Genomic DNA, 72,089 nt, shown 5'->3' on the forward strand with positions numbered 1-72,089 from the left:
CTACAATCTAGGTCTGTTTATCTTGCTCATAAAAAAAAGATGAAGGAGTTGTCTGAATCAGAAAAAAAGGGGAAGATGTAGACAGCTCAACTGCCTGGAAATATGCATTATCATCAGCACGATGTATAACTTGCCAGATGTATATCTCAACGGGATAAAATGAATAGGATGTTTTATATTACATTTTCTTACCTAGCTAGGAAAATATATTATAGAAAAGAGCAAGAACTTTTAAAATATTTCAAAATCCCAATATTGCTTTTAAAATAATTGCTAGCTCAGGGAACAAAAAATAAAGTTATACTAAAGACCTTCCTCTTGTTTCTTAAAGGGCTTCTCCTCAAGACTAATATTTCTGTAACATGATCTACTAAACACATAATTCTCCTGACTTCTGATAATTACAAGCTACAGAAGGAATTTTCCTCTGAGGTTGTCCTTACCTATAATGATGTTATTTGAAAAATTCACTGGCATATCTAGAGTTTTGAATAGAAAAAGAAGGAATAAAACATGAGGAATGGACCCACCATTATTCTGGCTGGCCCTAAAGGGTAGAATAAGGAACAATGGATGGAACATGAAAAGAGTCAGATTCAGGATTAATGTAAAAAAAAAAATGTCCTAGTAATTTTAACTATTCAAAGGAAAATAACATAGTGGATAAAGCATTGTGCTTGGAGTCAGGAAGACCCAGGTTCAAATCTAACCTTACTAGCTGTGTGACCCTGGACAAGTCACTTAAACATTGGTTTCCTTTTTTCCTCTGTTTCCTTGTCTATAAAGAAAGACAGTTGGATTTGACAGCTTCCGGGGTCCCTCTAGATTCTCTGTCCATGATCCTACGGTAGAGTGTACTCCATTAATGAAGAAATAGGGTTCCCTTCACTAGAAGTCTTCAAAAAAAGACTAGGTATTTCTCCTATGTGCAGTAAAGGAGGTGCTAGTATAGGAATGGGTTGGACTAGGCTACCTCTGAGTTTTCTTCCACTTCTGAAATTCTTTGGTTACCAAATTTCAATCTTCTTCCTGTAGCATTTGCAAGACAAAAAATCACCCGAACTATCCAGAATCCATGATCTGCTTGTCTCTCTTCCTATATATCAGTATGTCCAGGGTCATTAAGACAATGCTTTTATTAGGTTCTATCTCTAGTTTCTGATTGTTCCACTGTCTTTTGGTTTTACTGAATTGACAGGAATCTGGTCTGTGTCCTTTTAACTGTTTTAATACCTACTACTTCTCTACATTTTTTATACAACTTTTAACTGGTTTTCTGACATTACTACTGTACAAATTCTGGTGGTTTTCCTGTAGAGTTTAATTTGCCCTTTATAATCTTATGATTATAATCTCCTATCAGCTCTACTTCTGACTCTCCAGACTTTACCACCTCAGCTCTCTTCTGACCCTACAAGTTCTTTCATCCTGGACCATCCCTCTGCTCCTGTAACACCATTCTCCCATTGGTAAGTTTCTCCTAGAACTTCTGTTTTGAGGAAGGGCCCAGCCTAGCCAACCTGCATTCTACTTCCAGCTCAGCTTCTGAACCTACCATCTCCACAACTGTCTTCACCTGTCTTTTACATATTCTCTTCTCCTATTTGAATATATGTGAATCCACTGACAACCTCATGAAAGAGATTACAAATTGAAAATGCCAAGGAATATTATAACCAAATTCCAGAATTATTAGATCAAGGAGAAAATACTGCAAGCAGCCAGAATGAAACAATCCAAATATCATCAAACTATAGTCAGCATCACTACCTTGTAGCTTCTACATTAAAAGATAGGAAAGCTTAGAATATGATAATCCATAAGGCAAAGGAGCTTGGATTACAACCAAGGACAACCCAGTAAAATTGAGCATAATCAATTAAGCAAGGAGATGGATATTCAATGAAATAGGGGACTTCCAGACCTTCCTGATGAAAACACCAGAGCTCAACAGAAAATCTGATCTTCAAATTCAAGACTCAAGAGAAGCATAAAAAGGTAAACAGGAAAGAAAAAAACAAAACATGTTATTGGATAAGGGCAAACTGTTTACATCACTGCATGGGAAGATACTTTTAAATCTTGAGAACTGTATCTTTATTATGAAATTTAAAAGGGACACACATAGACAAAGGATGTGGGTGTAAATTAACTGATGTGATGATAAAAAAATCTAATTAAGAGGTAAAAGGGCAATGTAATGGAGAAGAGGAAAGGAGGAAGCAGAAAGGGGTAAATTAGTTTACATGTAGAGGAGCAAAAATATATTACAGGAGGGAAAGAAGGGAGGAAGATGAGCATTGTTTGAACTTTACTCTCATTGGATTTGGTTCAAGGAGGGATTAACATACTCAGGTATAGAAATCTAATTTGCCCTCCCAGTAAAAGGGGAAAGGGGAAAGAAAAGGGAGGGATGGTTAGAAGGGAAGGAAGAAGCAGTAAGGGAAAAGGGAAAGAAAAGGGAAAGGGTTGATAGAAGGGAGGGAAGAAAGAGGGAGGAGGTCAAAAGCAAAACTCTTGAGAAGGGAAAGGGAGACAGGAGAAATAAAAACATGAATATATGTGATCTCCTTGAGAGTAGGAACTGTCTTTCTTTTTACTTGCACTGTTATTCCTAAAACATAGTAATGGTGTCTAAAACACAGTAAGCATTTAATAAAAACTTGACTGACTGACAAACATGCCAGTAAAGCTGGATGTTTGCTTAATAATGGAACTTAATCATATTTTTCATATTTACTATCTCTGATCAGAAACTGGGAGGGACAATAGTACTTGCTTTTTCAAGACTCTTAGTAAGAAGGGACTATGTTCTAATGAAGTCAAGATCACTGAACTTGCAGTCAGGACGCCTGGGTTAGAATTCTGACTGACCCTTGGCTCAGTCATCATGGGCAAGTCTCTGAGCCTGTTTTCTCATTTATGTAACAGAGATAACTACCTCACAGAGCTACCAGAAAAGTGCTTTGTAAGCCTTAAAACACAATAGAAATGGGGAATTATCACTATTAGTAGTTATATTTTGGGGATGAAAGTATTTTGTGCTATCAGTACTGGGCCCCAATTCTCAGTCTTAAGCAAGGGTTCTTACCTGAGGTCCATGGATGCCCAAGGAATTCATACATAGATTTCATGTGGTCCATGAACTAAGATGAGAGAAAATGACATTTTTATTTTCACTAACCTTTGGAATCTTATGTATTTTATCGTATGCATATGAATACATTATTCTGAGATGGAGTCCTTAGGCTTCACCAGGGTGCCCAAAAGTTCCAGGACACACACTCAAAAATGGTTAAGAATTTCTGGTCTAAAACTACTACAGTAAAATTCCTATCAAATTGTCAACACTTCTACATAATGAAAATATTTTCTTTACTATTTAATTGACGTATTTTTGTAAAGCTTGTTCCTTGGTCTAAGTATCTTTAAAATGTCTGCCTCTATGAATTCACATTGTGAGCTCCTATAAGACAAGGGCCATCTGTTCAACATATTATATGCAGGCCTACAATGCCATAAGCAGTTAAGATGTTAAATAATACTCTTGATGATAATTATAATAATTAATTTTCTGAAGTGTTAACTATGGAATCCACAATTATACTTCTCAATACCAAATCTAGGCTGAGCCGCAGCTTGGACACCAGCCACAAGCCACATCTAACTCTAGCACTCCTTTCATCATTGCATGGAACCCAAAGATAAGAATATGTGTCATATTTACATGACACCCTTCATCCAGTGAATACGAAAAATAACATCTCTGCTCATGTACAAAATATTACAATGCTATTTTTCCTTTGAAAAACTGAAACCAAGAAATTGTGTTAAAAGTCATACAGTAAAACACAGATGATGTCGAAACAAAAGACGATGCCATCAGTGCCAAAGGTAGAATTCAAACTCCCAGCTCTTATTCAGACCCTCCAGTATTTTTGCTTTTTATATCACACCATAAAAAGTAATCAAAATCTTATTAAAATTTCTAGTTGCAAAAATCTAAAGCTTGACTCTTGCATTTTATTTTGTGTCTATGAGAACTTTTGTAGGAACAAAGATAAATGAAGATAGACCAAATTCATCCATCTACTTTAGACCAAAGGAGAAACAGGATGTAAAAAAGGTGCCATGAGGATACAAACAAAAGAATTACATTTCTTATAAAAAGAAAAGTGAGCTTTAATATTTTAAAATTCTCCAAATCACCAATAATTAGAGAAATTCAAATTAAAGCAAGTCTGAGGTTATACTTCACACCTGTCAATTGGCAAAACTGACAAAAAAGGAAAATAACAAATGTGGAAGGGACTGTGAGAAAATAGGCACATAAATGTACTGTTAGTGGTGCTATGGATTCATACTGCCATTCAGAAAAGCAATTTGGAACTATGCCCCTAAAGTCATTAAACTATGCACACCCTAATCCAACAAAAAGACCAAAGAAAGTTGAGTCAAGTAAACAAGAATTTGTTAAGCTCTTATTATGTTTGAGGCACTGTGCTAAACACTAAGAATACAATACAAGCAAAAATAAAGATGAACCCTGTCCTAAAAGAGCTTACATTTGAATTTTCAAATAAAAGGAAGTTGAAAAGTGGGTTGGGGGTGGGAGAAAGAAATTATCTGTGTAGGGTTGTGTTGTTGTTGTGTTCATTCTTCGTTGCTGAAGAAGACCATGACATCGGAGAAATGATAATATGACTTGCACTTGACTTTGTTTTGAGTGAGGAAGGGCTGTGCAAAGTCACCAGCCTCACTTTCTCTTCCTGAGACATCTTGATCAAGTCACCAGATATTCATCAGGATGACTGGAGATGAGCCAGGATGCAATGGGAGACCTTGGCCTTTTCTAGGCTAGGCCTTTTGCCATACTCACTTCAAGGGAGGTAACTCCCAGACAGACAGATGGACAGATAGATGATACACATCCCTACAGTTTCCTTGGTTTTATCATCAATTAAGTAGAACCAGGCATATTCCCTGTGAACAGAAATTGGACTTTTCTTTTCTTAAAACTTCAAAATCAAAACAATGACTGACACTAAGAGTCAAGAGTAAAACTGGCCTGGGAAATTTCCTCAGAATGGAGGGTGTGAGAGAAACAGTCAATCAGAGGAAAGTGTCACAGAAGCAGAGTGTACTTTCAGTGTGAGGAGGCCAGGAGTGAAATGACCTGCCAGGATGAGAAGTCTTCTGTGATATGGTGAAGGAAGTCTCAAGAGTCACATGTGGAAGCTGGAAAGGAATGAAAAAAGTGGGGAAGGACTCATGTGTATAATTATATTTGCAGCAGCTCTTTCTCACAAGAGAGAAGACCTAGAAAATGAGGAAGTTCCTATCATTTGGGGAATGACTGAACAAATAATGGTGTGTGGATATAAGGAATATTAAGAAACTATAAGAAATGATGAAAGCAACAATTTCATCAAAACCTGGGAAGACTTGTAGGTGTTAATGCAAAGTGAAGTAAGAAGCAGGAAAACAATTTATACAATAATAACAAAATAAAAATAAATAACTTTGAAAGACACAAGAACTTTGATCAATGCAATGAAAAACCATGATTCCAGAGGACTGACATTGAAGCATGCTTCATGTATCTTGACAGAAAAGTGAGGGATTCTGTGTATAGAATGAGTAAGATACTTTTTAGACAATGTGGGAATTTATTTTGCTCAATAGTTGAAGGAGAGAAATCATTCATTGAAAAAAATAAAATTTAATTTCTTTAAATGAGTTTAGAGGCAGTCATTATCCAGCAATAATCTACATTTATACTGGGTGACTGCCTCAGAGATTTTCTTCCATCTTATTGGTTAGAAGGAACCAATGGGAAAGCAAACGTCATGAGTCCAATTTACCTTTAAGAGTCAATTAGCATCCCTGTCTTCAGACCACATCTTGCCATTGAAACCTTGATTACTTATCTCACAACTAATTGTGCCAGTGGCTACAAGGGTACAGAAGAAGGGAGTATGAATGTATCTATGCAAACCCATCACTGACATGGGAAACATGACGCAAAGTAAACACAGTCCTTGTGGCGGATCAGCTATATCATTTTTCTATACAAAGGTTGGTGTGTTTGTTGTTACATTTTTGTTCTGATAAAATTTGTAGGCTTTTGAAGAAGCAGTTGATAATGCTTTAACTTGGACATCATGGAGACTTGACTTCAAATACTGCCTCTAGAATAATTATTACAGGGTAGGATCTTATAACTGGCATTCCTTCCCTCATATTTGGAGTATTAGGAGAAATGAAAAAAGAAGTTGAGAACTATACCTTTGCTGAATAAGAAGGGAATATGACATGTCTTTTTTGAAGGAGGGGTATTGAGAGGCTCAAATGAGAAAATGGTTGTAAATAAAATCAGTATTGATTAGAGAGATACAAATCAAAACAACTCTGAAGTACCACATCAGATAGGCTAACATGACAAAACAGGAAAATGATACATGTTGAAGATGTGGTAGACTTGGAACACTAATTCATTGTCGGCGGAGCTGTGAGCTGATCCAACCATTCTGGAGAGCAATTTGGAACTAAGCCCAAAGGGCTATAAAAATGTACAGACCCTTTGACCCAGCAATACCACAGTGGTAATACCCACATGTACAAAAATATTTACAATGGCTCTTTTTATGGTGATCAAAAATTGGAAATCAAGGGTATGTCCATCAATTGGGGAATGGCTGACCAAGTTGTGATATATGAATGTAATGGAATACTATTGTGTTATGAGAAATGATGATCAGGAGGATTTTAGAAAAACCTGGAAAGATTTATATCAACTGATGCTGAGTGAAGTGAGCAGAAGTAGGAGAACATTATATACAGTAAGAGGCACAGTAAGTGGAGACTGTATCTGATAAATTTAGCCATGCACAGCAATGCAGGGACCTAAAATATTTCCAAAGAACTCATGATGCAAAATGCCATTCACATCCAGAGAAAGAAATCTGGAGTCAGAACGAAGAATGAAATAGACTATTTTCTCTTTTGTTATGTTTTGTTTTAGTTTTTTTTTTTATGGTTTCTCCCATTCATATTAATTTTTCTATGCAACATGACTATTGTGAAAATGTGTTTAATAAGAATGTATGTGTAGAACCCATATAAGACTGCATGCCATCTTGGCGAGGAAGGGAAAGAAAATTTAAGTACAAACACTGTGGTACAATTAATAATGGTCCAGCCAGTCGGGAAAACCTGAGTTCAAGTGCTGCTTCCTATTGTGTGAGCCTAGGCAAATCCCCTTACAAATCCCTAGGTAACTCTTATTTAAGACTATAAATGACAGACTGAGGGCTGCATATCTGAATTGGTAGAGGGAATTTCATCAGAGAAAATATCCTATAAAATATCTACAGAATGATAAATCACAAAACATCTATGTTTACTTCATACACTTCACAGATATGATAACTTACTATCCCTTATGAAATATTGTCCTCTGCAACTCCTTTGAAGATGAGGAGTAAAAAATACAAAATGACAAGATAATAGCTACAATTGCTTTGAGGGAAGCTACAGTCCTGGAAAATTCGAGGCTCCCAAATCCTCTGCACCCCTTGGTAATTATTAAATAGGGTCAAGTATGGAAGCATAAAGAAACAACTCAAAAGAAATAGCATAGGGCAGGGGGTAAAGTGGCAGAATGGGAGTCAGGAAGATCTGTCTTTGACACTTATGAATTATGTAACCATTTTACAGATTGGGAAACAGACATTAGTCTAGTTTCCCAATTTGTAAAATTAAGAAGTTTAACTACGTAGTCTCTAAGGTCTCTTCCTACTCTAAATCTCTGATATATCCCATTTTGTATTCTGCTGATATGAATAAGCATTAAAGCTCTACTCTTTCAAGCTGATTTATTTAGTAGATGCTGCAAGTGAAATATCTGAAGCAAGAATTTCTTGAAACAAAAGAATGAAGGAGAAAAAAATTATTCTGTGTCTAAGAGATGCAAAGTTACAGGGTACCTTCACCCCTACTCAGTCCAAGTCCTTCCTTAGACCAGCAGAAATCAATGTCCATAAAACTGATAATGCTAAAGTAGAAGAAAAGTAAAACCTATCAAGACACCAAAGTCACTCGGTCGTAAATAGTCTTAGACCTAGATTTATAAAACAGGGCAAGTCAGGAGCCCCTGAGACACCAGCTCACATTAAACAAAACCTGTTGTGTCAGGTCAAGAGCAAGCCATTCACATCCTCTACTCCATCATGTTCAGTTATTCCCTGGGGCAGATACAAATAGGCAGTGCTCTGTTTCCTCTTGAGGGGTTTAATCAGCTGAAGCACAGACTTAAGTTTGTTTTTCCATCACCTAGATATTTTAACAGACAAGACCAAACATAAAGAACAAATAGATTTAATATCACTCCAGAATTTTTTTTTAAAGAAAGTTTTAATTCGTCACCAGGTAGACTTTGTAACAGAAAGTTAGGACTAAAGAAAAGCAATCATGAAGTGATACACAGCAATCAGTTTTCTTGTGAAAATTAGGGTAATAGAATCTCAAAATGAATTCTAATCTGGATGGAATTCTATTATATTTGAATGCACCATCATGCTTCCCAGAATAATCACTGCTACCAGAATACCCTGGGGTAAAGTATCATAAGTCAGAGACTTAGAGAAAGAAAGAATTTTAGAGGCCATCAACTCCAACTCTCTTATTTTATAGAAGAGACCACTGAGATGGAGAGGTTAAGTGACTTGCCCAGAGTCACTGAGATAGTAAAAGCCTAAACCAGGTTCTGAACCCAGGTCTCCTTGACTCCAAGTCCAGTGCCTTGTTCCGTATACCACATACCCTTCTCACCAACTGTAGACATATATTGTAGCAAATTCTTTCCATCCCTCCACTAATTTTTCTATTTGCCTGCCATGCAGCATGATAAATTAAGTGAAGTGTCTCTCTCCTTCCCCTCCATAGAATGTAAACAACCTGAAGTCAGGGAGTTTTTCATTTTTTGTTTTATATTCTTATTCTTGTTATCCTTTGTAACCTTACACTGTGTCTGAAACACACTGTAGGAAGCATTTAGGAAATACTTGTTGATTGACTTACTACTTAATACTCGTTAATACAACATAATATCCAGGTCAATTTTGTCATGCAGTTAAGGTGCTAAAGTTCTCAGTCATGAGTGGTACATGTGTCCTGGTGTCTTAAAATTGACTTCTTTCCCTATTCTTGGCCACTGTTCTGTTAGAACAATTCTATTAACTTATCCTGAGATGAGATTTCTAAGAGTGAATACAGGGCATTATCCCTAAAATACCTACAGTTCTAAATATCCCATCTATATTGTCAAACTGTACTTGGTAAAAATGAGGAAAAAATTTTTAACCATTATTCAATATCATCCTAGTTAGGACTGGCCAGAATCAGACAAGTAACTTTGCAGTAAACCAACCATATGTGGGTCCTGAGATGAAATGTTAAAATTTTATGCCACAATCGGTACACACTGGGCAAGTGTTATTGTGGGGCTGCTTGTGGCCCCTTCCCTACTCCTTCTTTTCTAAGACCTGATAGACTTCATTTGATAGATCACATGTATGCTACATTGCTTTACTTTCTTTCACTTTTTTTAAGTCTGGACTTAGTGATTTTATCAGTGTAGGGAGCTCTCAGTGTACAAATTTCATCCACTCATGCAGATCTTCACTTTCCTTGTACTTTCCGGGTTTAGAGAGCTGCCTGGGGCACTAAGAGGTCAACTGACTCATCCAGTCACAAAGCAAGGCTGTGGCAGAGGCAGCACTAGAACCCATCTTCTTGACTAAGGCTGACCCTCCTTCTCTCTTTCTACTGCTCTATTTTGCCTCTTTTTATTTTTCAAAATGCATTTTATTAAATGGCAGAAATTGTTCAGTTATTTTAGGAACTGGTGAAAATCTGATGCAAGAGCACAACTAGCTTATCATCCTACTGATGCAGAGAAGAAACCTGCCTTCAGCCTCGGCAGCCCAGGAAGAATCACAACAGACTATTTCAACTCCCACCTATTCAACTCTAGCAACTAATGCATATCAGCTTTTAACAGTTTCTCCTTGAACAATCCATGGCAACCTTCACATTAATCTGGCAAAATGAACAAGAGAATGAAAAAAAAATACACTGCCACATTTTTCACAAAGCCATTTTATCTATAAAATCCATATCAGAGAAGAAAATGCTAAAGTCTAAAAAACAAATTGAAATAATGATCCCTATTTGCTTTCCCTGTTTAAATGATGCAATGTTCCCTGAATTTACCCATGTGGTATAGGTACAGCGAGTCAAATCAAAGAAGGGGAAGGAAAAGAGGTAGAGAACAAGAACATGGGGAAAGAATCTGAATGTGGATGTGAGCCACAAATTAAATTAATGTTAGTGGAGGTAGGAGTGAAGTTGAAGGTTATTCACCAAAGGGATCAGAGTGGTATAATGACAAATATGATGCACCATACCCACACCTGTATCAGACATGGAAAGGTTCTGGGAACCCAGAACAATGAGGTTTGAGCTTTAACTGCTAGGCCCAAATGTCCAAATTAGCAAAAATAGGCTGGCAGTTGGTAAACTGGCAAATACAAAGAAAGGTATCCAGGAGGCAAAATATTGCCCCCAAAAAAATGGAAAAGGAAAAATAATGACATGTAACCTCTGTGGACTTTAGTGTCTTCATCTCAAAAATGAGGCATGGAGAATATATTCTCTGAAGTTGCTTCCAGAATTTAGGTTCTGTGGTTTGTCTTCTAAGAATTAACTAAATGTTCATGTATGGGAAGGAATCTGCTTAAGTAGGGAGCTAGACCTCACAGACTCTTCTTCGGCCCTTTCTGAAGCCACACTGGCTCTCGGTTAGATGACCATCTTCCAGGTGAAGGATCAGCCTACTAAGGAGGACTCTAGCAAGAATTTTGCCAGCAGTGACTAAGAGAGAGACCCCGCTGTGACTGTCACAGCACAATCTATTTCCTTTACCCTTATACAGATGGACAATGGAGACATCCTTGAACTCCTGAGGGATAGCCTCCTCTTGCCATATAACTTGGAAAATTTCAGTCAGCTTTTGTATGAGCAATGGTTCCCCTACCTTGTAAATCTCAGCTGGAATAGAATCAGCACCAAGTGCTTTGCCACATGAAAGGAGCCTAATGACCCTCAAAACCTCTTCTTCAGTTGGAAGCTTGGCTAAGGAGGGATTGACTTCAACCTGAGGTAAACAGTCAATGGCCTCAGTATTGATTGATGATGGTCTATTGAGAACACCATGGAAGTGTTCAGACCATCTCTCTAGGATCATGTCCTTATCACTAACCAATGTGGCTCCATCAGCACTGAGTAGTTGTGATTCACCATAGGTTTTTGGTGCATAAATATCTTTCAGGGAATCATAAAAGTGCTTTGAATTGTTACTATCAGTACAAAACTGAATTTCATCTGCCTTCTTACTGAGCCAGGAATTCTGCATCTCTCTAAGCCTTGCCGCACCCTACTTTTGAGGGAATTAAATGCTGCCTTCTTAGAAGTGGATGAACTATTTGCTGGTATGTCCTGTGGAGTTCTTGTTTTTCCTTTAGCAACTGAATTTCCCCATCATTTTCATCAAAACCGTCTTGGTGTTTGCAAGTGTTCTGACCCAGATGAGCAAATGTAGTGCTGTACACCAAATCTCTGAAAGCTGCCCACTCCTTTTCTGCTCCACTGTTGCCAACTATGTTGGCTCAACTTTCCCTCCAAGTTACCAACAAACTGTTCACCCTCAGAGAAGTGTTCTAATTTGTTGACAATAACTCTTCTGCCTTGGAGGCAGTGCTTTTGAGGAATGTGAATATTTAGCTTGCAAAGGACAAGTCTATGGTTCAGTCCAGCACTCTGCACCACACATTGCCTTTGTCACTCTCACATCTTGTCTGTCTCTTCTCTTTACAATCACATAATCTATTAGATGCCAGTGTGTGCTGTGAAGGTGCATCTGTGAAGTTTTGTTTTATTGCATTTAGGTAAATGGAAAACAGTGTTGGTGACGAGAAGGTCATGCAGTGCACAAGTCTTCGGCAGTAAGTGACCATTGCTATTTTTGTTTCCAGCTCCATTCCTCCCCAGGACTTCCTGCCAAGTCTAGTAGTCTGAGCCTACTCTAGCATTAAAGTCACCCAGAATTTTAAACTTGTCCTCTTTTGACATATTGATGATAAGGGTCTCTAGGTCTTCATAAAATTTTTCTTTCACCTCATCAGAGTTTATCATGGTGGGAGCATAGGCACTGATGATGGTATTATGGCATTTTCCTGAGAGTAGCAATCACACTGTCATGAGCGTGTCATTCTCTCCTTTCGGCAGGCATACCAGCTTGCTGACTAGATTAGTTTTAATTACAAAACCCACCCCAGCTTCACAGCACTCCCCTTCACCGCACCCACTCCAGAAAAATGTGTATCTAGCTCCAACTTCAGTAAGCTGGCCTTCATTTGTCAACTTTGTTTCACTCACGGCTGGTATTTGGATGTGATACCTGTTGAATTCTCTTGCAACAAGAGCAGTTTGTCTCTCAAATCTACTGGATTTTTTTTAGTGTGCGCATATTTCATGTACCGATGGTGAGTGGAATCATTTTTGCAGATATTTTTATACATTTTGTACATTTTTTTGTGTTTTGTCCACAGAGTGGAATTCCCCACCTGCTATGGTAATCAGGCCAGATTTGGGTAGGCAGACAATGTTTAGGGCACCTTTTCTAGCCCTCTTCTTCACACTAGGAGGTGAGCAGTGCGATCCTTAAAAGGTGGCTGAGACACCCAGGGGGCTGCCAAGTCTCACTGCTACTTCCAGTGAGAAATGACCCTATTGCCTGGGCTGCCTTTGTGCAGAGTTTGACTACAACTGCCAGTGCATCCACACCTGCTGCTGGACTTGGAGGCATAATAGTAAAATGGCATGGGTGATGTCTTTTGATTCATGCATAAATTGGATTTAAGTGAGGCAAAGTTGCATGAAGTCATCAATCTCACTCTTTCCTCCAGAGTCATCATAGTCCAGAGGCAGGACAGAGTCAAGACAGCTGGCAATGGCTCAGGATGCAGTGGATGACCTTGGTGTCTTTGATGTCTAATTAAACTCTAAGCTCTTCACATTGCCTGCTTCAGCTGCCTTCATAGCCATTGGAAAAATTGTTCTCATCCTCCCATTCTACCAGAGGAAGTCTTCACATGCTTGGGGTACACACCCCCTAACTCACCATTGGGTTTGAGACCCGTTGGTCACCCTCAATCTGGTTTGGCCCATCTGCCAAAATAGTTTACCGGGCTGTGGCTGCTGTGCATGCTGCAGCTTTTTGGAGCCACAGGTGAGAGTTGGGTGGAACAGGTGGACAGCAAAGGTGGAAAGAGCCCTGAAAAGGGACAGTTTGATATGGTGTTTGTTGCCCAACAACTTCAGGAGAAATATCAGGAGCAGAACAGAGGTCTGTACACATTAGTAAATTTAACCAAGGCTGATACTGTTAGTCATGAGGGCTTATGGAAAATTATGCCAAAATTTGGTTGCCCAGAGAAGTTCATCAGTACTGTACATCAATTTCATGATGGCATGTTTGCCCAGGTTCTGGATAGTAGACAAATCTCTTGTGGCTTCCCAGTCACCAATGGAGTGAAACAGGGCTGTGTACTTGCTCCCATGCTTTTTAGCAGGATGTTTTCAGACATGTTGACAAATGCTTTCAATGAGGATGAACACAGCATCAAGGTCAACTACTGTACTGATCATAAGTTCTTCAATTTGAAAAGGGTACAAGCCAGCACCAAAGTGGAGGCAGTGTTGGTGCATGATTTTCTGTTTGCAGATGATTGTGCACTCAATTCAGCTTCTGAAGCTGAGATGCAACAAAGTATGGATCAATTCTCTGGTGTCTGTGCTAATTTTGTCCTAATAATTAACACCAAGAAAACACAGGTGCTCCATCAGCCAAGACCACACCATCCATACATGGAACCATCAGTAACAACAAATGGAGAAATTTTTAATGCCATGGATAAGTTCACTTACCTTGGTAGTGTACATTCCAGGGATGTATTCATTGACAATGAGGTTGACACACACACTGCCAGAGCTAACTCAGTGTTTAGGAGGCTCTGAAGAAAAGTTTGGGAGAGAAGAGGTATTAGACTGACTACCAAACTGAAGGTCTACAGAGCCATTGTGCTGACCTCATTGCTGTACACCTGCGAAACATAGACAGTCTACCAGTGCCATGCCAGGAAACTGAGTCACTTCCATTTGAACTATCTTAGGAAGATTCTGAAGATCACCTGGCAGGATAAGGTACCAGATACTTAAGTCCTTGCTTGAGCGTTCAGACTATGCTTCAGAAAGTGCAACTCCAATAGGCTAGCCATATTGTTCTAATGCAAAATTGGCAAATTGGAAAAATTGTTCTCATCCTCCCATTCTACCAATTGGCAAAAGGGCCATTTTTATGGAGAACTCTCATGGGGCAGGCAATCACATGGTGGTCAGAAGAAGCAATACAAGGACACTTTCAAGGTCTCTCTCAAGAATTTTGTGTTTGACTGTGTAACATGGGAGACCCTGGCACAGGACCACTCAGCATGGCATGCCCACATCAGAAAGGGTGCTGTGCTCTATGAGCAAAGCAGAATTGAAACAGCACAAAGTAAACATAGGATGCACAAATTTGGAGTATCCACCCAAATTATTCACACGGATTATTTGTGCCAAGTCTGTCTTAGAGCATTCCGAGTTTGTATTGGTCTGATCAGCTGCAGTCATACACACTGAAATTTCACTTTTTTCTGGTGATGTCATTTTGGTCCTCTTCAAGAACAAAGGACAACAACGAACCAACCAGACCTCGCAGAGCATTTCTCAAGCAGAAGATACATAAGTCCCTCCATTCTGATTCTTTTCTACTACTTTGCTGCATTTGGGATCCTACTAACTATAACCCATATGAGTCTTCTCATCTTCTATAATTCTCATTCTCCACTTTCTTGAAACCCTTAATAAAGGACCTATCTCCCACACTAAAGGTCTTTCTCTGGCTCTTTTAATGTTTCATAGATAGCAGTGCAACACTCTAGCTGCTATTCCTCACTCTCCTTATGTGAGCAGCCCACATCTTCTCAACTCATATCTGCCCTTGATGGTTTTACCCTACTCGCTGAATACAAGTTATGATTGGTATGTGCTACATGCAGCCTACTTACTCCCACCATGAATCTTTCCATTGCCTTTTGGGACCTCTGAAATTTTTATTCTTCTGAGATCATGGTATACAATGACTTATAGCCTTACAGCATCACTAAAAGAATGCTGGTATTAAAAAAGATGGGCTTTTGAAGGAATAAGTTTTTTGAAAGTGTATAACTTTGCCCAATATACTCTTCACCAGCCTACCCAAGATGGGCATATACACACACATATACACACATGCACCCACACAAGTACTAAATCAAGATGTTGCTCACCCAGCTGCATGTCCTAGGCAATATACATTATTTTAATTTTTTCTGAATTTATCAAATACCAATTAAAAGTAACATTTTCATCCACAAAGTAGAACATAAAATGAAGATTGTCCATGAAAATGTGCATATTAATTTCATGAAACTTAATTTACTTTTAATTATATGAAACATTCAACTTGTTGTTTTCAAAGCTATCCTGCTACTTTAGACTTTCTTCTAGTCTTTTATCTACTCTCTTCTATACATTTTTTAAAAGCTTCAATGATATTCTTTTCTTTCTGTTTTCTCTTAGCAACCCTATCAATAGCTACCCTCTCCCTCCAAATTGAAAACCATAACTCTTGTAAAAAACATGCATAGTCAAAAGAAATCCCCACATCATCCATGTTTAAAATTGTATGTCTCATTCTGCATCTATCAATTGCCTGGTAGGAAGTGAGTATCATAGATTATCTACAATATTCTGGATTCATAGTTGTTCATTACATTGATCAAATCAGATTTCTCATGACCTCCATTAAAGTCAGTCCGCATATAAGCATACACACCTAGGTTCAGAACAATTAGAAAACACAATGAACTAGAGACAAGTCAGAAGGAAGAATGGTGGGGGTGTAGTGGGGCTGAGAAGGAGGAAATATTTTCCTGCAATGGCAAAAAGTGCAGGGCAATAGATTAATGAATAATACACAAATGCAAAAATCCATAATTTTATTCAGTAAAAATTAGGCTGGTTTTTTTTGTAATTTTAATAACAAATCAACAAAACAGAATATGTGTAATCCCTCTTCCACATGTTGTCATTCAAATACTTGAATATAGCTATCATATCCCCCTGGTGTCTTCTCATCTCTGCATTAAAACATCCCTAGTTCCATCATCTAGATGTCATCTTGCATGACTTTGAATTTGATTCTGGTTGCCTTAGACACTCCGGATAATCTTCAACCTAACAATGTCCTTTCTAAAGCTTGGCACCCAGAACTGATGTTATCTGCCCACGGCTGAGTTCAGAATTGTCTTTCTCTTCTTAGAACTTCTGTCTCTCTTTGTCAAACCCTTGATGAAATCTAGGTATTGAAAATCCATACAATTTACTTGATCTACCAGTCTCATAATCCTATTTTAAAAAAAGAAATCAGGTTAGTTTACATAATGTATTCTTGATACATAATGTATTCCTGATAAACTCATGCTGTCTCTTAGTCATTGCTTTCTTCCTGTCTAAATGCTCACAAATCATTCCCTCCATACATTCCGATGGCAATAGTCTTCAGCTTTGTGACTCACCGATCTTCCATTTTTTGAATGTTAGGATTTTGAATGTTTGCTTATCCCCAGTCACACAATTCCTCTTTCATTCTTCAAAATTCTCAAATGTTACAGTGACTCAGCAACCATATCTACCAGATATTTCAGTCAAGTAGTTCTGCCTCTTCTCCATCAGCTGTTATGATACTATCCACCTCAAACAGCAACTCTATCCATTCTTTGATCTTTCTCTTGCCCCAAACATAACAACAGATGCTGGTTTTTGCTGTCTTTATTTATCACCAACCTTAGCTTATTCTGAATTTCTGAAGGACAGCTTTACTTCAAGTCTAGGTGCAAGATTACAGTCACAAATATTCTCTTCAAGGCCAAAAAAGACCCCCTTCTGCACAACTCCCTATTTGTATAAGGTTCCATCTTTTTCACAAGGCAACTAAAGGGAAGTGTAATTCATGAGTACCTTGGGATGACACTGGAATGTTTAATAATTAACTAACCCTAGAAAAAGGTTCTAGCCCCTATTGATTGGACTCAGTCATAGCCTGTTTATTCCACTGAGAGACAACAACACAGAAAATGAGTTGGAAAAAATAGAGATTGGTGAAAGAAAGAGGAATGCATGGCAGAAGGAAAGGAGGAGTCTGGAGAGAGAATGCAGGGACAAGTGAGGTGAAGCATGGATGATGTCTTTCCTAAATGAGTGGTCCCAAGGAAAAAGGTCTCAATCAGAAAAGTGAGGCCTTAGAGTAGCATTTATTGCAAGTGTTAAGGCAGCATATGAAGAAAAGGAATCTGGATCCGTGTACTCTCAGGATGCCTGTCTCTCATTTTCATTCAATGGATGATTTTTTTTCCTTTGTGAAGGGATATAGGAGATCTATGGGGTAATCAGAACCATGGTGAGTAGGTAACTGGTTTACCCTTTCCTGACCTCTTGAATGTAATCAGGGATATTTCCATCTGGTTTTGCATAGATCAGGACAAGTATCACAGCCAGGGTCTCTTCACATCTCCTAACTTGGTTGGGAAAAAAAAATATGATTACCTAAATACTGAACCTTCTTGGACTTGTCCTTTCTTCCCTGTACATAGACCCCCTACTACACTGGCCAAGTCATTTGTCCATCCCTTGCTATTTCTTGATTTAATCACCTAACCATAAATTTCCCTATCGTTCACATGCAGCTATGTTTCCCCAGGCCTTACTTTGAATCTTCCTATTTAGGGATACTTGTCTTCAGTGAATCCTAATGGGCTTCATAACAAAAGCAGAGGCTATGACAGTATCCCCATAGCTTTAAGGAAGAGGGATCTCCTATTAGCCCTTAACCATATGTAATCAGTACTTGATTGCTCCCACTCCCTCTCTGTGCTCATAATCTGAGTCTATCCCTTGTCAGATCTATTAATCTGGACCACTCTGTAGGGCCCAAGTGTCCCATTAGCCTGTCCTTTAATTCTGGTTTAAGCCATTATTCAATATCTCAGTCAATACCACCTCCATTCAACCCAAAATAGTTCACAGGTGCTGAAATTAATGGATGTGAGTTATAGGGGGCTAGGGTTTCCTTGTCATAGTCTTAACATTAAAGCTATAATATTGAGTTTACAAAAGAATTGCCATAACTGGGTTAAGGACTTAGCTTTAAAATGCCTATTATTCCTCAACAACAAGCTACCTTTCTCCATCAAGGGAGCCACCCAATTAATTTGATGTGTTTTCCTTTACCTGGTCTCTAACAAAAATTAGAGATCAGTAGTTCATACTTTCCAAAGAAGTCTAGCATATACTATCACTGGCCCTTAAATGCAAGGATAGCACAGCTGGTTCGGGAGGGAATGGGGATGCCTCCACTTACAGGATAAGAAGATAGCCACTCTTTTATGACACTATTCTAGCTTTCAGTTTGAATACTGTGCAGCTGTTCCTTGAGCCTCTGAACATTTTGTTCTAGCTCCTCCAGAGGAACAGGGGAAGAGGAAGAGCTCTCTTTAATGTTACTAAAACTATAATATCTGTGAGTTCTCTCAGATATGCACTTCAGGAGTAGGAAAGAGCGTAAGAGTGCTTACTGAGATGTGCATCCTATTACTGAATCTGAATTACAGTATCCTGACTGACTTATTCTTCAGAACTTCAGCGTGGATACCAAGGACAGCTACAGACGCAAGAGTCCCAAGGGAAGGGAAATCCAGACACATCACACATACACACACACACACATACACACACACACACACACACACACACACACACACACACACACACACACACACACACACACACACACCCCACCACCACCACCACCACCACCACCACCTCCCTGGCTGTCTTCCCAGAAATTCATTATGCTAGCAGAGCATAGACAATAGCAAACAGAAGGAAACCCCAAGTTTATAGAGATTACTCTGATTTTTTCCACATGCTGAAAGTTTATCTGAGTCCATCCCTTTCACATTATGAATCAGCCAACCAAAAGATATTAAGTGCCTACTGTGATAAGGATCTGAAGACAAAAACAAAATGCACCTAATGCACCTAAATATATATTTCACTAAATTGGTCAGTGAGGCTTTAAAAAAAGTAGGGAAATCGTCCTGGTACTCTAGAAGCTTATGCTGACATGTACGTATAGGATCATAGACTTAGAACTAGAAGTGATCTTAAAGACCAATTTCTCTCTCTCTCACACACACACACACACACTGTATTTGTATGTGGCTATATGGATTATATTTATATGTATATATGGATGGCATACAGTATATTTATGTATATATTATGTATGTGTATAAAGAATATTCAGTTCCTCAACCTACTCTCTTCCCATGAGCTACTCCTCCATCCCATCTCAGTCACACAAAAAAGGGTCATGTCAATGATCTTTCCATCACCCACAAATGCACCATCTCCACATTCAAGAATTCCAAAATTCCCTTATTCAACCATAATCTATTTGTACAAAACTTTTTAATTTGATGTAATTGAAATTATCCATTTTACACCTAACTTTGTCTTTATCTCTTGTTAATTCAAAAATTGTTCACCTATCCATAAGTCTGATAAGTAATGTGTTCCCTGTTCTCCTAATTTTCTTGTAATTCCTCTCTTTATACCTAAGTCATGTATCCATTTTGACCTTATCTTGGTAAATGTTGTAAGATATTGGTTTATGCCCAGTTTCTGCCATATTGCTTTCCAGTTTTCGCAACAATTTTTTTAATTCTTATCCCAAAATCTTTAGTCTTTCCACCTGTCAGTACAAGGTTATTATATTTATTTGCTGCTGTAAATTGTATGTCTACTCTGTTCCATTGATTTACCTTTCTATTTCTTAGCCAGTACCAGATAGTTTTGATAATTATTGCCTTACTATATACTTTAAGATCTATATCTCTTCTGCCCTTCATAGCAAAACTTCTCAAAAAGGCTGTCTACAATAGGTGCCTTCACTTTCTTTTATCTCACTTTCTTCTTAACTCCCTACCATCTGGCTTCTGACTTTATCATTCTACCAAAACTGCTCTTTCCCAATGGCCTTTTCTTTATCCTCATTCTCCTTGACCTCTCCGCAGCCTTTGACACTATTGATCACTCTTTTCCTTGACACTCTCCTATCTTTTTGGGACACCACTCTCTTCTCTTTCTCTTCCTTCATAAATGAGTGATCCTTCTCAGTTTCCTTTGTTGGTCCCTTCTCCAGATCACACCCTCTAACCAAAGGTGCCCATAAGTTTCTATCCTGGGCCCTCTCTTCTTCCCTTTCTACCTAAATTGGTAATCTCATCAGCTTCCTTGGATTCAATTACCATTTCTATACTAATGATTCTCAAATCTACCTATCCTACCCCATACTCTCTGCTGACCTCCCATCTCCACCTGCCTTTCAGACACTTCAAACAAGATGCCCAGTAGATGTCTTAAACTCAACATGTCTAAAACCAAATTCTTTATTTTCTCCCTAAACTATACTCCAAACCTAACTTCCCTATTACTGTAAAAGGCAACACCATCCTTCAAGTCCCTCAGGCTTGCAACCTAGGAGTCATCCTCTACTCCTCACTATCTGCCACCTCTTATATCTAATTTGTTGCTATGGTCTATTCATTTTCCTTGGCAGTCCTCTCAAATAAGCCCCTCTTCTCTGACAGTCACTATTCTGGTGCAGTCTCTCATCACCTCACGTCTGGACTATTACAACAGCCTACTTGTGGGTCTTCCTGCCTCAAGTCTCTCCTCACTCTAAGCCATCCTCCAATCAGCCACAAAAGTGATCTTCCTAAAGTGTAGTTCCTACTATATGTATCAGCAAGGACCTTGACATACACAGGAGGTACAGGTACAGGTTCTTTGATCTGCTTTTCTGAAAGGAAAGGCAACTTTTGAGGGGTCAACAATCAGTTTAATCAAGCACATGTATCATTCACTTAGTTCAGGGGAAAACATCAGCACCCTGAACTTCAGATAAAATACAGAGAAATAAAGATCGACCAACTGGACTTCCAACTGTCTGACAGATCAACAGACAGATAACTGTCTGACCATACGTACACAGTTACCAGAGAAAGAAGCAACAACATCTGGGTTTTCAAAGCTTGGGGGACTCCTTAGCAACTGCCCAGAGTCTTGTCTGGATAAACTAACACTTTCAATGAGTAAGCCCCAAAGTAAAACCTCACCTCAGAGTATTTATTAACTTTTCAGAGCCAGAGGGCATCACAACCCTTGAGAACCAGTGCCTCATTAACAAAAGGTGTGGGCCTTCCTACAAACTTCCCCTAATCAAACTCCCCTTATCACCCCCAAGATTTAATGCAAGATTCTTTGTTTGCATTAAAACTCTCCCTAACCTAGTCTTCTACCTATCTAGTCTTCTTGTACCTTACTCCCATTATGTACTCCTCAGTCCAAAATACTAGCTTTCTTATTGTTCTATGAACAGGACATTCCATCTCAGCTCCAGGCATTTTGTCTGGCTATCCCCCATTCCTGGAATGTTTTTTCTCTTCATTTCCACCTACTGACTTCACTGGCTTTAAGTACCATCTAAAAGTCCATCTTCAATAGGAAGCTTTTCCTAATCCCTCCTAATTCTTGTGCCTTAGTTCTATTATTTCCTATTTATCATGTATACAGCATATATGCATATGCTATATACATACCCACAAACATATATGTGTGTTTATATTATTACTATTATTATAGGCATAACATTATATATATATGTATGTATTTATATGTATGTAGGTATGTATATATAACGTTTATTTTCTCCCCCATTAGATTGTGAGCTTTTTGAGGGCAGGAACTTTCTTTTACCTCTTTTTGTATCCTCAAAGTTTAGCACAGTGTCTGGCACATAGTAAACACTTATTAATTTTTTATTAATTGATTGATTGCTATAAAACAAGAGAGAAGGTAAAAAAGCACCCGTGTTTGGGGGTGGAGGGCAAGATCTTGAAAAGTTTCACATCATCCTTGGTACTTAAGCTAGATTTTATAGGAGACAGGGATTCTAAACTAATTCCACTAGTACACAGGATATATACTCCACAACAGCATTTTGTAGTTAGTCTATTGATGGTATGAGTAATTACTCCTTATCATTAAGCACCTCAGCTGAATACAGTGTCTCCTCACACTGAAAATGGGAGGGCAGTCATTTCTAGAGCTGTATCACCTGTCCTTCCCTGCTATTTACCATACTAACAAGCCAAAAGAACTAGAGGCAAATGGAGATTTGCATTTTTATCATTGTCTGTTTAAACCTGTGTATATTAACAAGCTTAAGTATTTGAGAATATTAACAAGTACTTCGCAATTGCCTCATTGCGTTTCTGAACCAGCTCTAGATTGTTACATTTCCAATCAAATTTATTTTTTAAATATCCATTATTTCTCATACATTTATGAGACTTTCTGCATAGGAGAGAGTAATTCTATTTTGCCCTCTAGGTCTTATGCATTTTATCTAACATCATCAGAAACCACTTTAATTTCACAGGTTTTTTTTCAAGATCCTTTCAAAGTGTGATGACATCATTTTGTTTTGATTCCTGGGTTGAAGCTTGTGATTAATGAGCTTCTACATTTCTAAAAAAAGTTTCCAAAGAAAGATTGGCTTACAGTTTCTGGTTGTGTCCACCTAGAAGACTATCACAGAGGGCAAGGTCCCTATGTGCTGTTCAGGTTTGTCCTTATTCCAGACAGTCTTACTGAATAATTAGTTAAGTCTCTGTAAACAGAAAAAGCAGTTCACTAGAACACTACTTGTTTCCCCAATGTTATGGCTAATTGGGAATCTATAAAACTGAGCTAGAAATGAACAGAAAAGATACACGGTAAATGGAACAGAAATAGAGACGAGGATTGGTGAATCCAATCCAGAAGTTCTTTGCTGCACTGGGTTATTGGAAATAACTTTGGATGGAGAGTCAGAGGACTGAGGTTCAAATCTCAATTCTCCTATTTACTCCTGATGTAACCTCAGGCAACTCATTTATATTCTAAAGGCCTCAGTTTTCTCTGCTGTAAAATGAAAAAGTTGGACTAGAATAAAGATTCCTTTCAGCTCTAAAGTTATGACCTTATGCTAACTTGACTGCAAGGTCTCAAGTGGGTGGAGGAGATTGAGTCAAGGAAGGGGAGAGAGAAAGAAAAGTTTTATCAGGACACAATGCCCTGCAGGATGCTTTCATCGACATAGGCCCATTGCTCCTGGTAAATATCTAGAACAAAAATTGTTCTTGAAGCAGCAGGAAGAACACAGGCCATGGAGTCAGAAGATTTGGATTTTGAGTTCCAGCCCTGATACTGAGTAATACAGGAGTTGTATGACTATATCCCTTTACCTCTATGAGTCTCAGTTTTCTCCTCCATAAAATTAATAATAATAATACTCATATTAGGGCATAATATGTATGTGTATATATATGTATGTATATGTATATATGTATATGTGTGTGCCTATTTTATATGTGTATATATGTGTTGTGTATATGTATGTATATGTGTGTATGTGTATATATGTGCGTGCAGTATATGTGTACCTATGTTAGGTGTATATATGTGTATTTATGTGTGTGAATGTATATATGTACATGTATAGTATGTGTGCCTGTTACATGTATATGTGTATACGCATGTGTGTATATATGTATGTGCATATGTATGTATATATGTATAGTTTAGGAATGTCACAAGGTTGAGAGGAAAGCACTTTGTAAATACTAAAGTGCCATATCATAGACACAGAGTTTGGGAGTTGATAGAGATCAGCAATGGAGTATGTTGGTAAATGTTTAATAATTAGTTTCACAGGGAAAACAATTGTATACACAACATACTTTTCAGTTTAATCTGAATAATTGATATTTTCCCCATTACTTTTTAAAGTCCCGACTATCAACAAATAAACCAAGCCCTGATTTGTAGCATTTACTAGTTTCTGAGGTTTAAATGACATGCTGAGAATGTAACAATTAGCTCTTCTATGCCAGTTTGAGACGGCTTCAGTATACCCTACCACTATTCCATACCCAGAAGAGTCCCCACTACAACATACCCCAGGTAGTCATCTGTCCATCTCTTGAAGAGCTCTGGTAAAGAGAACGACATACTTCCCCAGGAAGCCTGTTCTGATTTTGGATAGCTGTAATTATTAGGAAAATTTTCCTGATACCTAATCTAAATTTGCCTATTCATAACTTCTACCCATTGCTTCTAATTCTATCCTCTGGAGGCAACAAAACAAGTCAAAAGATTCTTCCACATGATAATCCTTCAAATATTTGAAGATAGTTCATTTGCCCCCTTAACTCTACCTCTGCTCCCATCTATCTACTCTCATGTTCTGCAGAGTAAACATCCTCAGTTCCTCCAAAGGATATTCATATGGCACAGACTTAAAGGTCTTCATCTCCTTGTCATGGGCCATCTCCAGTCATCCTGAAGGATATCTGACCACTGGACTCTGCTGGTTCTGGAAGAGAAAGTGAGGCTGGTAACTGCACAGCCCTCCCTCAGTCCAAATCAAAGTTAATTTTATTTCATCATCTCCCGGATATCATGGTCCTCTTTGAAAATGAAGGACAAACCATAACCACATGGACAGCTAGATGGCACAGTGCTGGGATGGAGTCAGAAAGATTCGTCTTCATGAGTTCAAATCTGTCCTCAGACACATACTAGCTATGTGACCCTGAGCAAGTCACTTTACCCTGTTTGTCTCATTTTCCTTTTCTGTAAAATGAACTGAAGAAGGAAATGATAAACCTCTCCACTATCTTTGCCAAGAAAACCCCAAAAGGGTCACAATGAATTGGACATGACTGAAAAATGACTCAGCAGTAAAACAACCCTCCTTCTTGCCTGACTCTGGACACTCATCAGCTTTTCAAGGCTTTTTATGGAGTGTGGCAGCTAGAACTGACTATAGTACTGTAAACCAGGGCTGACTAAGCCAGAGTACAGGGAAATCAGGGTGTATGGAATGTTTAGGAACCTTTGCTTTGAAGGCTGCTGAGCCATTGACAGGGCTGCTCATCCACCTTTGGTGTCCAACCAGTCACCCAACTCTCACTGTGGCTCCAAGACACAGTGGCCCCAGTAAAACCATCTTAGCACAGGGACTAAAACATGTTGAGGGTAACTGACAGGCTTCAGACCTGTCAGTAAGGTAGGAGGATATATACCCCAAGCATTCCACCTCTGGTGGAATGGGTAGATGAGAACAATTTGTCCCAATAGCCATGAAGGTGGTTGGAGCAGGTGCTGTGGAGGGCTTAGAGCTTGGTCAGGCATCAGAGATGCCAAGGTTACTCACTATATTCCAAGTCATTGCCAATCATATTGTCTTTTGTCCTGCCACTGAACTTTGATGGTTGAAAGAAAGTAAGGCTGACAACTTTGTGCAACTCTGCTTCACTTACATCCAATTCATGCAGGAGTCAAGACACCACCCCATGATGTCATTGTCCTCTTTGAAAACAAAGGACAAACAACCACAACAGAGGAAAATTCTTATTCCTGGAATTTATCCCTCCCTTAACATACCCTAAAATAACATGAGATTTTTTTTTTTTTAACTGCCATCTCATATTATTGGATCATTGAGCTTACAGTCTCCCCAAACCTCTAGCTCTTTTGTCCCAGTGTTATCTAACCGTGTCTCCTCTCTCATGTTTGTAAAGTTGGCTTTTGAACAAAAATCATTTATTCCTATTAAATTTATTCTTTTTTTTTAAAGTCAAAGAAAGACAAAGTTTATTAAAGATTCGCCATATTGGATTGACTCTTAGGGAGCCTAAGCATTTGTAATGCTTGTATTCACAAGCAGGCCAGATAGAATCTCAGTTAGACAGAGTCTGAGCTGGATTGAATCTGAGTACCTTCATGGAGGTGAGATGGAACTTCTATACAGAAAGTCTGTGGGAAAGATCTAGAGGTGGTCTAGTAGTCTGGGAGGCAGGTCTGAGGAGAATCTTGATGGGATTTGGGTAACTAGTGATGTAATCCAGGGTGGGAAACAGCTGGAGGCAATCAGGAGATATCAGACAATGGAAGGTTTGAGTGGGAAGCAGGTGGGGCAATCAAGAGGTAACATAAATGGCCACAGATTTGAGTATGAAAGACCAGTTTCAGTGGGGAGATTCCAGGAGAATTCAATTTGAGTATGAAAGGCCAAGTTAAGTGGGGAGATTTAAGGAGGTTCCCAGAGTCTGAACCCCACCATTCCCCCCTCAAAGAGATTGGACCCAAATTCTTTTGGGGTAAAGGGTGAAGGTCTCAGCTTCTGAAACTGCTTCTTGCTGGCAAGGGGCATAGAGCTGTCCCTGCCTCTATGCATCCTGTTCAAGGGGTATGTAGCCTGAGCAGTCATCTGGAAGTCGATGGCTTACACTCTGGAAAAGACAAATCTGGCAGACAGGGACCAAACAGGCACAAAAGGAATGTAAAGAAAAGACAATTTCTCTGGACAGAACTGAAAACAACTATGGCAAAGCCAAAACATAGAAGGGCATGTTTCATAGGAGAGTTTTTTGCTGTCAGATATCCCCTTTCTTTCCAAATTGCTCCATGAGCATGTAGAACAAGGAAAGCATATTTTGAGTAAATAAGAACATCAATTGGCCTGGGGTCAGGTGCTGAGGTATAAGTTAAGACTCCCAAAGCCTGTCCTCTCCTTTCATTAACATAGAGAGTGAAAGGCTTTTCTAGATTAGGCTTAGTTTTCAAGGTCTCAAAAGCTTTAGACTGGTCTGAGTGAGGGCCTTGAGTAGAGTCATAGAGGGGTTTAGCAATAAGATCAAACTTAGGAACCCAGAGTCTACAAAATCTAGCCATGCCTAAAAGACTGCACCTTGTTTCTTAGTGGTTGCAACAGGGATAGTGCTTTTGCTCTCAGAGGTTAAAGAGAGAGAGAGAGGGGCATGAGTTCATGGCCCAGATACTTTATGGACTGGCATGCCATCTAGACTTTGTTCAAAGAGTCCCTATAGCCTGGAGTGCCCAAGAAAGAAGGACTTCTATGGCAGCAGCCAAAGATGCAGCCTGGGTGGGGCTACAAATAAGAATATCATGCACATACTGAATTAAGCTACTACCTGGTAGTTTCAGGTCCTTTAAATCTCTTCCCAAAGTCTGGCCAAATAAATGAGGGTTATCTCGAAACCCTTTGGTCAACACTGTCCATGTTAGCTGACAGGGACTTTATTCCCCTGGAAGAGTCCATTCTAAAAATAAATTGTGAGTATTTTCCATTAGGCCTTTTTGTGGAAGGATTGCAGTGTTGCATGGAGATGAACAAGAGACAAGGATTCTGGCAGGAGGCGGAGCCAAGATAGTGAAGTAGAAAGACGCACATACACATAGCTCCGAACCCACAAACCACAGAACGGCTAGAGGGGACCAACCCAGGGCGAATTCTGCACCCAGAGACCACGGAATATTGGAGCAAGGGAGATTTCTGTTCCGGAGAGACCTGCAAACCTCTCGCGGGGGGTCCTTCGTGCCGACTGGGCGCCGGGACGGGGAGCAGAGGGCAGCCCTGCCACGGCCACGACACCATGAGGAAAAGATCCGAGAGGGCTACGGGGACGGGATCTCCAGCGGCCACGCGGGTCCCCCCACCCACAGAGGGACCTGCAAACCTCTCGCATAAGGTCCGTTGCGCTGCAGACGCGGAGCCCAGCCCGGACCTGCAGCGGCCGCGGCTCCAAGAGGCACAGATCTGAGAAGGCTGCAGAGACGGGATCTCCAGCAGTGGCACAAGCCCCCCCACCAACAGGTGACTGACGGGGGTAGGTGAGAGAGTCTCTTTGGCGGGTTGAGAGGGGAGTGGGGTGCCCCCATGGCTCGGGCCCCCCCAGGAGATAGAAGCTGAGAGGCGGCTACAGACAGGGGCTCCCCAAATGGGCGGGAGCCTGGATCCATTGTGGATGGTCTGTGCATAAACCCCCGGAGGGAACTGAGCCAGAGAGGCGGCCCTGCCCCTGACCACCTGAACTTAATTCTCACACTGAAAAGCAGCCCTGCCCCCGCCAAAAACCCTAAGGCAGGAAGCAGCATTTGAATCTCAGTCCCCAAACGCTGGCTGGGAGGACCAGGAGGCGAGGTGGGCGTGAGGAGAATATTCAGAGGTCAAGCCACTGGCTGGGGAGAATGCCAAGAAAAGGGAAAAGAAATAAAACTATGGAAAGGTACTTCCTTGGAGAAAAGACACTTCCTCCCTTCCTTTCTGATGGGGAGGAACAATGCTTGCCATCAGGCAAAGACACAGAAATCGAGGATTCTGTGTCCCAGCCCACCCAATGGGCTCGGGCCATGGAAGAGCTCAAGAGGAATTTTGAAAATCAAGTTAGAGAGGTGGAGGAAAGACTGGGAAGGGAAATGAGAGGGATGAGGGAGAAGCATGAAAAGCAGATCAGCTCCCTGCTAAAGGAGAACCAAAAAAATCTTGAAGAAATTGGCACCTTGAGAACTAGCCTAACTCAGTTGGCAAGGGAGGTGCAAGGGGCCAATGAGGAGAAGAATGCTTTCAAAAGCAGAATAAACCAAATGGAAAAGGAAATTCAAAAGCTCACTGAAGAAAATAGATCTTTCAAAACTGGAATGGTACAGATGGACGCTAAGGACTTTATGAAAAAGACAGATATCTCAGAACATACCGCGCAGATTCGAAAAATGGAAGATAATGTGAAATATCTTATTGGAAAAACAACTGACCTGGAAAATAGAATCAGGAGAGACAATGTAAAAATTCTGGGACTACCTGAAAACCATGATCAAAAGAAGAGCCTAGACATCATCTTCCATGAAATTATCAAGGAAAATTGCCCTGAGATTCTAGAACCAGAAGGCAAAATAAATATTCAAGGAATCCGCAGAACACCGCATGAAAGAGATCCAAAAAGAGAAACTCCTAGGAGCATTGTGGCCAAATTCCAGAACTCCCAGGTGAAAGAGAAAACATTACAAGCAGCTAGAAAGAAACAATTCAAGTATTGTGGAAATACAATCAGGATAGCACAAGATCTGGCACCCTCTACATTGAGGGATAGAAGGGAATGGAATAGGATATTCCAGAAGTCAAAGGAACTAGGACTGAAGCCAAGAATCACCTACCCAGCAAAACTGAGTATAATACTTCAGGAGAAAAAATGGTCTTTCAATGAAATAGAGGACTTTCAAATTTTCCTGATGAAAAGACCAGAGCTGGAAAGAAAATTTGACTTTCTAACACAAGAATGAAGAGAACCATGAAAAGGTGAACAGCAAAGAGAAGTCATAAGGGACTTACTAAAGTTGAACTGTTTACATTCCTACATGGAAAGACAATATTTGTAACTCTTGAAACATTTCAGTATCTGGGTACTGGGTGGGAGTACACACACACACACATGCACACACGCACACATACATAGAGACAGAGTGCACAGAGTAAATTGAAGAGGATGGGATCATATCTTCAAAAAAAAATGAAATCAAGCAGTGAGAGAGAAATATTGGGAGGAGAAAGGAAGAAGTTATATGGGGCAAATTATCTCTCATAAAAGAGGCAAGCAAAAGACTTATTAGTGGTGGGATAAAGAGGGGAGGCAAGAGAAAAACATGAGGTCTACTCTCATCACATTCCACTAAAGGAAAGAATATAATGCACACTCATTTTGATAGGAAAACCTATCTCATAATACAGGAGAGTGGGGGACAGGGGCACAAGCAGGGTGGGGGGGAGGATGGAAGGGAGGGCATGGGGAGAAGAATGCAATACGAGGTCGACACTCATGGGGAGGGAAAGGACCATAAGAAAATAGAAGTAATGGGGGACAGGATAGGATGGAGGGAAATATAGTTAGTCCTATACAACACAACTAGTATGGAAATCATTTGCAAAACTAAACAGATATGGCCTATATTGAATTGCCTGTCTTCCAAGGGGAAGGGGTGGAGAGGGAGGGAGCTAAAGAAGTTGGAACTCAAAGTGTTATGACCAAATGTAATGTTCTTACCACTGGGTAACAAGAAATACAGGTTAAGGGGTCAAGAAAGCTATCTGGCCCTACAGGACAAAAGAGAAGATGGAGACAAGGGCAGGGAGGGGAGAATAGAGGAGAGAGCAGATAGGTCACAGGGGCAATTAGAAAGCGTGGGTTTGGGGGGGGAGGGGATAAAAGGGGAGAAAATTTGTAACCCAAAATTGTGTGAAAATAAATGTTAAAAGTTAAATAAAAAATAAAAATAAAAATAAATAAATAAATAAAAAACACTTTTACCTTCAAAAAAAAAAAAAAAGAGACAAGGATTCTACACTTAAGGAATTTTTCAATTAAAGATTGTAGTCCTTCCCAGGCCTCAGGCTTAATCAGATATTGACCATGAAGAAGGAACACTTTAGGATCTGGGAGGCTAACTAGGGCTGGGATTGCCCTGAAATTCCAGGATTGCAAACAATTGTCCTGCCTCCCACACTTCCAAGCAAACATGGGGAGATCTAGTGAAAGGAGGCAAAAGGGAGATGGGAAGTTATTAAATTTATTCTTATTAGATTCAATCCATATTCTAGCTTGCCAAGATCTTTCTCAGTGAACTTGACAGTCTAGATTGAGTCTTGACCATTACCAAATGTATTGATTATAAAACTCTTCATTAGAATACTGTTCTCCGAACAGGTCCAAGTTCCATTCAATTACAAGATTTTCACCGTGCTCCTCTACTTCAAAGCCTTTGTCTCCTTTTCTGCTGCCATATACTTCTGTTGAGGATCTGGACTCATGACAGTAATAGGTGGAGAAGACAAAAGAAATTAATATGGAATCTTTACAGGAAGGAATCATGAAAGCTGTTACTTGAAAATGACTTAACAATAACTTATACTAAAGTCCCTTGTAAATTTTGTGAAAATATATGCATAGCCACACCCCCTCTTAGGGCTTAGTAATGACCACAGACAGCTTTTTATGGCCTCCCTGGACTTTCTATCATTTTCTGCATCAAATAGCCAGGTTGGTTTCCTTTGTTCAGAAACCATCATAAATGCATACATTACCCACAAGGCCACTTCTGATTAACTGCTTCCTACAAAAGCATAAAAATAAAAAGTGATAAATCTGTCTATCTCACCTTAATTGGAATTCAAGCAACTAAAATAAAAGGCGGCAGCAGAGGGACCTCAGTAAAACACTTAACACACTGAGGTTTTTAAATAAATATAGAATCAATCTACAAGCCTGAGAATTATCCATCACCCAAATAGTACACAATTCAAAGAGCACAACCTCCACATCCTGCTTTAGGATATTTGTGGGAACTCATAGTCATTTGAGAAACAGCTCTGGCTGTGCTGGCATCACCTCAGAGGTTTTCTGAAGAGGCAGAGGAAGAAAATAAATTTTTCAAAATGCAAAACTGTTTTTCTTTTGATTACTAGCAAAAGTTAGCTTGAACAAAGCAGCTATTTTTATCTCCTGTGTTATTAAAACCACATCTGTAAATAAACTGCACTGCTCATTTAAAGCTCAGATGTTCCTGTTGTTGTCACTTCACCTCACTATTCATGCAGCTTCATAATGCTTTGGTTGCCTTGGTAATAGTTCAAACCTTTTTAAATGACTATCCAAGCTCTACCTTATTTATGAACTTCCATTCAGATATATTCCTCTTTCTCTGTGTGCTTTTTCTTTCTAAATTTTAAGTTATTCTCCATTTTCTAAATACGTTTCAACTTAACATTATTTCTTTCTCATTTTCTTCAAATGGAAAATTGAGGGGTTAGGTATATCTAGATAGATACACATATACGTGTATACATATATATATATATATATATATATATACATATATACACATAGATATATGCTTACATACACATATACGTATATACAATTGAAGAGAGATATTTGCATTCAGTTTTAAATACCATTATGATTAAGGTCCAAACTCTACCAGCATGGAGAACAGTTTATGTCCATCCTGCTTGTGTCTGCTACAAGCCCTGTGACCCAGTGGGGGGAAGAACTGTTCCAGAACAATTATTCAGAGTAGGCAGAGTGGGTAGGTATATTGTCAGAATGGCTATGCATTTTTCATCTGTTCTTCCCACTTTTTCCCTCCAGAACCATCAGAGTGATATATCAACCCCCTCTAGAATTAGTTGATCTATTTGCTGAGTGGTTCCACAAGTCAGAACACAGCTGCTTCAGTGGTTAGGACTTTCTCTAGGGTTTCTCAGAATAGAGGGGGAGACTGTTAACTATTCTCATACATAAAAGTTTTCCATTTATTTTCTCTTTATCTTTGCATACGGGCAAGTCTTGGAGCCCTGGGCTGTAAATCATAAACTAAGCCCCAAACTTGCTTATCCTAATGACTCACTATAGGGAACTTGCTATCATGAAAGAATCCTAGAACTTAGAGATGGGAGAGAGCAAAAGAGACCATTTATCTAGCTCCCTACCTTCTAGAAGCTGAGGTATTGTCGAGATACCCGCAGCCCAAGAAGAGGCCAGTTTGGTAAAGCCAGATAATAGCTGGTCTTAAAATCCTGGCACTGATTTGAGAATGGCTAAACAAACTGAAATGAAAAGACTTTACATTGTAAGAAATAACAAATATGAAGAATTCTTCAGAATTTAGGAAAACATGGACTTATATAGAATGAAATAAGCAGAACCAGGAAAATAAGATTCACAGTGACCACAACAATGTACTTAGAAAGAAATTAAGGAAAAAGAAAACTGAGTAACTAAGTATAGCCCTGGAGAAAAGATGATGAATAAATGTAGGGGGGGTGGTGGGTCCATTCTTCCTATAGTTTGAGGGGAAAGGAGTCTTCTACTAGCCCCTAATTACCTCTCATTGACTGGCCAACAATAGGCCTTAGCACAAGCCCCACTTAATCATTGTTTGGGCCTTGATGACTCAGAATGAATATTTCTCTTTTGGCCAGAAATCCTGAGAGTCTTCCCTCCCGGATTGATTTTTTTTTTTTTGACTAGGGAAAAGAGGCCATTTTTTGCCTCATTTCTTACCTTGCCTTAATCACTGGATGGACACTGCTTCAGTCAAACTAAGACTCAGGAAAGACCTTATCTTAAAAGGTCAAGGTCCACCACTGTGTCCTGGGCCATCTCCAGTCATCCTGATCTATATCTTGCCAGTGGGCCTAGATGGCTCCTGAGGAGAAAGTGAGACTGGTAACTTTGCACAGCTATCTCTTGCTTTAGTCCCATTCACTTGTAAGCCATGGCATCACCTTCCTTATGTCATGGTCCTCTTCGAGAATGAAGGACCAACAGCACCAACTTCATGGGCTCGGTAGTCAACTCCCCTCTCTCTGTGCTCATAATTCTGAGTCTATCACCTGTGATATCTATTCATCTGTTCATCCAACTGGTGGAGCTCAAGTGCCCCACTCACTGGAGCTTTAACTTTCTGTTTTAATCCATTACTCAGTGTTTCAGTCAATACCACTTCCTTTCAATCCAAAATAGTTACATATACTTTCAGACTTGGTTAATAGTCTGATTAGTTTTGCTGAACTGTTTCTTTTTTCTTTAGTCTTTGTTTTAAGGTATAGAGGGTAAGGGTAGGAGAAAGAGGTAAATATTTCAATATTTATAAATGAAGATAATGTAAAAAACAAAAGATATATATTTGAAAAAAGTTAAACCCAAGCAAAGGAGTTAAGAAAATTCAGGTCTAACACAGTTTACCTCACTCAGCACAAAGGTTCACTGTAAGTCATCCTCATTATCCCAAACAACACTATTAATCAAATAATTACATACCGTATTAAGTTAGCTACAATTTTTTTAAGCTATGTAGACCTATATCCCACCCGTTGGGAATTTTCATTCTCTCAAATGGCTTTTTTTCCCCTGTCCTTACAATTTTGTGAGTCAGCAGAATCCACAGTCAGTGAGCAAACAGCCAATGGAGATGTTGATATAAGATTCATGAGGTGCAACCTATTACACAAAGCAGAGGCCATTATCACACATGAATATAAAGCAGTTTGACTTAAGTGGTTCTTCTTTTATGCATGAATAATAAATAAAAATAAATTAATCTATGACATAATGTGTCACAAAATCAGAAATCTGAGCTATCATTCAGAGTTCAGTAATTATTGCACCAAATTGTTTGGCACTTCAAGGATATCACTGATACATTCAAAAAGATTTTTTAAAAATCTTTTAGCAAAGAAGTATACTGATGAAGAACTTTTAAAATTTATAAAACTTTCTTGCTGAAAATCTTTGACATGAAGATTCTGAGGTAGACTTTTTTGCCCTAGAGGAGGCTTTGGGCCAATGGCTATTACAATTAACTTAAGGATAAACTCTGTGTTCATTAGGAAAAGTCTCGCAAATCATCACTATGCTTTCCCAATATGACACAGAGCTTGTATCATCAGCAATGTCATTTTTCTTTAATGAAAAATTTTCAAACACTGACCAGCTTTGAACAGGAAAAATGGGGACAGGGAAGACAATCAAAAAAGTTTAATTGTTTTTATAACAGATTTAAATATGTGTTCTAGATTCAAGACTTTTCTGTGGACCATAAACCCACTAGGGAGTCCCTGTGCTTCTATATTTGGTGTGATTTTATGAGAGAAAATGAGCCCAGGATGAGGTTTATGCAATGGAAAAGACTACCACTTCTGATTGTGTGCTATGATAAAGGCTCAGGAAGTACCTTATTCTTTCAGATTTCTAACCCACTGAAACAGTTTGATCTTATGACATGCCCCAGGTATAGCCAATGAAGATTCAGGATTTAACAATTTAATTGAACAAACATTAAGTAGCTACTGTTTACAAAGCACTGAGTTCAGTGTCAGTGGAAATATGAAATGTTAATAAGATTTTGCCTCTACCTTCACTGACATTCCAATCCACTGGACGAGAGGAATCTGTCACAAATACCTTCTCAAAAACTCTGGTGCTTCTGTGATCCAATGATGCACATCACAACCCATCCTGTGCAACTCTTGGCCTTGATTTTCCATGAATTTTCTTCAAGAGGGCCCACCCAGCCTTACTTTCTCCTGAAATCATGAGAGTAACATTGGATCACTCTGGTCATCCTTACCAGACCTTAGGATCCCTCTTCTATTGATACAGTTCCCAAATGACACCTTTAATTCTTATTCTTCAGAGTTCCTCATCGATTATACACTTATTTGCTTATTCACTTCTACTGTTGATTTTCATTTTTAATTCTTAGAGACCATTGTCTCTAAGTCATACTATATACAGTAGCCCAGATAAGATGGTATTTAAAAGACGGTTCTTTGATTTTACAGGTTTGGAGTTATTAGGGGAACTTTGTAATTTCTCAAAGGCAATCCAGACTATTTTCTTCCTATTCAACTCTGGACCCAACTCATTACCTGTCTGTGCAGTCCATTCTAAATACAACTAGTGATAGACAAGCATTATAGACTATATTCAAATATATGTTGTAATTGGAAAACAGATTATCTTCATCCTGTTGGTCTTTCCTGTATATGTAATGAGACCATGCTCTTTTGAGTGATTACAAATTCCTTCTAGGAAGCTTTACAATGTTCTAGGGCTTTATGTAATCAGCAAAAGGTCACCTATAAATAGGAGGGTCTAAAAGTCCTCACCGTCCATAAGGAAATTCTCTTCCATGCAGGATCACCTCCATCAGAGGGTTGAATACCTTTGAGAAGCATATGCTTTACTGCTTTGTGTCTTACCAGATGTTTTTGATCTGAAGTTCATTGAACAGGATTATCTCTGTTATTATATCTCTCAAGGAATCTTGAATAATGCAGATATATTAATAGGATACCCTGTTATAAAGGATCCTTACATATTCCTTTACCAGATCAAAATGCCTTTGTTTTTCCTGCATTAAATACCAGTTGTGTGACCCTGGAAGCCCCAGTTTCTTCAACTATAAAATAGGAAAATAATACCACAATAATTCTATATTGTGAAATTCAGATGAAATAGCATATGCAAAGTACTTTGTAAACCTTTCAGAAATGTATAAATTTTAACTATTATGGAATATAGAGCTTGTTACAAATGTTTTCTGTTTTCTATTTGTTGTCCTTCTGTTTCAATCTTTAAATGCCCTTGGAATGACTTTCCCTAGTTGGATACCTTGCCAAGTTTTCTTAGAACTAGTTTTACCCTCCATTGCCCCTTTCTACTTTACGAGACAGTACTGCTCATAATTGTCCATCATCCTTCGCTGTAAGGTTTTACAGACAACTTTATATTCCAGTCCAGTGTTGCTTTCACAGCCATCTCTTTCTATTTGGCAAGTGAGTCAGATATTTGCTTTCCAAGGTGCTCCTTGGGATCTTTTGGTGTCCTGCTGGTAATCAATTTATATTGGTTAAATTTCTGGATAACATTATTACAGTTCGTGTTATTTCTGTTGTTTATTTTCAATTTTTTGGTTGTCAGTTACTTGTTTAAGTTGAGAATTAAGTTGTTTCAATTATATGCCATACATTTTTCTTGTTGTTATTCTTCTTTCCATTTTTAACTAATTCTGATCTTAGCTCTGAGGAGGTGTGTACATAGACCACTTACTTCAGGAATCACTTGCAAATTAATAATGAGTCCTTTACTTTCTACTAAAATACAACTTATTTCATTTTTATGACTTTATTTGGTGCTCATCTCCCCTGAGTCTACCAATTCTTTTTCCAAAGAAAATATGTACATTATATTTACAAGTTTTTAACTTTTCTCATCCCTTCTTCCAGAACTATGCTTTCCCTTATTTCTTTATACCTTCCTCACCTTTTTGTTGAAGTCCTCAAATATCAGAGGGCACATTGCTTTAATTTGTAGGTTTTAATAAGGTTTTCCTAGAATATGACAGGGTCTTCCTGGTTTCCTATATCCCTGTCTCCATCTTCCCAGCCCCAGAAACCTCTAATTTAGTCCTTGACTCAGAAGCTAAGAACTAGGTAAATTACCTAACCTATTTGAGACACAGTTTGCATATCTATAAAATTAGTAGTAAAAAAAAAATCTCTAATATTATTCCCACCTCCAAATCTATGGACTGATGGTCCATAAAAGAGTCAGTCCAAAATGCAATCAAAAAAAAAAAATTGAATCTTAGAAAAACTCAATGCCTTTGATGGAATTAGTCCTAAATTCCATCAAATAACTAATCATTTCACTGAAAACTATTAGCTAGTAACCAGTGAAAAGCCATCCAATTTAGCCAAAATGGTAGAACTGGATCTTGTGGGTAGAAGAGTATTAGAAAACTCCAGTTGTAGATGGAGTCTTTATTTTCTCTTTTTGTTATGTTTGGTTTTGTTTAGTTTTACTCATGCTTTCTCCCATTCATTTCATTTCTTACATGCAACATGACTAAAGTGAAAATGCTTTTAATAAGATTGTATATCTAGAGCCCATATAAGATTGCACGCCATCTTGAGGAGAGAGGGAGGGGGAGAAAATGTAAAACTTATGGAAGTGATTGATGAAAATTGAAAACAAATAAATAAATTTGGAGAGGAAAAAAAGAGGGAGACTTTGAGGGCTTGACTACATTTTCTGTCACTTAAAATCAACATCCAAAAGATTTCATGTAGGGAGAAGGGGTCGTATAAAATAAGGGACGTATTGGAGGCGGAGATTATTTCCTTTTCTAACACTGTGTATGAGAGGAGTAATGATGCAGGGAAGACTCATAATCAGAGCTAAGGTCAGGTTGGGTTAGAATTGTTTTCAATAATTTTGGACTGAGATCCTTTCTTAAGGGTCTGAGTTGCAGAACGTTAGTAATACCAACTAATTTCATGGTCCGTGATTGAACATAAGGCTTTAATTCAATTGTGGATTTCTCCCCCGATATTTTAAATAGCAAACACAGTGTGAATTCTTAATATTCAGCCAGAGACTGGCATTGTTATTTATAATATAGGCAAGAAGGTTTTTTAAGCACCTAGTCATTAGTTCTTTTTTTCTAAATCTGTCACACTGGAGGAGAAGACTTAATCCATATGATATAGGAAAAAAAGGATTGCTGTGAATTGGATCTCCAAAAACCAAGATTTCTAAGAAGAAATTTCTGTACATGCAAAATCATTATCTTAGAAATATCATAGGTACATGTACTGTGTGCATCTGTTCAATGGAACAAGAAAGCTATATAGTTGGATTCTTAGGATTAGTCACTTTTTACTCTTTGTCTCTCACCAAATCTTATTAATTCTACCTCTAAAATATCTCTGGAGAACTGACCCCTTCCTGTTCTCCACTGCTGCCTCCCTAGTTAAAGTCCTCATTACAATATACCTAGGCTATTTGATTTGCCTCCCAACTACTCTTCCTACCTTTAAGTCTCTCCTTTCTCTAACTCACTTTGTCGTTAAATCATTTTTCAGTCATCTCTGACTCTCCATGGTCCCATTTTAGCATTTTCTTGGTGAAGATACTGCAGTGGTTGGCCATTTCCTTCTCCAGCACATTTTGCAGATAAGAACTGAAAGAAACAGGGTTAAGTGATTTGTCCAGGGTCATACAGCTAGTAAGCCAGATTTGAACTCAGAAACATGAGTCTTCCTACTTCAGGCACAGAACTCTATCCACTGTACCACCTAGCTGCCCCAACTCATCACTATCCTAGAGCAAAAGTCTACATTGGCTCCCCATTGCCTACCAAATTAATTCTAAATTTTGCATTTGTCATTTAAAGTCAAATAATATGGCTTCAAGTTACCTTTTTCCAGTATTATCACCTACTGCTTTCCCTCACATGCCCTACTTTCCAGTCACTTTCTACCATCTCCTGAACACCTTGCTACCTCCAGGCTTTGTTCATGCCTGGAAGTCTTCCCTTTCCATTGATTGAATCCATTATTCAAGGCCCTACTCAAATGGCATTTCCTCTCCACGTCCTTCCAAAATACCTCTACTTAAAATTAATAATAATAATAAATAACACTTACGTAGCACTTTAAGATTTTCAAAGTGCTTTACTGGTTATCTCATTTATTTTAGAGAATTCATTTTTCCCTCCTCTCAACATTTCTTTCATGTGTTCTTCCAAAATTTCCCTAACAGAATTGTTACTATTAGTATTATTAGAAATAATAATAATAATAAACATTTATATGGTGCTTTGAGATTGGTAAAGTATATTATATTTTATGACACTTGAAGGAATTGAATTTTTTCCTCTTAACTTTCATAGCATTTTGTTCCTTTTATATACTACATATTTATATACTATATTATAAGCTCCTTGAAGACAGGGATGATCCTTAAATCCTACTTTCATCAACCCTACTCAGCACTCATTAGAATCTTGAGGGGATTGTCTATTACCTGGGTATTCAGGTATGATTATGAGAAGAGACTGATCTAGGATCAGTTACCAACAGTGGCTGGTAACAAGTTCACTAGTTCAAGACATCAGAGTACAGCAGAAAAGTCACTGACTTTAGAGTTGGAGGATCTAGGATCAAATTTGAACTCTGATGCTTACTGTCTATGTGACCTTTGACAAGTCATGTTGCCTCCCTGGCCTTCTGTTTCCTCATCTGTAAAACGAGTGGACTGATTTGCCTCCCAACTTGTGACATAACTATTTTTTAAAAAAACATAAAATGGAGAAAAGATCTTTTCTTCCACATTCTACTTCCAGGAAATGCTATACCTAAATTATTCCATGGAGGGTAAGGATGGGAAGCTGTTCTCTCCTGTTTTTAAAGATCTCCAGGGATAGCAGTTCCTATAACTCCCTCAGGTAGCCTGTCAAGTGTTTAGCCACCCTTACAATCAAAAAATTCAATTCAGTAAACAATTGCTAAGTCCCTGTTGTGTATCTCAGTTCCTTCATCTGTAAAATAAGGGAGCTAGATTAGATTTTAAGAGTTTAAATTGTTATGGTGCTTTATGGCTTACAAAGCACTTTCCCCCCAATAATTTTGCGAGATAATAAGTAGTATTATTATTGGGACCGCGAGATGGCACAGTGAATAGAGTACTGAGCCTGGAGTCAGGAAGACCTGAGTTCAAATCTAACCTTGGACACTTATTAACTGTGTGACCCTGGGCAAGTCATTTAACCCTCAGTTTCCTCATCTGTAAAAACAAATGAGCCAGAGAAAGAAATGGTAAACCACTCCAGCTTCTTAGTCAAGAAAACTGCAGATGGGATCACAAAGAATTGGATACAACTGAACAACAAAAAATTATTATATTATTGGACCCATTTTGTAGAAGAGGATATTGCAATTCAGAAAAATAATGGCACTTACCCAAAATCACAAAGGTAGCAAGGACTTCAACCAAGACTCAAACTTGGGTCTCCCAAATCCAATACTTTCCATTAGACAACATTGCTTTTAAAGACCCTTTGAACTATACCTTATGGGTAAAGGCACTATGCTAGGCATTGGGGATATATAGGTGATATAAACATAGTTCTTGCCTTCACTGAACTAGTAGTTAGTACTAGTTAGAAAATATCTAAAAACCTAGTAGAGGTGAAAGAGAAGGAGATTTAAGGAAGAATGATTACCTTCTAGGGGTAAATATCAGAGAAGTCTTTATGAAAAAAAGCAAGAGTTGAGCTTTGGTCTTATTGGAAGAGAAGGATTTTCACAGTCTGTATTATGGGATAAACCCATTCTAGACTTAAAAGAGGAAGTGGGAAAGTCCTTGGAATCTGGAAAGGGTAAGACTACCAAACAGTACGTAGTTGAATTTAGCAAAGACCCAAGGAGGGTGAAGGGCAGTGCATGAAATAAGACTGGGAAGGTAGATTGGAGTCAGATGTTGAAGGGCTTAGCTACTATTCTAATGATCTAAGTACCGCAGCCCCTGAAACTTCTCCCCTCTGATTGTCTGGTTTCTTCTAGAACCTCTGTTTTAAGGAGGAGGCCCAGGCCATAGATGCCTTTGTTTCTCTCTAGGACATACTTCTGACTTTAAGACTTTCTTTTCCATGTCTCCACCTCCCTTCTTTACACGTTACCTCACCTTATTAGAATGACAACGCCTTGAAAGCAGGAACTGTCTTTCTCTCTGCTTCTATTTGTATTCCCAGCCTTTAGAGCTATTCCTGGCCCATAGTAACCATGCAATAAATGCTTGTTGACTTGGTAACTAAAAGGTATGTATTTTATTTAGTAAGCAATGTAAAGTCACTGACAGTTTTGGAGCCAGTGAATTAGCATGAGCAGAGTCATGGCTTAATGAAACTCCTTTGGCAGCAACATGAAAGATATATTGGAAAAAGAAGAGCTTAGAGACAGGGAAATCAATTATGATCAATTATTGTTCTAGTTATCCATGAGAAAGATGAAAAGGTCTTCAAGGAAGGTGAGAACAATAGGATTGGAGAAGAGAGGCCATGATTCAATCCAATAAGCATATATGAAGCACCTACTAATAAACCCAGTATTTATATAGCAATCTAAGATTTGTAAATTTATATGTATATATGCACATTTATGTATACGTATTTGTGTATAATGTCTTTTGATCCCCACAACAAACCTATCAGGTAGTTACTATTATTATCCCTGCTTCACAGATGAGTAAACTGAGGCTAAGTAAATTGTCCAGGTTCACATATCTAGTAAGTGTGTCAGATGGAATCTGAACCCAAATCTTCCTGACCCCTAGCCCAGCACTTTGTGACTCTCATGAGGTAGATGGGCAAGATGACCCCTCAAATTACATGTATACCATAATCTAAGGCAGATGTTCTTAACCTTTTGTGCACCATATAGCAGTCTAATACCTATGGACCCTTTCAAAGAATAGTGTTTTTAAATGTATGAAGTAAATACATAGAATTACAAATAAAACTAATTATATTGGAATATTGTTGCCAAAATCTCTTTTTTAAGTTATTAGACCTCACCATTCTAAAAGAAGAGCCCCATGCTTCTCCAGCAGTCTATCCACTAAACTTCCTCTCTGCTTTTTCTGCTACTGTGTCTAGGGGCAGCTAGGTGGTGCACTAGATAGAGCACCAGTGCAGAAGTCAAGAGGATTTGAGTTCAAACCTCACCTCAGATACCTGACACTCACTAGCTGTGTGACCTTGAGCAAGTCATTTAACCCCAATTACCTCATCCTGGGACATCTCCAGTCATCCTGATGAATATCTGGTCACTGGATTCAGATGGCTCTGGAGGAGAAGTGAGGCTGGTGACCTGCATAGCCCTCCCTCACTCAAAACTAAGTCAAGTGCAAGTCATATCATCACTTCTCTGATGGCATGGTCTTCTTTGGCAACCAAGGATGAACACACACACGCTGTGTTTAGTCCCTAGGACAGAATGAAGAATGAAATAGTAAGAACTCTCAAGAAGATTACATTCTACTGAGGGAAAGGTGAGGGTGGGGGGTGGGGGAAGTACTAAGGAGGAAATGATCAGGTGGCGCAGAAAATTCTAAAAATATGAGTTCTAAGAGAAATCCATCACATTTTGTGATTAGGGTTTGTGCATGTATGTTTTCTTACTGCAATTCAAGGTTAATTCCTCAAATTCTGTCCAGGGAGGAAAGAAATTGTTCTCCTTGAGATAACTCACACACATACCTTGTCTTTTCTAATTAAATGTTGCAATATATTGCTCTTAGTTCTTCATAGTACTATATTATTTGTGATTTCATTGCTGTTCTCTGTATCCTTTTGAATTTAGAATCATAGAAGGCTACAATTAAAGGGGATCTCGAAAATCCTTTCAACCTATTTCTTTTATTAACAAGCAAACTGAGGCCTGTAGGGATGAAATGACTTCTCCAAAGTCACATAGTTCATGACTGGCAGAATTAGCATCTCCTGACTCCCTAATCAGAGCTCTTTCCTCTAAATTCATCTTAAAACAGGACCAAATTGGAGAGATTGTCAATTTTTTTCTATGTCTGGGAGGGGCTTAGAAAAATTAAAAGCAGCCTATAAATTCCCATGATTCCTAGAATTCTTGAAATCCCCAGTACTATTCATAAAATTCTTCATGGCAGTGACATTCATCAAGGACTGGCATATCCCTGGGAACTGGAAGAAAAGCATTCTACTCTATTGGGGAAATCATTATTTCCTAGCCATGGTTACTTGTCTCAGACACCTGTAGTAAATAAGCCCCTGCTTCAGACAAACCTTACACAGAAAAGGCAGTGTCTTTCATTGCCTAAGGTCCCACATCATGATCACTAGTTGCAGAAGGACACAGGAGGGATTAAGGGTTAAGGAAGCTCTGGATCTCATCACAGTGAGTACTTAAAAAAATAAGAAAAGGTCAAAAACCAGAAAAGTGGGGAGAAGAAAAAAAGATTAATTATGAGGTCCTACATTTATAGTTTTCATATCCTTAATGCTTTAAATATTTCATAGCTATAATTCATTTATTCTCATGTTATCCATACAAAAGACCCAAAGTTAAGCTTGGAAATTCAAATTTTCTGACTAGCGTAACTATCATTGAGTAGTACACATTAATCACCATTTAAGAATAGGACACCTTTACTAAAATACTAGGTATTTTTTATTATTTATTAAATACTAGGTATCTTCCTGACACCTGAGATCAAATCCTGCCTCAGACATTTATTATCTACATAACTCTGGGCAAGTCATTTAGCCTCTCTTTTCCTCAGTTTCTCCATCCATAAAAATAGGAATAATAACACCTACTTCATAGGGCTGCTGAGAGGATCAAGTGAGACAGCATATGTAAAGCACTTTTCAAACATTGAATTTCTACGTAAATGCTAGTTACTAGTTAAAGTCATAGTTCCATTTAAGTTCTCGATAATTATTTATAGATCATCTCAAGAAAGACAGGTGTAGTTGAAAATGGAGACATGGTCTTGTTGGGATACTTCAATTACTGTAATGCCTGGGCCCCATCTAGAACTTGCCCTTGAGAGGTATGATTTGGGACTAGGGCCATTTATCCACCATAATCAATATATGTAGAGCATTTGGAGACCCTCTCTGGAAATGTAGTTGAAACCTGACAATGGAAATTCATCACTAAGGGACTAACTTCTTCTCCTCTTAATAATGACACTGGAGGAAAGAAAATTCTAGATTTGATGTGAAAAGACTTGTGGTCTGTTATTTATTAATTTATATGATGTTGGGGGAATGACTTCACCTCTTCTCATCTGTAAAATGGGGAGGAGAATACATCCACCGATTGCATCACAGGTGATCAAATGAAACAATAAACATGTCAATAAATTACTTTGGATTTTTCACAAGATTTTCAGAACCCTAAAGAGCTATATTATAATGCAAACTATTATTATCATTCCTCTGCCTCCCACCTCCACGAGAACATAAAAATGTGTCTATCACAGGTGTTCTTTTTTCTACATGGATTCCCTACAAGGTATTATTTTGAATGAGTTTGACAAGGTAAAATCCTAGACACCACGCAGTTGAATGAACAGCAGAACACGTGACAGTTTCTTTAATGCACAAATATAACTATCCAATTGCTCCGTCTCTCCGTGGTTTTGCTTATGCAAAGTGACACAAGACTTTTCAGATTCATTTGGAATGACTTCAGAATATGAGTTAAACATTCTGGTCTTGAAAAGTACCACCCCTACTGACCCCCCCTCCTTACCTTTTCTCTGCTGAAAAGGTTCAGTTCACAGTGAGATCTAGGTTGACTCACAAGTGCATAGGTAATAACTGTAAATCAGAAGTAGACTCAAGAGTGTTTTCAGATCAAAGCATCAATGTTCTTCAGGAACTGAAAAACTCCACATTTAAGCCTCTGATTTCCATGAGTCATTAAGAGTTATTGTGCAATAAAATTGAATTAAATTCTTAGTTCATTGGCATGTCAGCACATCAAGCAGATGTATACACTGTAAAATCAGGAGGCTGTGGGGGCTGGGAAGGGGAGAGATTACAATGCTTCTGTTCCTTTGAGGAGGTTGTCTCTTGCAGCAGGAGTCAGGCTGGAGAGGAAAGTAATTAATTGCACTTTTACAGAGGGTATTCAGGAGTGTCAAGAAACTAGGTAGTGTGGAACAATGGAAAGAGCATAGGAATTAGAGTCAGAAGACTCAGGTTTAAATCCCGCCTCACTATGTATGGAGTCATGTAAGTCACTTGACCCCTCTCACTCTGTTTCCTCATCTTTAAAATGAGGGGTTAGACTTGATGGCTTTTAAGATCTCTTTCAGGTTTACGCCTCTGATCCTATAATACGTAAGAAGAGTGCTAGGGGCAGATGTGGGGGGGAAGGGCAATGGAAAGGTTGAGAAACTGGCCTCCAGTGTAGTGTGTACAGGAGCTCAGAATAGCGGGCATGTGGTCAAGGGAGAACAGAAGGAACAGAAAAGAGTGAGAGAGGGAGCCCTTGCACTCACTGGCGCTTGTCTCAGATCTCCTTCCTCTATATCATAGATTTAGAGATGGGAAGTAGCTCCAAGGTCTTTGAGTTGAACCCTTCATTATATAGTAGAGGAAACTGAGGCCCAGAGAAGTTGTGACTCTCTCAAGGTCCCTCAAATAATGTAAGTGGCAGAGTTCACATTTGAACTCTGGTCCACTGACTCAAAATCTAATATTTTTTCCACTATCACACTGCTCCATCAAAGCCATCTATTTGTTCCTGTTTTTCCAAAATAATGGGTTGGAAAATTCAAATAGAAGGTAAATATAGGAACTTGGAGTTAAACAGGCCAAATCCTTGAACTCTCCCCAAGGAACTAGAACCAGGAAATTGGGTTGCACATGTCTTCTTCTCTCCAGGAAACTGGAACCAGGAGTTCTCACCTCTCCATGGCTATCTCTGATTTCTGCCATCATTGAAAAGAAGCACTTCTTGGACACAAGTCTGCCCCGTATCTCTGCTATCTCTCTCTTGATTTTTGATTTCTTTGTCAGATGTTTGCTACTTTTATATAAACCCAAGTACAAGAGCTAGGGTGATACATTGCAGCTCAATGGGTCATCAAGTACCTAAACCAAGAATATATCCACATCCTATTCAGGAGAGAAGATGCCATCAATCATCTTTCCCATAGGGAAGACTCTTTAAAGTTAAAACAGACTTGTCCTTTAACCTTGCTATTGGGCAGAACACTTTTTTAATACTCCATTAGATACCTCAGTGGGCAGCTAGGTGGCAAAGTTCAAATCCAGCCTCAGTTCTTCATCTGTAAAATAAATTGGAGAAGGAAATGGCAAACCACTACAGTATCTTTGCCCCTAAAAACCACAAATGGAATCACAAAGAGTTGGACGCAACTGAAACAAATGAACAGCAAAAAGTTACCTCAGTGAAAATGTCCATACCTTGTATAGGATGGTATCATTTTAAAATTTCTTCTTTTTTATGAACTTAATCATATACATACATACAATATAATAATATCAAGCGTTTAGATAGTACTTTAAGGTATATAAATGTAAGAAATAATTAATTTCCACCCCTACTCTATTATAATCAGTATTAATCAGTTTGATATTTTATATAAATCACAAAGGAATAACTAAATAATATAGTTTCTTATAGTAGGCCTCAAACTTTATATTAATGTCCACTACTTGTTTACCAAGTTATGGGGCTCATTTGTGTAACCACAAGAAAGCTGACAAAGATATCTCCATCCTGTTTTGTTCAGATTCTATGTCCAAACCCAGCATGGGTGGAATGCCTTGATGCTTTGGAAAGTCTCCCAACTTATTTTTGTACCTCCAAACCACTCTTTCTTGTCCAACATGAGCAATGACAATCTTATGACCACTTAGTCCATGGAGATGCCCCATGCTTTACCCAGTCCTACAAATATATCATTTTTTTGACCCTCAAAACAAGGTCTATCAACCAATGGGATTGTATATTCTGTGTAGCCCCTTTAGAGTGTTCAGGTATCAAATCTGGAATCAAGTCTTATAAAAATAAAGGCCTTGGAAGAAGGGGGCATCTCAGAAAGTGAGGAAAATCTGAAATCCACTTCATTAGAGGAGAACATGGACCCTTTAATAAAGTGCCATTGGCTTGAAGCTCTGCTTTAGTCTCTTGTATTGTAGGTTGGACAATTATAATCCCCACATAAACACATACACACACATATACACACAAAATCTCATACAATCTTCATAACAACCCCATGAAGTGAGGATTATTTTTATCTCTATTTTACAGATGACTAAACTAAAACTAAAAGAGATTAAATGGCTTGCCCAGGGTCATAACTGGTAAATGACTAAGGCAGGATTCAAACTCAGATCTTTCTGACTTCAAGTTCTAACCACTACAGCACCACTGATAAGAAACTTAGAGATGTTTCCAAGGGAAGAACAACAACCTTATCCCATGATTTTGTTGAACCTCATCAACTTCTCCAGGTCACGTCTTCTCTTCGTATCTACATAAGGATAAGTCAGCCCAAGGTATTGTTTGAAAAGACACCCAAGATCACTTTGGGAACCAACATGGCAGTTGACCTCAGTGATGGTAACTTCAAAAACATCACTTATCAGCATTATTAGGGTCCTCTCCAGCTCAATATTTGTGATCCTATCAAGGGGTCTAAGACATTACCTAGTCCAAACCCCTCATTTTGCAGGAGAACAGAAGCACCAAGTGGGTAACTGAATTGCCCACAGCCATATCAGTCATTATTCGCAGAGGCAAAATTAGAAACTGAGCTTCCTTACTCCAAATTCAGTGATGACAGTGTTCACATTTCTAAAGGACTTTCAGGTTTGCAAAGCACTTGACTCTCAACAGCCCTAGATAGTAATAATGACATAGTCAGTGACTCCATTTTGTAGAATATTTTGAGTCTATCAGTGAGTCTGGCCAACTTTCTCATGCCCTAGTTCTTGTATATCCACGTCACTGAAATAATGCATCATCTGGCCCAGAGCACCATGAGCTTTAAAGACTTCTGTCACTGAGTAAGGTTAACCTCAGAACCAGCACAAGGCCCAGATGAGTGAGGGCCCAGACTCCTAGAGGGGTTTGCCCAAGGTTATGTATCTAGTGAATGGCAATGTCTGGAATAAAAACCAAACTTACTGCCACCCAGGGTGGGACTCCTCCCACTACAGTGTGCCTCAGTGGACAATGTGTGCAGAATTTGGACTCCAAGTGCTAAAACTGCTGCTCACTACCTTGGGAAAGTCACTTAATCTCAGATGGTCAAGGTTTCCTCATATATGAAATGAAGGGGGTAAAGTAGATAGTTTCTACAATCCCTTCCACCTCTAAATTTATGATTCAGCAAGGTAGCATATTGGAGTGCTGAATTTGGAGCCAAGAAACCTGAGTTCAAATCCTCCCTCAGATACTTCACAGGTGTGGGACCCTGGACAAGTCTTGATTTCTTCATCTATAAAATGAGGTTAATAATAATGCAGACCTGTGGTTAAGAAGATAAAATGAGATATTTGTAAAGTGCTTTTCAAACCTTAAAGTGCTATATAAATGATAGCTATTTGTTGGGGATGGAAGCTCAATTCCATATGGACAGTCTCGGGCGGGTAAAGGTGGGAACTTCTAAATCTTAGAGTTCTCATGAGGCCCCCCAGAAAACAGCAGGGAATCGAGGAGTGAGACCGAGCTATCTTGTGTATTTCCACCTCTTCCCGTGAGAAACGTGATGGGAGAGAGCTCTCCTCGCCCTCGAGATTGGCCCGGGTCTGGGCACACCTATTGTTATCTAACAGGCACGGTATTCAGGTGCAAACTACGCGACCGGAGAGCTTAAGTAGGGTCAGGAAAGCCCGAAGGCGCTCTTAGCGCAGAGGGGCCCTGACAGGACAGAAGGCTCCGTTTTTCCTCTCTTCGCTCTCCCCTCCCCCTCTCTCCCCACTTACACTTCTACTTCCAATCTCTTACCGTAAGATCTTTGCCTCCTTGGGAGATTTCTCTCTCCCTCCTAAGGAAGAGCTCCCCCTGCACATGTAACCAGGACCCTGAATAAAGCCTAACCCTTGTTCGACTCTGGAAAGTCTCTTCTCTCATACGTTTATCCGGTTTGGCCAACCGAAGACCTGGGACAGGTAAGGTAAGACTCGGGTAGCCCTCAGGCCTCTAGGCCTGGCAGCTATTAGTAGTAGTAATATTGGTATTAGTATTATTCTACCTTACCCTTCAGTTCTGCATGTTTATCATCCTTGTCATCCTTTTCCTATACCAGTCTGACCCCCTGGTTTCCTACTGACTGCTCAACAGTGATCGAGCCCCAGCTGCCACCACCATTTCATTCTAGAGCCTCAAAGGTTTTGTTAAGTGTTTGAGTTCTATACTCCACTGTGGATATTGTGCTTTCTGTTCATTACTATAAACTTATCCTTTTCTCTGTAGCTAACAAAAGTTAGAAGCAAACAAACAAAAACTAAAAAAATTTCTTGGCTAACCTAAGGGATAGTATATAATATCAACAGCATATAATAGAGTATAATATTAACAACAGGACAGGGGGCAGATGGAAGGTAAGATTCCCTCTCATGAGACTGCTAGATCAGGAAAACCAAGAAAAGCAAAAAAAATAATGGCAGTGATGGCCATAGGGAATACTAGTGGACCAAGCCCTGAGGCTAGATGGTGACAGATACTGGTCATGGGGCTAGGGAGAAAGGAGCATTAACAGGGAACTAGCTTTTTATATAGACTTATTCTAAGTTGCTTCCATCGTGCTTGTTAAATACCTCTGCCCATTTACTCAGAAGTATCAATCATTAAAATAGGGATATGCATTTTGTCAAAGGTAACAAAGATGCTGATGGTTCAAAACATGGAAGATTCATTCATATTTTCCCATCTGGAATAATAGAAATGCTTAGAGTAGGGCTAAGGACATACCACTCCCCATGGAGTGTTCCTATTGGCCCTCCCCCAAAACCTTCCCTTAGAGCCAATGGGAATGCTCCTCCAGATTGTGTTGGCACACTCAATCCATGATCTAGGCTTGCCTATGTGCAAAATCAGTGCGCCTTTAAAATTACCTCTTATGTGATGAACTATAAGTATGCACTAAGCACAGTAAAACAAAGGTTTGCTGTATTTTCCAAAGAGTGGCATCATATAAAAACCACAAAGAGAGAAAATAAAAGACAATAAAAGGATACTTCCAGAAAGAATTATACAATATTGTGATGAGAGAACCAAATCTAGAGTTAGAAGTTGAGGTTACAAGTGCTAACTTAGTCCTAATCACCTATGTGACCCCAGGAAAGTTACCTAATTTCACTGAAATACAGTTGCTTTGATTAAAAAAAATAAAGAGGTTCAACACCAGTGATGCTCTCTAAGGTCTCTTCCAAAACTGACATTGTATAATTTCTATAAAGAAAATGTCCTTTGAGCCCATTGAATAAATCAGACAAATCACATCCTCCTATTTAAAGTGTCAAGATGCTAAGCCCTGGTACATTTATCACATAGGACACCTATCAAGTATTTTGTTTTGATATACTAAAATACACCTGGGGTAATCACTAGGTCTGAACAAGGCCTGGACACCTCTTTGAAACAAAACATTTCTGTTAGGTGGAACAGACAGTCTGGTCCCATTGGGTAAAGGACTTGGTCATGTTCCGGGAGGAATGTATAGAAGAAGGAACTAATTTGGAAGCAAGGAAAAGTTTCAGGGGCCTGACAACCGAAAAGAAAGAGTGTGGACATCAAGAGTTAAGTCAGACAAAATCAGCATCACAGAGGCTACCTGACAAAGGAAAAAGAGAAAGGAAGACTGAGCTATGGCAGAATGGAGAGAGGTCAAGAGGAACCATCAGTTCCATAGACATCTCAAAGCAGACACCTCATTTGTATCTACATCCTCAAGGATTAAAGGAAGTTCCAAGAAAACTTTCTGCAATTTCTTGGAGAGAAATTTCCAGTTTCTCTGTTCTTTCTGCAACTTCCCCATAGAGGTAACCCAACCAGGGCATAGTACAACAGAATTGCTGTCTTCCTTCTTCTAAGCAGTCATCTTCGCTATTCTTCCTGTTTAGGTCCTGTTTCGGTTTTGGGCTGTTGTACCATACAGGTGATCCCTAATGAGGTTGTAGTCCACTAAAAACCCGGGGTCGTTTCCAAATCAACCATTCCTTCACTTACTTGTGCAAATGAATGGAAAAAGGACTTTACCTCTATCCCTATAGATCTTGTCATACTAAGTTCAGTCCATTATTTTAACCCACTGCCATTTTCTTGGATCCTGACTCTGTACAGTTGCTGAGCTGTTGGTATTTTTGTATAGATAGCTATTTACTCTTTTCTATGTTGCCTGTGTTGCTACTTAGCATTTTAAATGGTGAATTTATACAAAACTGAGCCTCCATCTACCTAACTCTCATGAGGCAGATCCTAGAACCAGCCCTTTTGCAGGTGAGTGCTTAATAAGCAACATTTTATAGTGTTACAAAAACTGGCCTAATTCTGCTCTGATTACTTGTGTCATTATCCTTTGGGTAGTTGGTGCTAATTAGCTGAAGAGAAGTGGAACACATGCCATATTTAATCTCACAAAAAAATAACGTAGAAAACTTTTTTAATGTCATATATCTGAGTTGATTTCTTATCTGGTAGCAAAAGCAAAGACTAGGTCACTTTTAAACTCCTTCCTGGGTTACTATTCTTTTTTGCGTTTTATTTCTTTTTTTAAAAAATTCAACATGCTCAGACATCTGTCTCAAATCCTACTCTGACTTAATTTAATTCAACGTGTTTAGGGTAACAGAGTTGAAATGTATTCCAGGCACTTACTAAGTACGGGGACTATAAAGATTTTTAAAAATGACACAGTCCCTTACCTCAAGAAGATTTACAAAAAGGAGGATAAGATGTCCACACACACTCACAAATGATACTGGTAGAATATGATCCTCTTTCCAGGCATATTTCACATTATCTCTCTTACTCACTTTGTTCCATACAAACTGACCTACTTGCAGCTTCCTTCAAATGACAGCACATCTCCTTCTGTGCCTTTGCAAATGTTCTTCCCCCATAACTGGAATGCTTTCTATCTTCTCTTCCTTCTCTTGGAATACTTAGCTCCCATCAAAGCTCATTTCAAAAGCATGTGAGCTAGGATTTAAGTGGATTTGAAGCCCTAGATCACTGGAAATGCCAGGAATCACGTAAGTAAAATATACTAATGTAAATATATCATGTATCCATGCATATACACAGATACATACAAATCTAATAGACAAAGTGAATAAAAAAATTTCAGCGGTGGGGAGGGGTGTTAACAATTGTGGGGAACACAGCCTTTTCAGGCTGTTGCTGATACAGGGCCACTGAAGGCTGCTTCTCTCTCGTTTCCACCAGATGAAGCTCCCATGAAATATCTCTCCTGGCTACATGGTCCCTGCCAGATGATGTTGCACCAAATCTTGCTCAGTTGGTTATTGTTCTATCCAGATGTCCTGCTGGCTGCATAGGCTTTCCCAAACATGAGTCTACTAGGCATGACCTGGCTTTTTTCTACTTCCAGTTTCTAGCATCTGTTGAAGTCCTCAGCCACCTTCTCTCACAAGAAGAGTTGATCAGCAATGTTCTTTCAGTTCAGAAGTTAAAGAGTTTTCTATAGCTCTTTGAGGAATATAGCTTTTTTGGCCATAAGAAAAGGATCAATCCTAAAATATCATTCTCAGCTTTAAAAAAAAAAATTCTTTACATAATCACCTGTTTTATTTTCTTAAGAATCTTGCCTCTCATTTCTAGCAAAAGATTCTGAACCCAGGTGCCAACTCTTTAGAACAAGAAATAATCTCCCAGATACATGTAGTAGATAATGCCCTCTTTTCTTTGAACCTGACTTTTTGGTCCCAGAACCGGGATCTCTTAATCAGACACTTCTTAACTTCTCATGGATATTTCCTAATATCCCCTGATTTAAATCTCTGAAGTCTAGAATATTGCTATCACCACCACCACCCTGTGATTATTCATGATGTAAGGGCTATTTGTGCAATAACTATGAAGGATTCCAGGGTTTGGGGTTCCCCAGTTTTCTCAATTCCTAAATCCTTTTACTCTCCCAGGTAGATGGGTAGACAGAGAAAAAGCCTGGGCCAGAGAAAAGGCTCAGTCAAGATAGTAAAAAGGTATTTGTCTCTTCTTCCTACTTAGTCAGATTCCAGGCCTTTCTTATGTAGATAAACCCACAAAGTCTGAAAAGGCTTGAGCTCAGGGATCCACTTACCTAACTGTGTTGTCTCACTCTAAATGGCTGAAGGCTCCTGCAGGGCAAACATTGTTTTCATTTTCGTTTTTGAATCCCCCAGAATCTCACGCAGCACATGTCACAATGTAGGTAATTTTTAATAAATGCTTGCTGTATTGAGTTAAATGGCATGAGAACAAAGGCGGTAGCCAAGTAAAGTGTTTTAGGAAAGCTTGAGGAGGAAGGCAGCCAACCATTCACCCGACTTCCTCCAAGCAACAGTTAAAAGAAACTTTCAGAGAAGCTTTGTGGTTTCGTTAACTGATTAATATAAAATATAATTAAAAGTAAACGAATGCCTCTCAAGTATGAAGTCCTTCTGCATGTGAATAATCACCTTTTCCTTAATAAATATTAGCAGAGGGTTGTTTTGTTTCTTTGCTTTTAAACACATGAACTTAGATAATGTCTACCAGGTGAAGGAAAGCAATTTGAATCTAAGAAAATGAGACCATTTCAGGTGCTTGGGTTCAAACTCTAGAGAAACACTTAAAAAAAAAAAAGCAGGCAAGACTGCCATGAAATAAAGAGCATGGTTATGAAGCGTGGGCGGTAAGATAATCAGAAATGCAGAATGCTTCCAAGCTGTTCTTTTCCCTTCCTAGAATTCCCAGCAAGCCCTTTCAGCTTTACTTCACAGGAACAAGGCAGTAATCAATAGAAAATAGCTTGCTCTAACAACCCAGAGTGGCTTTTTTAAAAAAGCTTCCCTACTTTTTCCCTGGATATCAACATTGAGCCACAGTCCCCAGCCCCCCAAAATCTAACACATTTTAGATAGTTTCCTTTTTATTTTTTTATATTTTTACACTGTCATTTTGAAAGAAGCGATTCCTTCCAAGCTCTGTCATGGACAGGCCCCTCCAGCGTAGGTGTGATGAGTGAGAGCTGCTTCTCTTGCCTTCCGGCTACCCAGATAAGGGAGAGCCACAGATTGCTTTCAGACATAACTTAGAGGTACTGCCTGAATGTCTGGAATTGTTCTCATATTTCCTTTTATTTTTGGAAAGGGTTTAAACAGGATTTATGGCTGTGTCTGTCTAATGGGCTCCTTCAAATTAGGACTTTGGTCCTGCCTACCTATCACCCTTTTAGATGAGTTTTAATGAAGGCATAAAATACAAAAATCAAGTCACAGAGGGGGAGTAGAGAAAAAGCACTTTGTGAGCACCTGTTATTCTCCCCTGTCTGGGGGGAAGGAGACACACCTACAAGATGGCAAATGTTAACCCAGAGCTTCGTGGGGAGTGTTGGGAGGGTGAATGAAATATTGTTAAGCGAGTCACTCAAGTGTGCCCTGAGTACCTGCTACACTAGAAGCAATGCCCATGGTTACTGAACACAGGAGCCAGCCTCTGACTGCCCTTCAAGAGCAGATCTCAGAGCCCTGGCATTTCCCTTGCAACACAAAACTCAGAACCAGAAGGAAAAGGCCAGCGTAACCAAACCAAGGCATCTTTATGCCTCCAGGCCAGGCTTGAATAGTGGGCTCTGATGCTGCTCTACCCACTGGGGGTTTGAAGCATTTGCTAAAACCCATACGACTTGACTTCACAACAGAAGGGCCTACTTACCAGGAAAAGCAGAATCTTCTGCGTTCAATATATGTATGTCAAGAAAAAGATATTAAAAGGTATCCTTTGTTTCTCTGCAGGCAGTTGCTTAATAATACCACACATTTATATATAACACTAGAAGGCTTAGAAAGCCACTTCTGTTTTCACTATCACAGTCACAACTCTAGTTAAAGCCTTCAATATCTCTCATCAGGATGATTACCCTTTAATGCCCTTTAATGGGTTTCCCTGCCTCAAGTCTCCCTTATTCCAATCCAGCCTCCCATTCAGCTGCCAAAGAGATTTTTCTGAAAGCAATGATTTGACCATATCACCTTCACCACCACCATCACGACTCATTAAACTCCAGGGGCTCCCTATTACCTGCAAAATGAAATATTCCTAGAATGTAAATAAAGAATTTATTATTCTTCGCAAACAGTTCATCTCCCCACTCCAGACCTTTACAATGACTGACCCGCAACTCTGGACTGCTCTCCCTCCTCATTCCTGGCCCCTAGCTCCTTCGACTTCTTTCAAGACTCTGCCCAAATCCCACCTTCAGTAGAATGCTTTTCTAAAATTAACCTGGAGAGCTAAGATGTTAGAGAAAGTTTCAATATATATGGTGAAAACCCATAGTATGAGAGTGATAGTTGAGGTAGAGTTATTGTTGAGGTTGAGTTATTAAGGAAGTAAAGAGAGTGGAGCAGTGAAAAAGTCAAGAGAGAACAGCTACCAGAACCTTGATTGTGAGATAAATTTGGATTGAATGAACCTTAAAGGAAGGGAAATCAATGAGTGGTAGTCATAGCAAGAGAGTCTGGAACTTACAATAAAGAGTAACGAATATTTGGACTTCATTTATGTGTAAAAGTACAAACATTACTGAAAGTGTGGCCAGGGAAGCGGTCATCAAGACAGAGTTAGATCTCAGTGAGAGCAAAAAGACAGAAGGAGAGAAAAAGAAAAAATTTTAAGGTGAACAAGTTTGTTAACTATGGAGCAACCATTAAGGAGAGCATAGCAGAAGGGGTGAATAGATCTAGAATGGGATATTTGGGGTTCACTGTTGAGAGAGACAGAAGTAAGGGAATGGGGAAGAGGTGATGAGATTTGTACAATGACAGTTCAAAATCGCTGGGATAGGGACAGCATGACATGTAGGGAGTGTGCTAACCATTCCAATCTTAAAAATAATTGAAGGGTTGTGGTTAATGTCAATCAACCATCAGTCAATAAACATTTATTTATTAAGTGCTCCTATGTGCTAGGCACTGTGCTAGAGATATAAAGAAAGGCAAAAGATAAACTTTGTTCTCAAGGAGCTTGCAGTTTTACGAGGGAGACAACAGGAAAATAATTGTGTGCAAAGAAGATACGTATACGACTGAAGTGACTGAACAGCAATGAACCAGAACAAGCGGTTTTCTGATTTCTTTACCTCTACGTCTTTGGATCCCTAGTTGCCTTCAAAACTCAACTCATTAAGTCAAGGATTATTTAATTTTTCTCTTTTTTTCCTCCAGTACCTAATATAATGCTTAGCACATAGTGGGTGCTTAGTAAATGATTATTGACTAAATTAGGTACCTGAAAGAGTTACATAATAAATAGTTCCACCATACTTGGTCCTGGTCAGTCTATAACTGAAAGACTGCTTTCCATTTGTAGCATCATATTTTGTAAGGGACTCCAAACCAGATTATGTCCATAACCAACCAACTAAAGGTTGAAGGAACTGCAGTTTTGTCACTTAACTAAGAAAAAAGGAAATCAGACAAGATAGCTATCTTTATAATATATTTAGGAATGCTATACAAAAGAGTAATTTGGCTTATTCTATTCATCTCCAGAAGGCAGAATTAGGATGAAGGAATGGACATTACCAGAAGGCAGATTTCAGTTCAATAAAATGAAGAACATGCTAGTAATTAGAGCTACGTGGAAATGTATTGTACTGCTTAGAAAGACTTTTAAGAATTCTGATCAATGAAAAGTCCAAAGAAATGAAAAGGACTAATAAGGAAGAATGCTACCACATTTCTGACAAAGAGGCAAAGAATCTGTAATGATGTACATGGAAAATACGTAGATTTGTTTTACTTGACAATATTTATTGCAAAGATTAGCAACTGTTTTCCCTTTTTATGGAAAGGATGGAATCTGAGGTCAAGAAGTATACTGGGATAATATTGCCACCTTCCTCCTGAAAGAAAGCATGATTCAGTCTTATTCAGACAATGTCAGTTCTTTCTCTGGAGTCAGATAGAATGTTTCACTATGAGTCCTTTGGGGTTGTCTTGGAGCACGGTGTCACTGAAAACAGTTGAGTTATTTACAATTACATAGTATTGCTATTGCTGTGTACAATGTTCTCCTGGTTCTGCTCACTTCACTTTGCAAGCACAATAATGTTCCATCACAATCATATACCATAGCCTGTTTGACCATTCCCCAATTGATGGGCATCCCCTTGATTTCCAATTTTTAGCTACCACAAAAAGAGATGCTATTAATGTTTTTGTACAAATATGCCTTTTTTCCATTTTTAAAAGATTTCTTTGGGATATTGACCTAGCAGTGGTATTGCTGGATCAAAGGGTATGCACAGTTTTATAGCCCTTGAGGCATAGTTCCAAATTGTTCTCCAGAACAAACAGATCAGTTCACAACTCTACCAACATTGCATTAGTGTCCCAGCTTTCCCACATCCCCTATGACATTTATCCATTTTCCTTTTTTGTCATATTAGCAGTCTGATAGGTGTGGGGTGGTACCTCAGAGTTGTTTGAATTTACCTTTCTCCACTCAATAGTGATTTAGAGCATTTTATATGACTATAGCTTTGATTTCTTTGTCTGATAACTGCCTGCTTATTTCAAAGCATATATAATAAGAGATTCATGGTATCACAAGTAGCCCTTTCTTCTATTTAACTTCACATATGGAAATATTCTTTCTCCCTTTTTGTCATTCAATAAATTTAGAATGTTACAGTGCTTTATGAGGTAAACAACTCTTCACCATTAAGCAGGAGCTAGAGACTTGTACCTTAGGGATGTTATAGAATAGATTCCTTTACATTGGAACATAAATTTGGATAACAAATTCTATGTACCTTTCCAAGTCTAACATTCTAGGATTCTCCAACTCATTTTAATTCCTCAACATTCTCTAAAGAAATTACTTCCTTGCCTTTTGTTTATTGAAACATATGGCTATGTATCATATGCAGATATGCTTATTCCTAAGATATTTTCATATTTATACATATTTATGTTATAGAGAATATCTTAACATATCATATCAACCTTGAGGCACACATTGGGGAGGAATGAGAAGAACAGAGAACACATTGTGTGTGAAAGAAATTATCACCTCACTTTTGAGTTCTCTGTGGTACTTACTGTTATCTAACACTTTCAAATATTCTCTTATTATGAAAGCATAATCTAAAAAGGTTCTATAGGATTACACACGATGACATTTAATTGTGTTAAAATCAGAGCATGGAGCCTCCTGAAACTGTAAACTCTCAAGAGCATTTCTTAGCATGGTTCCAGTTTCCATTCATCCCTTTTTATCTGTCCTACAGGCCCCAGAGATTGATCTACCTGCACACCTATGACTGCCGCTGCCTGTTCTTTCACCTGGTTTCTCTTCTTCAAGCATGCTGTGGAATGGGATCCAAATGAATAATTTATCACCTACCCTGCTATCCCTACAACATGCCTTAGAAATACATGGAAAGACTTGGACCTATGATGGAAGATACTGTACACCTCCAGAAAAACAACTGAGAAATAGAAATATATATATAGCAGAGCCTTACATGTATGTATATGTGCGCATGTAATACATATGTATGTATATGTCTATATATACATGCATACATATTCATGTTTAATTGCAGCCTTCTCTAGGGCAGGATGGGGAAGGAGGGAGAAAATAAAATAATATAAAAATGCACAGCAAAGAACACAAGAAAACTTAGAGGGAAGCACAGAAATGCTGGGTAGCTTTGAAAACAACATGCAGTACTTATTACAAAGGTTTTTTTTTAAATAAACAATTTGAAATGAAAATGTATTGTCTCATATTGAATCTTCTATGTTCTGATGTGTTCATGGAAATGTTTTTATTTTTTCTTTTCTCATTTTGTTGTTTAAAATGAATAAATGAAATAAGCCTTCAGTCCTTTAAATGTTTCCTAAGAGTTCTATCAGTTATAATTGTAAGAGATAACACAGGGTAGGGTAAATCACAAAGTTAGACATAATTAAAATCTTAAAGGAATAGTTATCCTTGATGTTCACTGGAATCCAATGCAACAAACAAGAGCCACATTACACAGGAAAAACAATGCACTTGGTGCTAGAGCTTCAAAGACAAAAAACCAAAACAGTCCTTTTCCTCAAGGAACTTAAATTCTAATAGGGATCTAACTAGAGTTCTTCCTAATCTTTCTTAGATTCTGTGCTATTTCCATATTTATAAATCTCATTTATTTTAAGACATCTCTATTCAACCTGCCTAGGCTGAGTCAGCTGGATCTAAAACTTGGGTAGCTATCCCTTACTCTTTCTCTAGTGCAAGACAAAAAATGTTTAATTTATGGAATAAAACAAGCATTTCCAAAACACAGTACAATTAAAAAAAGATGATTATAAGTGAAACTGCAAATCCACTCTGTGCAACTTGCTTATCCTTTCAAATATTCAGCAAAATCATAATGTAATTTTTTTTCTCTCCCCCTTCCAAGAGATAGTTATCATTAGATACAAATAGGATATCATAGATACAAATAGTGTATGTACAATGCATGTATGCATACATGCATACATATATGTAATAAGAACATATGTGTGTGTGTGTGTAATTAGTGATAAGAACAGGGAGGTTAGAAAAGGTTAAGTAACTTTCCCAAGTCCCATGCAAATTCCAGAGCAGAAACAGGAATAGTTCCTGATTCTTGATTCTGAAGGTATCTTTACGATTTTTGAGGATACAGCTTCTCAATGCCATTGAAAACATCATGGTCACAACACAAAGGACATAGAAAAAGTCGAAACATTTGTGGACTGATCGATTATTGAGAGCTAACTTTAAGGCCAATCATACCAGCATAAACTTAGATCTAGAAAGAATCTTGGAGACTATCTGGTCCAATCTCCCCATTTTTCAATTTAGGAAAGCAGGTCCCAGAGATATTCATTGACCAGTCCAAGACCACACAGGTAGTGAGTGACAAAGTAAAAATTCAAAATCCAACGTTCTTTCCACTTCACTGCAATGCCTATCCAAATCCAATAATAAACTAGGAAAATCCCTAGGGTACAGCGCCATGAAACAGTAGGCTACTGTCTTTGGAAACTCAGAAAGTACAAAAACTGCAGGTTATACCACAGGCCTCCTGACAAGTGCCCAGTTATTTTCTATTATAGTCCAATCCTCACTATCTACAAGGTAGCTTAACTTTTCATTATACTAGGAACATTTAAAAATTCACAATATACAAGAACAGGGATGAGTGTCTTCTGAAATTATCCCTAAACAAACTAGCACTAAGGTTATCCTATTATTAATCAGAACCATTTATTTTAAAAGACATAGTAGAACTCTATTAATCTGGATCTAGACAACAGCAACATGGCAAAATGTGTATTCCTTATCATAATGGTAATTATGAGAGTTAAATATTTTCTCCACCCATTAATGAGCCTGCCCATTAAGGGAAGCTTGAGATTTGTTGTTGTTATTGTCGGAAGGCCCACACATTTTGTTAATTTCTAATGAGGCACTGGTTCTCAAGGGTTGTGATGCTCTCTGGCTCTGAAAAGTGCCTATATACTTTGTGGTGAGATTTCACTTTGGGGATTAGTTTTTGGGAGAAGGTTTATCTGGGAAGCCATGATGTATGTATTGCTTATCGTCAGACAGTTGGAAGCCCTGTTGGTTTTTATTTGTATTTTCTCTGAAGTTCAGGGTGTCAACTTCTTCCCCTGAACCAAGTGAATGATACATATGTTTGATTAAAGTAGGTTGTTGAACTCTCAAAAGTTACTTTCCTTTTAGAAAAGCATGTCTAAGTACCTGGCCGTCCTGTGTATGTTGGGGTCCTTATTGATACTCTTGTAAAGCTAGAAAGCTCTGCAGCCATAGAAGAGATCAAGAGTGACATGACATTCAGTACAAAAAAAGCCATTTGGGTACTACTCTGAAGGCCAGCTCATTTAGAGGAACACCCCATGTGAAGGGGATTGTCTTGGGGAAATTTAGTATGGAAGCCAAGCAGACCAACTACCATTCAGAGGTATGTAAAAATCTAGCTAATTAAGAACACACATAAAATAAAATCTAAATTTATGCTGTTATGATTGACCTTAAAGTTACGTCTGAATAATCTATCAGTCCACAAATAAAATGAAAAACTGGTAGCTTCTTGACTTTTATTAAGTAAAATAATAATTTTTGGTCATTTCATTGGGTGCTAAAGGTCATGCCCTTGCTGATACCACTGTAATTCCTTTAAGGTTGTAAATATCACCAGTGTTTTTCTTTGGGCCTTATACAAAGGCAAGGAGAAAAGACCAAGATCATAAAAATTATGTGATGCCATTTTCATAGTAATAAATTGTCATGTAATAAAAAATATATAGAGGATTTAAGATTCCTTGGCTTTTTTCATTCACCTGAGTTATTATAAGTATTGTTATTTACATCAGAAAAACTCCTCCTGCACCAGGAACTATTTTATTCATTAATTCATCCAAAAATATTTATTAAGGCTCATACCACATACTAGGTACTGATGTGGCACTTTACTATGGTAAAGTGAAACAAAAAGTATTCTGTTCACAATTATACTCTATGACAAATACTCATTCACATATTAATTTGCTCAGTAAGATCTACATGAATCAGCTTCCACATGCAAGACACTACCTTACAGACTAAGACTCAAATTTGGATTTGTACCTCTCCAAAAAGGCATTGGAAGTTGACCTGTTGGTACACCTTTACAGCATTGTAATACTAGATGCCGTTATTGTAATTTTATTTACAGTTTGGTGATCACTCGGTTTGCAATCCCAAGCTTTACAAAGCTTCATTTTCATTGATTATATCACTGCTTATGCAGTTTCACAGGCATCTGGATACAAAGATGGATTTAGAAGTAACCCCTTTGATATCCTTTGATGCTTTTAAAAGTAGAAAGGAATCTGGAGCCTTTTGGAGTACTTACTAGTACTCCAAAAGGTTCCAAATTCCTGCAGATAAAAAAAGATTATTATAGATCATGGTAGTGCCAGTTAGAACTAGTTGTACCCTCCCTGACCTTTTATAACATTTAAATACTGATCTTCGAACAACTCACTTTGTCACTGAAACACAGAGACTTGACTTCAGAGTTGATTTGAGGAGTTCACTCCCCAGAGCTCTGGATGTGAAGGACATTCATATGAAGTCACCATACAAAATTTTCTTTATAGGGTTAGGGGAGATGGAACGTCAGGCATTTCTTCAAGTAACCTTACTTGGTGATTTAGTCTAAACCTGGGAGTATTATATTTTGTATCAAATGAGAATGCTATGTCTATTTTGCTATTTGAGTTAGAACAATTTTTTCTGCCAATGGAATTGAGATCACATTCATATTTTGTCAAATATATCAAGATAATTTGTATTAACTTTCCTTTAAAGCAATGTATCAAAATCCAGTCTATTTTTGTCTTAGCCTATTATTGGAGTAAGTGGTAGAAAAATATGTAGAGGTCAAGATATAATGTTATTTCTTTCCCCCTGAATGTCACTTTTGGATAGGGGAGATAAGAAATACTCCAAAACAAGAGACTATTTACCATATTCTAGAGCATTCCCAGGAGTAGTAGCTGCCCATTTAATCCCGAAAACCTAAGGTCAAATTCTTAATTCCTTCCTGTTGCCTACAGTTAGATATTGATTGAAAGCATCCATATTCTTTCAGAAACACATAGACTTGAAAGGTTGAATTCCAAGGACGACATACCAAATCAAACAGGTCAAGCAGGGACAAATGCTGATTTCTCTAATGAGGAGCTCCCTAAGTCCCACGATCAATTCAGTTTCATTGTATTGGGCAAGTTTTTTAATACTTACTATGTACAGTGTGCTGTGCTAGGCACTAGGTAAGATACAAACTTTAGATGAGACATGGACCAACCCTACCCTCTTGACACCTACAGTCTAGTAGGGGGACAACAAAATATGCAAATAATGACTATGCTAAGGAAGCAGGGTGAGATGAAAGAGTTACTACCTGAAAAAACCAGGAATGACTTCATAGATGAAGTGACATTTAAATTAGGTTTTAAAGACTGGGAAGCTCTGAAACTCTTCTCAAACTACAGAGGTAGGGAAGGACCCACACACACCCCCTCCACGTTGATATAATTTATTTATCTAATTTGGAAATCCTAAAAGTGTCTGCTTTGCTAGATACAAAGGGACAAATCCAAAAAGCAAGCTGCTCTCAAAAGATAGTTGAACATTAGGAAGCATTTAGGATTAGCTTTGGATTTAATTAACATATTTATGGGAGGGAAGTAGATAACCTGTGAAAAGGCATTCTAGTCATTGGGAACAGTTTTAGTAAACATACAAGGGGAGGAAAGTGTGGAGCATGTATGATAAGTACTCTGGTTTGGGTGGAGTATAGTATGTGTAAAATGGAACAATAAATGATAAGGGGGGAACAAAGAGTTGTGCTTCATTACAGAGGACCTTGAATGTAGAACCAAGAACTTTACTCCACAGACAATCAGGAGCCGTTGAATTAAACAGAGGAAGCAGCATGACACAATATATGCATGAGAAAGATGCTTAGTAATCGCGTGAAGAATGCTTTGGAAAGGAAGATTAGAAGTGGGTACATCTATTAGGTGACTATATCTATATGGGTGACCTTGCACAGCCCTCCCTCACTCAAATCAAAATCAACTGCAAGTCATGTCATCATCTCCCTGATGTCATGGCCCTCTTCTAGAATGAAGGACAAACAGGATAACAACAACATCTATATGGGTGGTAATGATTATATTCATTGGGTAGGGTTTTGCCAGTAAAGACAGAGAAGAGAAAAAAATCACAAGAAATAGTACAGAGATATAATTATCAGTCAGAGCTGACCCCAAGCAAAGCTGCCCTCTTTCACTCCCCTCCCCAAGCTTCTTAGTATCTGTTTTCAATTTTCCTGCCAATACTCCCTTTCCTATTTCCCTCCTGGCCAGACCCGGACCCTTCCCATCCTCACCTCTGCTAAAGGGAACTCAGAATTCCTGCTTCACAACATAAAAACCCATACCTCCCAAACTAATGGTGGTAAGCCAGTTCCCTCTGAGCTCTCCACCCTGTGGGATAGGTAAGTCATCATATTCCAGGGCCTTATTATCCACAATGTCACTGAACCTGAAGACCTCTGGACTTTCCATCCTCTCTGCATTGGAACTCTCTTAGATGTATAATGTAATAATGCATATAATCACAAGTCAATTCATCCAATCAATCAAGAAAGTATTAAAAACCTTATATGTGTTCCACAATCTATTGGAGAAAAAAACAAAAGAAAGAATCCTTACCTTCTAAAAGTTTATAATCTATCTAGAAGATGGATAGATTAGATAGATAGATAGATAGATAGATAGATAGATAGATAGATAGATAGATAGATAGATAGATAGATGTAGATACACACATACATACTTACAAAATACATATAATGTCACTTGGCAGGGTAGGCAGGGAAAGGAATTAGCAGCTAGAAAAAACATCCTATAGACAGTAGGACTTATGCTGTAATTGTGATTGAATACTACTGTGCTATAAGAAATGATGAGCTTGACAATCTTAGAAAAGCATAGATAAACATGCACCAAAAATGAGTAAAATGAGAACCAAGAGAACACTGTATACAGTAACAGCAGTATTATGTTAAGAACAACTTTCAGCAAATAAGTTATTTTGTCTGTTATAAATACCCAAACTATGTATGTCCTTAACTACAAAGGACATATAAAGGAAGACATTGTCTACGTCCAGAGAAAGAACTGATAAATAGAAGTATGTATGGAGTGATTTTACATATATATGTATATGTACATATATATAAATGTACATATACATACACATTTGTGTCTAATGGTAGCTATTTCTAGAGATGGAGAGAAGGAGAAAGGAAGAAAAAAGGGAAAAAAGAAATTTATATATTAACTTTATTATATATTTAAAAGAAATAACAAGTTATAAAAAATAAATTTGCAGTTTCATGTGCAATCATCTTTTCCTTATACTACATTATGAAAATGCTTGTTTTAGCCAATAAATTTAAAATAAAATGAATAATTCTTTAAAAAAGAAATCCACTAGAGATTCTAACTGGTGAAGATGAAGAGGCAGCACATTCTAGTTTTGAGGATCAGCCAGGAGGCTGGAGATCAAATCTTGTGCATAAAGAACGCTAAGAAGGCCAGATTGGCTGCTAGACCAAAGTGCACATGAAACAGAGTATAAATAGTAATACTCAGTTGGTAAATTGTGACCTTGGAGTTAAAAGACAAACAGAAGAGTTTCCATTTCATTTTAGAGGAAGTGAAAAGTCACTGCAACTATTGAATAGGGGAATAACCTGCACTTTAGGAAAATCACTTCAGCAGTGGTTCTAATATGGAGTATAGGTAGTATGGAGAATGGATTATAAATAGTCCAATCAAAAGGTTAATAGGACTTTGTATCTGATTGAATGCGAAATCTAAAGATACTATCAAGGTTTCAAACCTGAGAAATTATTTGAATGACTATACCCCTGGCAGAAATAGTAAAGTTAGAAGACAGCAAATTTTTAGGTGAAGAATAATAAACTCGATTTTGGACATAGAGTTTTAGGTACCAGTGGAACTTCATTTGTGTAGAGAGGCCTTATGTGCAATTAATAACTTACAGATCTAGACCATGCAAAACAGGTCAAAGCTGGAGATAAAGTTTTGGGAGTCATATGGATAGAGATTAAAAGTAGAAGCCATGAAAATGAATGAGTACCTAGAAAGTAAATGGGAGGGTTTGGGGAAGGGAGAGTGGGAAGGGAAGAGAAAGGTGCTAAAAACCAAATTCTGTAGAACATGTACATTAAAGAGTCAGAAAGAGGATTAGGACCCAAAGAAAGAAATAAAAGAAATGATAAGAGGGGTAACAGAAGAACCTTGGAAATACAGTGTCTTTAAAGGCAACAGAGGGAATTAGAGGTCTGCTAGTTCAGCCCCCTTGTTTTGCAGATGAAGTAGGCTAAAGAGGTTAAGTGACTTGTCCAAAGCCAAATGGGTAGCGTGCAAATATCTGAGGTGAAATTTGAACTGAGGTCCATGACTCCAGAGCCAGTGGTCTTCCTATTGTACCAAACATTCCAACTGTGAAAAATGAATAATATTGCACAACCAATTAACCTGCCTCCTCCAAGCTGAGGCAAGTAGCTAGCATCAGATCAACAACAACAGAGCGTCTCTGTTACTGGTTTTAATGGACTATTCTCTTCATAGGGTGAGAAAAGGTATCAGCTTTTGCTCACAAAGCATAATTATGACTGTTTCTGCCACACATACACATACACACACACACACACACACATATGCTATATATATATATATATATATATATATATATATATATATATATATATGCTGTATGCTTTCTCCTTGCCAGAATATCTGATAACCATCTCTGCTGAGCATCTTTGCAATGGGGGTGAGGGTGGGGGACAGAGTGAGGGGCAGGGTGTGATGGTGGCATGACTTCTACACAGTACATATGGCTCTATTTATCAACTAAAATATCTATGCACCTGTGCTTCATGGTGGCTGTGGGGACATGTTAGCGTACTAGTAGTCAACTAAGTATGGCTGACAGACGGAAAATTGAGAGAAAAGATTAAAATTTAAAAAGACCTTGGTCTTTTTCATGACACAGCTCTATTAACTAATCAAAACTTTTATATATATGTGGATTTTGTACATAAAACACCCTCTAAAACATTCAACAGAATGAACAAGTTGAAGAGAAATTAAAATGTAGACTCTATAGTGAATGCAAATTTCCAACTCAGATCAGTTGTGGAATTAATTATCCCCAAGTCAGCAGCTGATATACCCAGAATAGAAAAGAGCTCAAAAGAAGCAGGATAAACATGCATGAGTTTATAAATAACACCCATCTGTTATTAGTAATATCACACAGATACAGCAGCATATCAACACGTGTTCTCTATTTCCATTACTGTTTATCCTAAAATAGCATCCTTCAGAGCACTCAGGAGTACAGTGATTGACACTATAGAAACCAAGAGAGTACCATTCAGTTCTTAGTTTGGGCCATTTCTTTATGTTGGGGAGGTGAGGTATTTCAGGTATGATATGTAGTCTTTATCAGATATTTCAGGTCAGATGTGTTATCTTTCTCTAAAACTATAGTTCCTGGACTGAAAATTATAACGGATTCATTTAATATAAGAAGGGTTCTGCAAACCAGGACTTGATATCTCTGAGAATCACATTGAAACCCAGAGAGGGCTGAACAACCTGGAGAAGCAGTGTTCCAAATAGCAGCTTAATGATGGCACGTCTACAAGATGAAGGGAAGGATATGTAGGCAGGAGAACAAGTGATCATGGGACTCTTCAAGGAGGTCATTGTCAAAGAATTCTCAGGGGAAGAAAAAGTTTTTGAACTACAGCAATTTAATTTATTCTTTGTACTACTCTTAGAGCTGTCAGCTTTTCCTGTGGCTTGAGCACATGATAAAGCTTATCCCTTGCCCTTGTCCCACATATTTTAAAAATTGGAACCAAAACTATTATTCATCACCTACGTACCTCAGAGGATGTGGTACATAGTTTGTGACCACTGTTTGTCCTTCATTTTCAAAGAGGAGTGATGACATCGCAGGGTAATGTCTTGACTTGCACAGGAATTGGATTTAAGTGAGACAGACTTGTACAAAGTCATCAGCCTCACTCTCTCTTCCAGAGTTATCAAAGTCTAGTGGCAGGACAAAAGTCAGAACAACTAGCAGTGACTCAGGATTCAGGGAATGACCTAGTATTTGATGTCTGACCAAGCTCTAAAAGCTCCACAGTGTCTGCTTCACCCCCCTTCATCAGAACATTGGAAGTTGGATCCTGGAAGCAGGTTATCCTCAGGAATGTCCATTGGAACAAGTTGTTCTTTCTCATCCACCCATTACACTGGGGAATGTCCTCACACACTTGGGGAAGATATTCCCCCTAATTCACTGACAGGTTTGATGCCTATTGGTGACCCTCAACTTAGCTTAGCTCCACAATTGAGACAATTATACTGAGGGGTGGGTGCTGTGCATGCTACAGCTTCTTGAAGCCACAGGTGAGAGTTTGTTGACTGGTTAGACACCAAAGGTGGATGAGTAACCCAGAAAAGGACTAAACAAGCTCTCACACCAGAGGTGGTAGTCCTCCTTTAACAGATAATCATACATTTGTATGTACGCATGTGTGTACCACAAGACAATCAGCAAATATTCATTTAACTCCTTTGTTGATTCATTAATTCAACATTCAACAAACTTTTACTAAGTACTTACTTGGATAGTAGACTTCTGTGTGCAAAAGAACTCCAAGGCATGCAAAAAATTAAGATATGGTCCCTGCCTTCTGAGAGTTTACAGTCTAACTTGAGCAGTATACACATGAAATTATTAACTAACAACAAGTCAGTGTAGGATAATCTCAGACGATGTGCTAACAGAGTCCAAGGGAAGGAGATATACTGTGGACAAGGAAGGTATGACAGAGAAAGGAGCAATAAGTGGAGGCAATAAGGAAGGGCATTCCAGCTAAGGGGAACAACGTGAGCAAAATTAGGGACAAAGGAAAGCAGATGACAACTTCATGTTTGATGAACAGATCAGCCAACTTTTGCTCTCACTACGTATCGGTTTTAACTGATAGGACTAGTGGATTTTTAGAGACAATAAAAGCTACAATCTTGAAAAGCCATTACTGAGGACAACCTGCTTCCAGTATCCAACTTCCAGTCCTTTTAGACTTAGTTATTATGATCAGCTACATCTCAGCAAACAACTAACTACCTTGTAGATGAAGATGCATGGAGAGAAAATGTTGCCTTGGTGAGGCATTACCTTGAAGATAATCAGAGCCCAAACTATTGAGTGCTTTGCAAGTTAAACTGAGCATAGCAGATTGTACTTTACATGATTAGGTCTCTGGTGCTAACTACAGTGCACAGTAAGAGCACATTACCTTTCCCTCCCATGCTAAAAAAGAAAAAAACAGAGGCTACTGTATTCCAGTATGGAAAAGAATTCCCCAGAATCAGAGCTGAAAGATGTGTTACTTCCCCAGTCTCATTATCTATTCAAGAATATTCTATCAATAAAAGCTTTGCATCTTGCTCATTGACCTAATTTTTTTTTTGCACAGGAAGAAGGCAAAACAAAACATTGAGCAACACTACTACATATTTCTTTAATGCTTTACCATTTACAAAATACTTTCCTCACAACCACCCCCACAGGGAAGGTAATATAAATATTGTCACCTTCATTGTAGGGGAGGAAGATGAAGCCAAGAGAGGTTCAGGGAGCTTTGTCCACTAGTAACTGAATCAGATAGAGACTCATACTAAAGCTGTGGACTTTACACAATACCACTCTCCTTGTCCTTATATATAGCCTGAATTTTCCTTTTGGATGTGAGAATAGCAAAAGGTATGTCCATTTCCTGACAGAGAGGTAAAATGAATCACCCAAAGCACGGTATTCACCCCCCTACTCAGAATGTACCCTAAAGTCACTTTGGGTATCTGGTGAGTGCTGCTGTGAAGAATGATATTGGCGAACTGGTACTCAGTCCCTTCAGCTGCCTTTTCACTTTTAAATGTACTATAGCTGCTTTCCAGGTCTAGTACCTATCTTTCCAATAGGCAGGAGAGAAGGTTTAGGGTACAATCTTTTCTTCAGTAACTACCCACTCCTCTCCTCCTCCTCCTTCTGAAGATTCCATCGACCAGAAACAATTAGTCCACGTCAAGCCTGTGGGAAAGATAATGACTGAAGTGTATGTGGTCCTTTTCTCTGCTCTTATGCAGTTTAACAACAGACAAAAAAGCATAAATAAAATTACAGTAACCCAGAACTCCAAGTCAGAAAATCTCTAATGTGCAGCAGAAGTTTGGCTCTCTGCCTAATTTAAATATTCTGTATTTCCAGCTAACCTGAGCTTCTATATATTTGAGGTAAAAATCAGGATACAAGAAATGGCGAGGTAAAAGAAAAAACTGAGTACATTGTAAAGTCCATTATTGGACAAATATGTGGAGAAGTTGATGGGGGAACAGACTTCACAGTTTTCTCAGTCCTTGAGGATAACTGTACAACTGGTCACTTCAATTTGAGTCCTCTCTTGTGAGAAGCCAACAGAAAACATATGGGCCACCTCAGTCTCTCCCTTCTCTGTTGTGGTTCAGCTCTATGTAGTTTCTCCTTTTGCCTGTTACCTCTGCAATGATGATCCTTTCTAGTTCAGCTCATTGAATTCTAGGTAGAGCTGGGGATGCTGGCTTCCATCACTGCTGCTACGGCTTAACTCATGTAGCATCCTCTCCTTTTCAGTTTGTTCTCTCATGGACTCTCTTTAAAAAAGCTGGCTATGATTCAAGTTTGCCTTCTGATTCAAAAATTTGGATCTGCAAAAGATTTGGATAGTATAAAAATTATTGTCAGGAAGGGAATTCTTGACTCTCCAAAATACAAATCCTAAGATGAGAATCCAGTCTTAAACTTTTATTACATTTGGTATTTTAAATAAATAAAATGTAAGAAACCATAGCCAATTGTTCTATACCTAAGTTCCTGGGACCACAGGAAACAGATATTATTCATGTATCATTGATTCATGAAAGAGCTAAACAAGATAAATTGCCATACCTCCACGATGGTGTACACCTCCCTTCTCTTCTCTTACTGTTCTTCAAACCATTTCCTTTAAAATGAGAGTGACTTCATTTTACCTGTGTGTACAAAAGGAAATTAGTAAATTACTATCTGTTAAGTACCTACTATGTGCCAGGAACTGTGCTAAATGCTGAGAATACAAAAAAAAAAAAAGGGCAAAGAAAATCTCTGTATTTTCCTTCCAAAGTTCACATTCTAATGGGAGAGACAACATGCAAACAACTAAGCATAAACAAAATACATACAAGATAACTTGAAGATAATCAACAGAAATCTATTTGTACTCCAACCACATCATAGTAGTCTGTGTACCATCAAACCTCTTCCTGAGGAAAAGAGCTCAATATCCAGCTGAAGCTAACTTTGTCTCCCCAAAAGTCAATTGGGGAAAAGACCTAGGGTGGTGAACTATGAATTGCCTAGAGGGCAAGGACTCTGAAATGCGTTGAGATCCAGTCTCAAGGGAAGCCACCATCAGAAAGGAGGAAGTCAGAAAGTGAGCAATAAGGGAAGATAAAGGAAAAAAGATGGAAATAACCAAAGATCTCAGGAGTAAGAAAACTGAAAGACCTTAACCATAAGCAGATAAACCAAAAGGAAAAACATTAACAGCAGAAGGAAATATGGCCTCTGAAGTCAGTAAACAATTCAGACATTTATGAATAAATATTGAAAAACAAAGGAATGTAACTCAACACTTGATGAGACAGAGGACTCTGTATTTTGAGAATGTGGAACTACAACACTCTGTTCCTAAGTGGTTTAAAAGAGAAAGGAAAGTGTGAGAGCAGAATTTATGGTCTGCACAGCAGAAATAATTGGCAGAATAGAGAAACTTATGTTGACAATCACAAATCTCACCAAAGAAATGAAAGACAGGACAAGTGATTTGGAATGCATATACAAAGAAGTGAAGGATAATGTGAAAGAAAAGAAGAAAAAAAAGAAAGCAGGCACCCCACTCTATAGTTGTGAGAATGTGGCAGTGGTACCTGAGATGTAAGTAAGATCTGGAAAATTAAAGTGATGGCAGAAATCTGGGTTTCTT

The 72,089-nt window shown here is 38.5% G+C and overlaps 2 long non-coding RNA genes across 2 annotated transcripts; both read right to left on the reverse strand.

The window, feature by feature from the left end:
* Window positions 1–16,185: 16,185 nt before the first annotated feature.
* On the reverse strand, window positions 16,186–23,065 carry LOC140505681 (uncharacterized). The gene is made up of 2 exons (XR_011967610.1): window positions 22,891–23,065; window positions 16,186–16,611 (listed from the first exon to the last, which is right to left on the reverse strand). It is a non-coding gene; the product is annotated as an uncharacterized lncRNA (long non-coding RNA).
* LOC140505680 (uncharacterized) lies at window positions 23,066–53,628 on the reverse strand. Its single transcript, XR_011967609.1, has 7 exons — window positions 53,430–53,628; window positions 42,361–42,561; window positions 35,144–35,314; window positions 34,150–34,229; window positions 33,291–33,435; window positions 30,883–31,026; window positions 23,066–24,745 (listed from the first exon to the last, which is right to left on the reverse strand). It is a non-coding gene; the product is annotated as an uncharacterized lncRNA (long non-coding RNA).
* Between the last annotated feature and the right edge of the window lie 18,461 nt (window positions 53,629–72,089).

Source organism: Notamacropus eugenii, chromosome 5 (assembly GCF_028372415.1).
Source record: "Notamacropus eugenii isolate mMacEug1 chromosome 5, mMacEug1.pri_v2, whole genome shotgun sequence".
In the NCBI taxonomy this organism is placed as follows: domain Eukaryota; kingdom Metazoa; phylum Chordata; class Mammalia; order Diprotodontia; family Macropodidae; genus Notamacropus; species Notamacropus eugenii.